The sequence below is a fragment of the Ochotona princeps genome, chromosome 9 (genome assembly GCF_030435755.1).
Source record: "Ochotona princeps isolate mOchPri1 chromosome 9, mOchPri1.hap1, whole genome shotgun sequence".
NCBI lineage: Eukaryota > Metazoa > Chordata > Mammalia > Lagomorpha > Ochotonidae > Ochotona > Ochotona princeps.
The window spans coordinates 77523791-77594735 of record NC_080840.1 but is presented as its reverse complement, the minus strand read 5'-3'; the positions used below and the strand labels follow the sequence as shown (position 1 = coordinate 77594735).

At 46.5% G+C, this 70945-nt stretch overlaps 1 protein-coding gene across 3 annotated transcripts; it reads left to right on the top strand.

Moving 5' to 3' along the window:
• The first annotated feature begins 20022 nt into the window (after positions 1 to 20022).
• On the top strand, positions 20023 to 57757 carry LOC131481165 (nibrin-like). Of its 3 annotated transcripts, XM_058668846.1 has the most exons (17): positions 20023 to 20229; positions 22552 to 22682; positions 23700 to 23848; positions 24602 to 24761; positions 27056 to 27159; positions 34932 to 35049; positions 35613 to 35806; positions 41888 to 41985; positions 42663 to 42792; positions 44483 to 44749; positions 46581 to 47025; positions 50552 to 50638; positions 51756 to 51908; positions 53445 to 53558; positions 54763 to 54784; positions 56459 to 56508; positions 57618 to 57743. In XM_058668846.1, the coding sequence occupies exons 1-16, from the start codon at positions 20193 to 20195 to the stop codon at positions 56494 to 56496; spliced, it is 2247 nt and encodes a 748-aa protein (XP_058524829.1). In that variant the 5' UTR covers positions 20023 to 20192; the 3' UTR covers positions 56497 to 56508; positions 57618 to 57743. The 3 variants fall into 3 exon arrangements, with proteins under 3 accessions (XP_058524829.1, XP_058524828.1, XP_058524830.1); XM_058668845.1 differs by lacking the exon at positions 54763 to 54784 and having other exon boundaries at positions 57618 to 57757; XM_058668847.1 differs by lacking the exons at positions 50552 to 50638; positions 54763 to 54784 and having other exon boundaries at positions 57618 to 57757.
• The last annotated feature ends 13188 nt before the right edge of the window (positions 57758 to 70945 follow it).

The window sequence follows — 70945 nt, the reverse complement described above, 5'->3', positions numbered from 1 at the left end:
GCGGCACAGCAAGCTAAGCCGCCGCCTGTGAGGCCGGCATCCTATGTGGATGTCAGTACAAGGCCCGCTGCTCCACTTCTGATCAAGCTCCCTGCTAATGTGCTTAGGAAAACAGCAGAGGATGGCCCAAGTGCTTGTCCCCCTGCTACCCGCTGGAAGACCAGGATGGAATTCCTGGCTCCTGGCTTCACCTGGCCCAGCTATTGCAGCTATGTGGAAGTGAACCAGCAGAAGGAAAATCTCTCTCTCCCTCTCCAAAGAACTCACACAGTCAACTGCAACATTTCCAGCAACGAATTACACATTAACAATATGAACTGCTGGTCTAAAGCATGAAATGATTGTCGACGAGTCCCTAGTGCCAGGAGTGAGGAGTGCATGGAGAGACTCTGGAGAAGAATCTGACCAGAGAGGCAGCAGGGGCCGCCGGCCACGCCTGGTGCGGGGGCACCACCACGGCTGCGGGCAGGCTCCACGGACGAAGGCTGACACGAGTGTGACAGGACTTGTGCACAGCATCAGAGTACGTCCCTCCTGCTCATCCAGGTCAGCAGTGCCTGCAGTAAGATCTCGGGGTATTACTCTCAACTGACACATGGGGAAAAGGAGGCCCCTCTGTGGGGTTCAGCCTCAATACCCAAACCCGAGGGGCTGGTGCTGTCGCATAGTGCATGAAGTTGTTTCCTGCAGCACCAGCATCCCACACGGGCATTGGCGCAAATCCCAGCCGCTCCACTGGTGATCCAGTCCACTGCCTATGCACCAGGGAAACGTGGAAAATGACCCACGTGCTTGGGCCCCTTCCACCCATGTGGAGACTCGGGGGAGCTTCTGGCTCCTGGCTTCAGCCTGACCCAGCCCTTGTTATTGTGGCCACTGGGGAATAAATGGGCAGACAGATGACCTCTCTCAGTTTCTGCCCCTGGCTCTTTTCTTTCTTCCTTTCTTTTCTTTTCTTTCTTTTTTTTTTTTTTTTTTGTAAATCCCTAACCTCAAATACAATTTGTAAAAACAGGAGACAAAGCCACAGGTAGGAAAGCCCCAGAGAAGATGCGAGCAGAGCTTTGCAGGAAACTGGCAGCCTGCAGACATGATGCTGAAACATCGTGGAGTTATGGGACAATGCCGAGGAGAAAGGAAATATAGCTGGAACACAGGAGCCCTGGCTCAGGTCCACAGTGTGTGGGGCAGCAGGTGGCAGTGGGATTGTTCCATCACTGTCCTGTGGGTGCTCACAGAGGCCGTGTCTCAGGGCCCAGTGTGTGCAGACCTTCTGCACGGTCCACACCAACTCCCCCGTGAGCCCCAATCATAGCAAGGGTCAGCAGGAGGAGGAAGCCTGGGCCTGGGCCTCCATCTCACACTCTGGGACCGCAGGGACCAGGAGGCAACACTGGGTGCCCTCCAGCAAGCAGGCAGGGAAAGGTGAAGGGGCCTTGGGTGGGGTCCTGGGATGCCTGACACACAGTAAAGTCTGACTCATTCAGCTTTCTATAAACTCAACCATCACTGTGTCCACATGCTGTGACAGAGAAGCTGACACGCTGTCCTGTGGCGCACACAGCTGGCTCTGTCCACAACCAAGCATGAAGAGCAGCCCCAGGAGTCGATGGCGAGGAAGGTCCTGCAGCCTGGAGATGTTGCAGCCCAGCTCACTCCACATCTGTCTGCCAGCTGATGCAGGAGGGCACTCACTGCCGCCACCTCCTGGGGAGTGAAAGCAAGGCATGATCGCACACTCCAGCCTGCAGGGCAGGTTGCTTGGTCAAGATCTCCCATGAGATTGTTGAAGTATTTCCCAGGGGACTGCACACATCCCTATCAACGTGAAACTAAAGGGTCTGTACTAGCTGCATTGGCATCCCATATGGGCCCCAGTTCCAGTCCTGGCTGTCCCACTACTGACCAGCTCCCTGTTGGGGCACCAGGGAAAACCTCCAAAGATTGATTAGATTCTTGGGTGAGACCTGACACCCATGTGGGAGACCAATGGAAGCTCTAGGCTCTGGACTTCAGTCTGGCCCAGCTATGGCCGCTGTGGCCATCAGGGGAGTAAACCAGCAAGTGGAAGCTCTTTTTCTCTTTCTCTACTTCTCTGTAACTCTTTCAAATAAGTTAATAAATAAATCAATATTTTTTACAAGTGGCATTATCCAGAAAACCATTGGAACATCAGCTGACCTCTGACCTCAGGAAACTGTGCCTTGTCTGGGACCCCGAGGAGCCCCTAGGGGCCTGTTCCTCTGGCAATCTGCCTCCCTTGCAGAGCTGACCCAGTGCAGAGTACACATGCACCAACTCAGCCTCTGCCACACCTGCTGCCTGCATCTATCTAGGGCCCAGACTAGTGGCAGACCCCCAGCCCGTGGCTGCGAGTCCTTCTGGAACTCTCAGGCGATCATTGCACTGCAGAGACCCCTTCCTCAGGCTGCATGTCCCTGTGCACATGTACACACAGGTCCAAGGAAGCCAAGGATGCCGTGTGTGGGTCAGAGCAGCAGGGAGAGGCATCCTGTGGGCTTGGAGGGGCTATCCCAGGAGACCTGTCCCTCTGCTACCACACAGGGCCCAGCCCTGCTGCCTCCAGCAACCAAGCGGTACCATGAAGCCCCTTCTGGGAGCTGACCATATTGTAGGCCATGCTATTGCTGGCGAACTGGGGGGTGGGGTCTGCTGGGCTCACCTCAAATGCAGATTCACGGAGGTCTTGCACAGCCCTCATCCCACACACCAGCAGGAGCCTCGCAGCACAATAAGGAGCCCTGGGCCCCAGGAAAGGACACCCAGGTCCTTATGGCCTGGCCCAGCAAGGCAGGCTTCCTGGACGAGCCTCAGAGCAGCCTCTCCCTACAGACAGAGGCAAGAGCAGGCCAGAGCTCTGCTTCTGTTCCCTGCAGAAGGAGGAAGGTAGGTGTCTGCCAGGGAACAGGAAATGGCTCCACCAGAGGAGGTGGCAGACAGGGACCATGCTTACCACTCAGGACACTGTTGATCCACTGCCTCACAGCACAGCGTTCCTTGGTCCTTGGTGGTGACTCTAGGCAGGTCAGGTGCCTCGGGCAGGATGAGCAGCTCACGTCTCCTGCAGGGCAGCAGCAGAGGAGCCTTCTGCAGCAGGGGAGCCTCCTGCTCCGGTGCAGGAGGTCGTGCCCTGATTGCTGTCAGCATCCAGGGCTCCGTGGTGGAGCTATAGGAGCTGCTGATAGGGTTGCACCTGGTGCACGTCACCCTGAAGGGGAACTCAGGTTCCCTTCTCTGTCATCTCTTGGGACTTGGGGTGCTCCTCAGAGGCTCAGACCTGTGCACAAAGGAAGCCAGGACCACATCAACCTGCAGGTGTCTGAAGGCCAACGATGGGGTGCTGCTAGCGGTCTGAGAGCTGCTGTGCTTAGTGTCCTGCCCGCCCCTGGCTGTGGGGTCACCCCCGGGCTTCCGTGCCTCCTGTCCACTCTGCAGGGCTACTCTCCTCCCAGGCTCTAACTCAAACACCCTTCTCCCAGGGGCTGCTAGGAAGTGCCCTCCCTGGAGACCAGGCCAGGAGGGCGGCCAGCAAGACGCACACGCACAGCAGAGCCTGCTGCAGGGCCTCGCGGATCACAAGATGGCCCTGGGGAGAGACTGTCTTGAGCAGCACCAAGGCACGTGCCCCACCCCCAGCCCCGCCCCCGTGCATGGCCTGGAGCAGCACCAGCTTCCTCCTCCTAGCACCTCCTCCGGGAAGTCGCCCTGGAGTGTGCCCTCAGTACGCTGAGGACCTGTGAAATGCTACCCATGGGGTACGAGCCACCGCCATAAACACTGGGGACAGCGGCAGCAAGGGGAAGCCCTGGGAGCCTCCTCAGTGCCCTGTGAACTCGGTTCAGGCATGAGAGGGCCAGGCAAGCAACGGCACTGGGCGAGGGGGCTGAGTGGCCCAAGATGCTGTGGACCTTGCCTTGGCCCTCAATACTCACAGCAGGCTGTCTGAGTCTAGGCCTCTGAAGCTCTTGGGGGCTCCGAGAGATTTCCGTTAGCAACATCCGGGGCAGCGCGCGCCCAGAGCGAGGCGGGTGGGCCGCTGTGCAGAGCTGGCGCGCCCAGGCACGTGGGGTCCGTGCGGCCGCCCCCGGGACAGACAGTGAAGGACCCCGCTGCTGCGAGGCCCTGCGGGCTTGCCGAGCAGGTTGCAGGCTCAGGTGGGCTCCCCAAGGCCAGGGATCCCCACAGAGATCCGGAACTGAGAAGCGCTTGTCTCTGTGCCCGCCAAGTCTCCCTGGGCCTTGCATCTCATCAAGTGGCATGAGGACCTTGATCCAGCTCTCCTGGCGTGCAGGGAGCTGAACTTCACCCACTCTCCTGCCCTGGCACCTGCCCATGCAGGCCTCACTCCCGGGAATGCAGAGGTCTTTGGAGGACCAAGGCAGGCATCATGCTTTCTACCCGCTTCCGGCTTCATTCTCTGCTTCCTGTCCACCGGGTCCAGCGTGTCCCTCCCGCGGGGAGGCCTCCCCGAGCTGTGGAAACCAGGAAGGCATCCTCAGGCCAGATCGTTTCTCGGGTCCAGGCGTGGGATGTAGGTGAGAGAGCAGGGAGCAGCTTGAGGTGTTCCTGCGACCCTTGCTGCTCTCAGCCAGCTCAGTGCTCTCTGTACTGCTCTTAGCACAGGGCTAAGTGCTTCCTGGGTACCTCCTCGGAGTCCCTGGCCCCAGCCAGAGAAGCAACAGCGGTGTGGCCATCCCATATCTGCCCTTTGTGCTCCTGGAAGTCTGGCTGGAAGCAGGGGGTAACTGGGAATTCTGCCCAGGACAGGGTGGGACAAGCAGGCTTGGAGGCTGAGGGAAGGGAAGGCAGCTCTCTGGGCCCAGCGGGAAGGCCCAGTTGAGATGATTCTCAATGGCCTGCACGCTGCCCAACTGTGACCACCTGCTGCTGCCAGGCCTGGAGCCTAGTTGCCTCTTGTGTGGACAGCACTGTGAGCTGTCCCAGCATGCTCCCAGGCTGTGAGGAGGATCCCAGGAGGCAGGGACAGCTCTGGTCTCTGAGGAATCAGGCTGCTCCCACCAGGGCAGCCCCCACACCTCCTGCAGGGCTGGCTCTGCCATGTGCCCCTGCTGTGTCTCCCTCCTGGACCCTCAAGGACAAATGGAGACTCAGAGGAGGCCAGAGGGGGAGAGGGTGCCCCAGTCCTCCCATCTCCTGAGCTTGGATTACAAGCAGACAGGGCAGTCATTATCATCTCCCTGCAACTAACCCACCTGTCACCTCAGCTACCTCTTACCTTACCCACCTGTCATCTCACCCACCTGTCCCCTCACCCTCACGCCATGTTCAGCCAACTGTTAACTCCCGTGTGGGCTGCAGAGATGAGACTGTCTGACCCAACAGACGTGGCCTGGGCGCCCACACCCTAACATGGTAGTACTAAGATGGGACTGGGGGTTGAAAGGTCATGGCAGGGTAATGTTCTCCCAGGAGTGGGGGAGGGCCTTCTGCCTCGTGCCCTCCCGCCTTCTGCCAGGGCAGGACTCAGTTTGGCACTCTCAGGGAACACTGAGTGTGCCACCCCAACCCCACATGCCTGGCCCCCAGGACACTGAGTCCATCTTTGTCCTCTTGCCTCTGTTTTTCATGACATCGCTAGGAGTGGATGGGGACAGGGACTTCTCTTGTGGCCCTGCCACCCTCTTTGTCTTCAGGTGCTCCCTTCCTCGCTCCCCCCGCCCACCAGGTCAGAGCCTTCTTGCACTCACCTGCATTCTGGGCTTGCCTCAGAGCCTGCAGTCCCTGTCCCTTCCTTCCGGGCCACCTGGGCCCGTTCTCTGCCCTCCTGACACCCAGAGGGGCCCAAGAGTGAGAGGCCTTGTGCGTTCATTTTCTTCTGGCATGATGAAACCCACCACTCTTAAGTTTACCAACATTTTGATTTTTGGTTTCTAATTACTAGCTTTGTGAGAAAGGTGAATGTCACCCAATAAACCAATGTTTTGGCATCTCTATTAAAATTTGTGTTGTAGCTAAGAACCTTGTCATTAGTTCTCAAGCAGAAAAAAGGAAGAAGCCTGCTGTACTCACAGGGTGGATGGTATTTATGTGTCTCTTTCTCCATTGTTCAAATTCTCTTCCATTTTTCATTACTTGATCAAACCCTGGGAAATATGTGTTAACGTCAGACAAGTCCCTTAGAAACTTTTCTGAGGCTTTTCCTTACATAGTTTGTTTTGTTTTGTTTTGCTTTTCAATGAGCAAAGTGAGATTTAAGTCAGAAACGTCCTGATCAGAGCAGTGGTCAGAAAGTTTCCATAACAGACAGCATGTTGAAGCATGGTATCAATAAAACTTTGTTCAAAGACAAATATTTTCAGGAATCACATTGTAAATGGCAAAAGATTTCAACTAGTCATACAGTGGCTCAACAATTTACAACATCTTAGAAAATAGAACAGGAATTTACAGCCTTTCATAATTTTGAGGGCAGTGGCAAATTATCAAAGTTCTAGAGCAGAGCAAGGAATACGTTGATGATTAGGGAATAGAAGGTTCCTTTTAAAATATGTGGGCAGAGAAACATGTCATCTGGCCAGGGCGTTAGTGCAGTCAGGGTGCCCATCCTTGTCAGTGTGTGTGGCAGGGGAAGAATATCACAGTCTATAGGCAGAAATAATCCAAGAAGCCTTATTCTGGCACAAAAAGTAACATGCACACCAACGGAAGAGAACAGAAACCCCAGAAATCAATCTGCAAATCTGCAACCAGCTCATCCACAACAAGGAGTGAAGATCAGTGCCCTGAGAGAGGCCAGTCTCTTCAACACACGGACCTGGGAACAACTGGATCTCTGCACGCAGAATTTGTGAAACAATATCCCACCTTACACCTTACATGAAAACCAAGTCCATGGATCAAGGATCTAAGTTCATGACTTGGTATCATCAGATTACTAGAAAACATCTGAGAAACTCGGCAGGACACTGGCACACACAATGACTTCTCAGAAAGAGGAAACACAGGAATAAAGCAAAATAACATGACTGGGATTACAGGAGGGTAAAAAATCTGCTCTGGGGCCCAGGATGATGGCTCAGTGGCTAAATCCTCTGCTTACCAATGCTGGGATCTATATGGGAGCTGGTAGTGTTCCATCTATGGAAGTGTTTCACCTGTTCCACTTCCCTCCCAGCTCCCAACTTGTGGCCTGGGAAAGCAGTGGAGGATGGCCCAAAGCCTTGGGACCCTGCACCCGTGTGGGAGACCTGGAAGAAGCTCCTGAATCCTAGCTGTACGTCAGCTCAGCTCTGGCTGTTGCAAGCACTTGGTGAGTGATTCGGCATATGGAAGATCTTTCTCTTGGTCTCTCCTTCTCTTTGCACATCTGACTTTCCAATAAAAAATGTTACAAAGCATATTAGAGGCAGGAAAGACTGAAGGTCAGTAGGCACACACACACTCGCACACACACACACTATTGGGGAACAGTGAACTATGGTAAAGCAAATTTAAGTCCTCAATGCAAAAAGGAGAAATTAATTGTTGAAAAACTAAAGGTTCTATAGACTGTGAGAGAAAAAAATCAATAAAATATAAAATCCAGAGAAGAGTTGATAAAGAAGGCTGTGACAAGAAAAGTAGACTGCATATTTAACACAGAGAAAGTCTCAATTACAACTTTAATATGTGTGGAATCCAAGAACACATGCAGAGATGTACCTTCATATATATACACATAGAGATGTACATACAGATATGTACATAGAGATGTACCTTCATGTATATATGAAAAAATATTCGGGCAGCAAGAAAGAGCTGGGGGAAAGGGAAACCTGTGAAACAACTTCTTCTTTTCTGGTTCAGCAATAAGCATAACAGTTTAATGGTAAACAATTCTATGTACTCAAAACATAGTAAAGGATGGATTTAGTGTGTTAGTAGAACATATGTTTTACATTAACAATCAATACAATCTTAAACAATAAACTCACTAGCATTCACAGAAAACTTTAAACCTGTTTCCAATGAAATGTAGAAATGTAGAAGAGAGAAAAGTTAAATTAAAATTTTAGTTAATTAGTGAATTAGAGGCTTGCTTCCATCATCTGGTTCACTCCCCCATCCCTGTGATACAGGGCTGAGGTCAGGAGGAAAAGATGCTGCTGAGGTCTCCCGGGTGGCAGGGATGAACTCAGGAACCTGAGCCACACTGCTTCTTCCCGCAGTCTGCATTAGCTGGAAGGGTGGTGTCAGGAGCCACACCTGGGATAGAACTCACGCTCCACAGTGAGATGCAGCCACACATGCTTCAGCGGACACGAGAGGACTCACGCAGAGGGGCTTGTTCTCCTCCTCTCAACAGAAGGCAAGTAATTCACTCTGTTTAGAATGAGTGTCTGGGGAGAACATCGGGAACACATATGACCCAGAGACTTGGGACAGTAGCTTCATCAAGTGCTCACATGTCCTGCTGCTGACGCCAGGGGGCGAGCTGTGGCCATGAGACGCCACCTGGAGAAAACCATCACTGTGGAGCATACATGGCCCCAGAAACAGAAGCACCTGCACACCCTGTGCTTGGGATGCAGTAGAACATCCACTACGGTAACAAAGAGGACTTGCAATATCAGCCTCATGTGGACCCGGAAACTGCAAGGCCTCCCTGCCCTTAGCCTCAGCTTTCACTGCCTGGCTGGCAGATTATACACACATACACACACACACACACACACACACACACAAACGCACACAGCAGGACTGCACAAATCCCTTCTTAGGTACCCCTTCAGCCTGGGTGAGAACCAGGGCTGCTAGAAACACTGGTCTGAATTGATTCCAGCTCTGGTGGGAGTGCCTGGTTGCACAGTTCCCATCTCCAGCCTGTTCCAGTTGGTCCTGACGTGTGCTGAGCTGCCCCAGCCCTGGCATGCAGGAGCTTGCGTGCACAGACATCTATGATCTGGGTCCAGCACTGCCGGGATTCCAGTCCCCACCAACAAGACCCACAGAACCCTGCAGGGTCTAATGGGATCCTATGACCACCCCCCAATGCTGGGAGAGCATACTTCAGTATATAACTAGAGCTACAGCCAATAGAGCCTGTGAAACCCACTCCTAAAGACACATTCTGGAACACAGCCTCAGGCCTGGAGTTTCCCCTTTTAAACCAGTGCAAACAAATGACATGCTAGATGCACAAAAGTGGGCCCATAAGCAGTGTGTAAAGCCCCCAAAAGAATCAAAAAATTAACAGGAGACTTTAATATGAGACTCCACATGCACAAAAACTGACAATGATTCATTAGAATGCCCAATAGTGCTCTGATGAGTGATCCATCTTAAGGACACTTAAAGAGATAGATTTTAATGCATAGTTACAAGCTCTTTTCAGACAGCTCTTGTTCAAGCAGCTCTTGCTAAATGGCTCTTTTCAGTGGCCAGCGCAAACTCAGAAGCCTCAGATATGCAAGTCACGCAGAAGGTCCTTTATGCAGGGTCGCAGGAAGCAGCGGCATAGGAGGGAGAGAATGAGGTCAGAGGGAACGGCTTGGACAGCGGGTGTTCACAGGGGACAGAGTGGGTGTGTAGGGAGCAGGCCACTGGAGATTGGCAGAGTAGTTAGCCTATGGATCAGGCCACTGGAGGTAGTCATGGCATGGGGTTGGGGAATGAGGGCTCATAGGGTTGTAGCTGGTTGGCAGGGAGTAAAATTTGAACACAAAGGGCGTGGCTCTGGGGCAGGGAAGCAGTAAGCCCAGAAGAAAACAGGACTTGGGGAAGGACAAAGGGCATTGGGCTTCAAGTTGTAGATGTGAGTCACTTCTCACATTCCTCCCTTTTTTATAAATAAAAGGAAGAGGAATGCTGTGTTCTTCTATAATTTCTCTGAGCTGAACTGGGACACAGGATCATCTAGGTGAGGGTTTCATGGTGTTTGCAGGAGGAAAAGTAGATCTCCCTGTGAGAGAAGCTGGTTGAGGCTTGGGGAGAGTTTTTGCATTTGAGTGTGGAGATATTTTGAACACATGAAATCAGGCTGGGGAAAAATAGAAGGAAGAGAACAATTATGAATGAGGGGGAACCAGAGGGCCATTCATGTTAGGATGGGATGTTGGAATCAATCTGGAGGGCCCCTTTAAAGCACACTTGAAGAGATTCAAAATAATACACAGTGACAGATGGAAAAATTAGGAACTCTCTGGTATAAAGCAGAAATTCAATTTAGAAATTGTTTTAAAGATTTATTTATTTATACTGGAAAGTCAGATATACAGAGAGGAGCAGAGACACATACAAAGATCTTCCATCCATTGATGCAGCCGCAACAACCGAAGCTGAACAGATCCAAAGCCAAGGAGCCTAGAGCCTCCTCTGGGTGTCCCAGGCAGACGCAGGGTCCCAAGGCTTTGGGCAGTCCTCAACTGCCTTCCCAGACTGCAAGCAGGGAGCTGGATTGGAAGCAGAGCTGCTGGGATGTGAACCGGCACCCATATGCGATCCTGGCACATGCAAGGCAAGGACTTTACCTGTTAGACTGCCACACCGGGCCCCAAAAAGAACAACCTTTTTAAACTGATGCAGTAAATTGTTACACAAAACTCGTTTCACTGATATTTATGTGTTTGTGATTCTTTAAACTTATGCTTTCTTCTTTGTTCAAATTCAGAATGAACTGCTTCATAATGCTTATTATTTTCATTGACTTGAAGGGAGAGAGTGAGAAAGATAACTCCTGCTTGCGGATTAATTCCCCAGAGTGGGTGTAGCCAAAGCCAGGAGCCTGGAAGTCCCTCTGAATTTCCCACAGAGGTTGCAGGGGTCCAAGCACCTGAACCACCACCCATTGCCTCCCAGGATGCCTTGGCAAGAAGCTGGATCAAAAGAGGAGTAGCTGGGACTCCAGTGGGACTCTCGAGATGGATGCAGGCATCTCAATGGTGGCTTCATTTGCTGCACCGAAACAAACCTTTGCTTGATAGTGACTTAAGGGCAATATCTAAAAAGCATCATATGATTTGCCAGTGTATATAAGAATTGCCATTTCACGGGCCCAGCAGTGTGGCCTAGCGGCTAAAGTCCTCGCCTTGAACGCCCCAGGATCCCATATGGGTGCCAGTTCTAATCCCGGCAGCTCCACTTCCCATCCAGCTCCCTGCTTGTGGCCTGGGAAAGCAGTCGAGGACGGCCCAAGGCTTTGGGACCCTGCACCCGCGTGGGAGACCCGGAAGAGGTTCCTGGTTCCCGGCATTGGATCGACGCACACCGGCCCGTTGCGGCTCACTTGGGGAGTGAAACATCGGATGGAAGATCTTCCTCTCTATCTCTCCTCCTCTCTGTATATCCGACTTTCCAATAATAATAAAATCTTTAAAAAAAAAATTGCCATTTCAAGTAACCTGTTATTAGATGCTTTTAGATGTAAATCAGTTCTACACAACATGAAAACACATTTTTAATATTAAGTTAGTGTGAAAGGGCAAAAAAAAAAAAACAAAAACAAAAAACAGTAGGCAAGTTGAATGCGGCAGTTTTTTGAAGGAAGAAGCACCAGCTCAAAGACCTCAGCACACTGTTTCAGGAAAGCAAAGGGAAGGGAGGAACAAACACAGCTTCACTGGCAACAAAAGGTGTCTGTCTGCCTGGACACTTAGCTGTCTGCCGTGAAGGGAATCTGGGCTGAAGTCATTGGCTGAGGCTCACCTGTTTGTTACAAAGTTTCCCAGCACAGGAACATCGCAGTCCACCCCCAGGCCACATTTCCTTTGCCTAACAACTGGGATGAGAAAGATGGAGTAGGAGTGATGGCCCCCCACCTGGCAAGTTTGGGGAACCCAGCTATTTTAGGAGACCTCCTAATTAATGACCCTCCTCTTGCCCCCAAATCAGGCGTCCCTGTTTCCATGCAATTCTAAGTAACAATTCAGGGTCTTTTCTCAAAGAAACCTACACCTTGAGGGTTCTGCAAGAATGTGGCCTAATTCAGTGCTGTGGCCCAGGGGCTGAGCTCCAAGCTCACAAATTACAAAGGTTAGGTTTGGGGTTGGGCTTGGGTTTAGGTTTAGGGTTCCCTCCCTAGGAATCAGTGGACGGCCAGGCTGCTTTCTGATGTGTTTTTGGTTTTGTCCCCCATTTTTGTTTTGTTCTGGCAGCAGCATGCGCTGAGGGGACTCTGAGGAGACTCTTGAAAAGGCTCGGTGTTGGGAAATTCTCCACAGTCCTATCTAAGAAGCCCTGTGCCTTCCAAGGTGCCCGGTGTGGGTTTCATCCTCAGGGGTCTCCTGGACGCATTGTGGGGAGCCTTCCCGGGTCTTCGGTTCCCGGGTGACCCTGCACAGAGGGCAGCAATGGGCAAAGGCACGACCCGGAGGAAATGCCGTGGGACGGCCGCCAAGTCTGTGAATGGCTGACTGAGACCCAAGGCCCTAAGTGTAGCTGGAGCAGCCACAACATCCGGATCCCCTCAAGTGGGGGTTGCGCCCCTGGGCCAGCAGAGGCCTGTGGGGCCGGCGGAGGGCGCAGGGGCGGGCCGGCAGAGGGCGCAGGCGCGGGGCCGGCGGAGGGCGCAGGGGCGGGGCCGGCGGAGGGCGCAGGCGCGGGGGAGCGCGGGAGCGGGAGGCTCCGGGTGGGAGGCCCCATGGCGCCGCCTCAGCGCTGCCGCGTCCTCAGGTGCTGCAGCTGCGGCCTCTGCCAAGCGCACCAGGTGGGCTGGGCCCCGGCCTCCCGGTCCTCGGGCGTGGACGGCGGGTGTGGTGTGGGGTCGCTTCCCTCCGGCGTCGTCCCGGCCTCTGTGTTGTAGGTTTTGGAGTGGTGTTGGCTTCTGCAGAGGCGGCTCCGGTGAATTCTAGCGGGCATTTGGGGCACCTTGTGGGACCCAGGCGGGGTGGGGTGGCATCCCGGGCCCCCCGCAGTGGCTCTCAGGCTTCCCCCAGGGAGAAGCACCCCTCACCGCCGCGGGCACCCTGTCACCACATCCTGGGGCTCTACCCTGTCTCACAGCTTGTCCTCTCCTGCTGGCTGAACGTCCCTGTCCCCTTCTCAGGGACACCCCTTCTTGGTGCTGTGCTGGTCGGCTGTGTCCTGGCATCCGACTTCTGTAAGATGTGTGTTAAAAAGCCAGTTGACTTTTAGGGGTAAAAAGCGCATTTTGGAAAAAAAAAAGCACATTTTGTATCAAAAGCTCTCACCCCACGATGCCAGCTTCTTGAGAGAACCATCTCTTACCCTGCCCCCCAAATCGGGCTATTGAGTGGGTATCGTTACATTAAAGGCTAGGCATTTTAGGTAAGACTACTTTAGGACTTCAAGAGATTTTTAATTTTCTTCTTAAAGTTTTATCTATGGGCCTGGCACAGTAGCCTGTTGGCAAAAGTCCTGGCCGTACACAGACACCAGCATCCCTTATGGGCACCGGTTGTAGTCCTGGCTGTTCCACTTCTCATCCAGCTCCCTGCTTGTGGCCTGGGAGTGTAGTCGAGGATGACCCTGTACTCATGAGGGAGACCCAGAAGAAGCTCCTGGCTCCTGACTTCAGAGGAGTTCAGTTGTGGCCACTTGAGGACTGAACTAGCACATGGAAGATCTTTCCTTCCGTCTCTGCTTCTCTGTAGATCAGCCTTTAAAATAAAAATAAATACATCTTTAAAAAAATAATGTGTTTATTTTGATTTTAAAGGCGATCTACAGAGAGGAAGAGAAATAGAGAGGAAGACCCTTTGTCCAATGATTACTCCTCAAATAACCATAACAGCCAGACCTGAGCGATCCAAAGTCAGGAGCCAGGAGCTCTTCCAGGTCTCCTGCTTCGGTGCAGGGTCCCAAGGACTTGGGCCATGCTCGACTGCCCTCCGCGGCCACAAGAAGGGAGATGGATGGGAAGCAGGGCCGCCGGGATTAGAACCAGCGACCATATAGGATCCTGATATGTGCAAAGTGAGGACTTTAATCACTATGTTATCACACCGGGCCCAAAATAAATACATCTTTTTAAAAGCTGCTTTATTTTTATTTGAAAGGCAGAGTTTCCTAGAGGACAGAGAGAAAAGTCCACTGGTGCACTCCCCGGATAGCAACGGCCTGAGCTGAGCCCACGTACTACTTCCCTATTTCAGTGTATTCTGAGAGTTGGTATTCTGGAATGGAAATTATTTGCATCTCTAAGTTGTTGCACATGGATAATGTAGTGCAGTTCTCATGGTCATTTCAACTCTCTGAGAAAGGATTCGAACCCAGAGGAGGTTACCCTAGTGGTAGACCTGTATCACGGGCATTCTCACACATCTCATTTCTTTGCAGAAGCCCCTGAATTAAGGAGCATTTCCCTCTTACAGAGCCTAGAATGCTGAGCTCTGGAAAGATCAAGTTGTTTCATCATCTAATAGATGGCAGACAGAAGCCTACAGCTGTAGAAATCTTACAAGCCATACCATCTCTCACTTGCTCCCCAGTGAGTTCATTTCCAGTAGTTGTGAATCTGTAGGGTATTCTTTTTAAGATTTATTTATTTTATTGGAAAATCAGATTTACAGAGAGAAGAGACAAAGCTCTTCCATCTGTTGCTTACTCCCCAAATGGCCACAGTGGCCAGAACTGAGCCAGTCTAGAGCCAGGAGCCTCCTGCAGGTCTCCCACATGGGTCCAGGTTACAAGGCTTTGGGCCATCCTCTCCTGCATTCCTAGGCCATAAGCAGGAAGCTGGGTAGCAGGTGGATCAGCTGGGCATGAACAAGCACCCATACAGGATGCTACACTAGGAGGTGAAGGAATATCCAGTTGAGCCATTGGGCCAGAGCTGCATCTGCAGATTTCCAGAAATGACTGTTTCTTGGAAAGGCTGAGTGAGACAGAGCTCAAAGCCCCTGTTTTGTGGCTTTACCAGGCAGAGTGACAGAAGGAGGGAGACACAGATTGCCATCTGCTGCTTCGTTTCCATCTGGCTGCAGCGGCTGGGCCAGGCAGGCCGGCTGAAGCCACAAGCTCTTCTGGGTCTTCCATGTAACTAGTGATTTGTTATATAAAAGCTACATTAACCTTTGGAGATTGTGTTAGTTTTGTTTGCACCCATTTTTAGATTTCCTTACTGTTTTTAGTCATTTCTCATTTGCTTTTCTATTTTCAGGTTAAAAAATGTCTGTAAATACTATTAACCATAAATAATGATCAGCAATGTATACATAATCATGATTTTCTTTTTTTTTAAAGATTTATTTTATTTTATTACAAAGTCAGATATACAGAGAGGAGGAGAGACAGAGAGGAAGATCTTCCGTCCGATGATTCACTCCCCAAGTGAGCCGCAACGGGCCAGTGCGCGCCGATCTGATGCCAGGAACCAGGAACCTCTTCCAGGTCTCCCACGCGGGTGCAGTGTCCCAATGAACTGGGCCGTCCTCGACTGCTTTCCCAGGCCACAAGCAGGGAGCTGGATGGAAAATGGAGCTGCCGGGATTAGATCCGGTGCACATATGGGATCCAGGTGCGTTCAAGGCGAGGACTTTAGCCGCTAGCCACGCTGCCGGGCCCCCCAACCCCCATTCTGAGGTCCAGGATTGTGTGTCCCAGCCTGGTGTTCCCCACATCCACACATATCTTTAAAAAATAGAAATAGGTAACTTTGCTGGCATACTGGTATAGTTCATACAGATTTGGCATTATCCAGCCCCAGAGTGCCCACCACCCACTGGCTCTTTTGCTGCTGGCAATAGAACACTGCCTAGGTACAATGCAAGCTAGCCAGTTGCCTGCAGTTTAGAGTTAGGATACTTTTAAAAGGTGTTTATACATCATAGATGAAATAGCATGTCATTAACTTATGGAAGACTGTGCCTAGTAAGAAAATTGAGCTGAAAGCCAACAGAGGAGGTAAAATAGAATGCTAAAATCTCACCCCATGGAAGTCAGAAAAGGAGAAGAACTCAGCGAGACAGAGAGAAAAGAAGGAGTCTGCTAAGACTGATTCTCGGCTGCATCAGTGACTGTGTGCAGGTGTGGATCAACATCACCATCTTAAAGACAAAAACAAGCATTTTCAAGATGGCCAAATAGAGGAGTTCAGCACTTACCTCCACCAAGAAGACCCAAATCAGCCACATGTCAAGGTTGAGTGCCAAGGGGCAGTAACGGGACAGTGGGTACAGGGCAGGACACCAAGACACAGCAGCACAGAAGAGGGGAATAAAATCCAGGAAGGCAGCCCCAGAGCCAGTGGGATTCCCTCCCACAGGGGAAAGGCCGAGCAAGGGAGCACCAGCAGAGCCCAACAATGTGAACCCCCAAAGTGGGCAACACCTGCCCAACAGCAATCCAGTCAGCACAGACCAGAAGCTTGGTAAGGAGGGCTCCCTTGGAAACATAGCAGCTTTGCTCCAGAGAAGTGGGGCACATGTCCTTTCCTGGCCCTCAGAGCGTGCAGGCTGAGGCAGGGAGGTGCCATTTACAGGAAGGAGGCACTGGTAGAAGCCATGCTATGCTAAGACAGAAGCCTCGGTGTATCTTTCTCTCATAAGCCCCACAAACAGCCCTGCATGAGGAAGACTGAGGCTCAGGGGTCAAAAGGAGCAGGGGTGACCCTAGCATCACTGCTCACACAGCTGCTGCACATCTCAGTCCAAGGAACCTAGAAGTAGGGGTGCCTGCCCTTTTGTACTCTCGGATCATCCCCTGCCCCCTTTACCACTTCCCCTGACCACTCAAGGCATCACTCATTGCTGCTGAAACATGTACATACTGACACTCGGGGGTCCTATGTCCTGTACAATTTCCCCTCTGAGACCCAAAGCTGTTTCTGGAGTAGGGACACCAAGACACAGGTTTTAGACTAGGGTCTGAGCACACATTAGAGTGTGTCCATGTTCTGGACAATGCACCTTTGGGAGGGGAGATGTACAGTCACGCTTGATGCTGCACCTAGCTAACTAATAACAGCAGTACAGCAAAGGGCCAGCAGGGACTGGCAGTGTGGTGCAGCCGCTTAAGCCACCACCTGTGATGTCTGCACCCCATAAGAGCAGGAGTTTGTGTCCTGGCTGCTCCACTTGCCATCCAGCTGCCTGCTAATGTGCCTGGGAAAGCAGCAGGCAACAAACAGCCCAAGACCTTGGGATCTTGCAGCCATGGAGGAGTCTTGCCCAGAATTCCCAGTGCCTGGCTATGTACAAACTCAGCCACTTGGGGAGTGTTCCTTCAAACAAGTAATATTGAAAAAAAACAGGCAGGGTTCTGGCCCAAGATTCCATGCTTTCACTAGCGCAGCATTTGGACTTGCTAGGGATCCTAACCCATGGTTTCTGTGCCTCACTCAGGTCCAGCTTTGGTCCTAAGAGATCCAGCCTTTCCCACAGAAATTGGTAAGTTCTTTGTTTGTTTGTTTGTTTATTTGTTTGTTTGTTTCCATTGGAAAGGCATATATAGAGAGGAGATACAGAGAACCATCTTTCATGTGCTAGTTCACTCCCCAAATGGCCACAATGCCTGAGACTGACCTGATCCAAAGCCAGTAGCTTCTTCTGTGTCTCCCATGCAGATGCAGGTTCCCAGGGCTTTGAGCCTTCCTCTACTTTTTTCCCAGGCCACAAGCAGGGAGCCAGATGGGAAGTGGAGCAGCCAGAATACAAACCAGCACCCACAGACAATCCTAGTGGATGCAACGCGAGGATTTAACCTCTAGGGTATTGCATCAGGCCCAGAAGTTGGCAAGTTTCTAGGCCCCTGCAAGGCTACCTCTTGCCTACAGCTTCCGGGCTCCAGTTAAAGATTCAGTACCCACAGACTGGCTCTGCGCCCCCTGATCCCACTTCAGCACATGGCCCATGCAGAGTGCCTGGGAATACTTCCTGTTCTGTTGCAGCACCACATTTCCCCTCAAATCCATCTACTCAGAAAGCATCTGGGGAACCTGCCTCTCCCAGTCAGCATTAGTGACTTTGGGAGTCTGTGAGCTCACCCTTGTCCTTGAGTCACTGCTGATCTCAAGTCGTGTTTGCTGGAAGCCTGTATGCCAGGGGCACCTGCTACAGGGGCACCTGCTATACCAGCAGGAACTGTTCACAAAACCTGAGAAGCTCCTCACTCCAATACTTCCCTCAGGAAATCACTGGAGACCTGTATGTATCACAGGGTTCCCAGCAACTACACTGGCCCACAGCCTCACCCCAGATGAGCATAATAGCACTTCCAGAAATCAAAACGTGAGGACAAACAGATGAAATGCCTGCTGAAGAATTCAAAGGGGAGGCTGATGCTGTGGGTTACAACGGGTTAAGTCACTGTGTGTGAGGCTGGCATTGTGGGGGTCTGGAGGAAATTCCTGACTGTTGGGGCTCAGCTCTGACCGCCATGGCCATCTGGAGAACCAATCAGTGAGTGGAAGATCTCAATAATCATTCTTTCCGTCTTACTCTCTTTCAAATAAATCAGTGACTCCTCAGAAAACAGTCAAAGACATCAATATGAGGTTATTTAAACAGACAGAAGAGAATACCAGCAGACAGTTAAACAAAATTCAATAATCAGTATATGGTTTGAATAAGAAATTCAGCAAAGAGAATGAGACTGAAAAGGAGTGAATAGAAATATTAAAAATGGAAGAACTCAATAAGACAAATTAAAATATGCAAATGTTGGGCCTAGTGTTGTAGCACCAAGGATCAGGCAGTCACTTGCAATGCAGGCATCCCATACGGGCACCAGGTCAAGTCTTGGCTACCTAGCCTATGTACTTGGCAAAGCAACGGAACATGACTTGGGAGATCCAACGGAAACTCCGGGCTCTTGGTTCTGGCCTAGCCCAGCCCTGGCCATTGTGGACATATGGGGAATGAATCAACATATAGGAGACATCTCTCTTTAAGCTTCTCCCTCTCTGTGTAATTTTTCAAATAAAATCAACAAATTTTTCAGAAAAACAGGGCCTGGTGCCGTGGTCTAGTGGCTAAATTCCTCGCCTTCATTGTTCCAGGATCCCATATGGGTGCTGGTTCTAATCCCAGCAGCCCCACTTCCCATCCAGTAGAATCCCCTGCTGCCCCCACCAAGCTTCCCCGGGTCTCACATGTACTGGTGGGTGCTGCAGCCGGTCTGGCATGTTCTGCCTCACCTCGGCATTTGTTGGCTGGTGCTGTAGCCTGGCCTGGCATGGTTTGTACCCATTTCCAGCTCATGCAGGTGGGCAGTGCCACCCAGCCCAGCCTAGCTAGCCCTCAGTCGCAGCCCTAAATGTGAACTGGTAGGTACTGTCGCCTGACTCAGCCTGTCCTGCACCCTGTCCTGGTTCTCAGATCTGCCAGTGGGTGCCAAGAACTGGCCCAGCATGGCCTGCCCCCATATCTGAGCCACAGGTGTACTGGTGGGTACTGTAATCGGGCCTGGTCTGGGCTGCTCCCTGCCCTGGTTCTTGTGCTTACCTGCAGGGACTGTGTCCTGACAGGTGTTCCCGAAGCTCCTCTATCAGGTCTCCTCCAAGTTCTTTCAGAAAAGCAGAAATTACGCCATCACAAGTGTGTTCTCAAGTACTCGGAAGTGTCCTGGGTTGAAGATAAGATTAGTTTTGCAGTTAGGTGATGATACATTAGGAGACTGTAAACCATTTTGGAACAGGAAAAAATCGAAATAGTGGCAGACTATCCATACTTACTGTATGATTAGATGAGAGTGTAATATGAAACAAAAGTTAGGAGAAGTTGAATTTGAAAAAGAAAATCTAAGGGAGTTACTTTGGGATGAAACCATCATCCTCACTGCTAACACTCTCCTTAGGGATCCCCACAAATGAATCATTGCAACTTAGGAACTCCAAATGCATGGAGTATCTTCGTGCATCAATGAAAAACGTCCTCAGCTAAGACGAATTAAAAAAAAAATCTTTCCAAAGCAGCTGGAAGATGGCCCCAGTGCTTGGGCCCCTACCACCCTCAAGGCAGACCCTGATGAAGTTCCTGACTTGGGCCTGGTCCAGCCCTGATCTTTGAGCCATCTGGGGAACCACAGGGCAGCTGGAAAGATTTGTGTGTCTCTCCTGCTCTCTCTGCCATTCTTGCCAACAAGTACCTGGTCAACTTCTGCAGAGACAGCGCCGTTCCTGGCTCCCCAGCAGGTGGCGCCCCGCGCCCTGGCCGCACGCCCGCTGCGTCCCGCCGGCAGCACAGAGGCTCGCGCGGCCCGGGAGCGCGCACGGCCGGAGCTCGGGCGGCTGGCAGGCGGGCTGGCGCCGGTGGCGTCGGGCGGCAGCAGGGCCCATGTGGAAGCTACTCCCGGCCGCGGGCCCAGCCCGAGGTAAGGACAGAGAAGGGACAGAGGGCCCGGGTTCTGGGGAGCGGCCGCCGCGGGGAAGGAGGTGTGGGAGCGCCGCTTCCGGTGCGGTGCCCTTACCTTCCGGGGCAGGGGGCAGTGGGCACGGGAAGGAAAGCCGGGGTCTGGCGGGCGCGTGGTGGTCCCGGCTGCGCCGTGGCGGGGAAGGCCGCTGTCCCCGGCCCTGGGGCGTGGGCGTGGGCGGGTGGACGCCCGGCCGTGTCCCGCGCTGTGCAGTGGCCGGTGGGCCCCCGGCGCTGTGCAGTGGGCATGGGCGGTGGGCGGCTGGCCCTGCGCTGAGCCCTGGCTGAGGAGGCTGAGGAGAAACAGGTGCACCGAGCAGCTTCCTGTGGTCTCAGACGCGTTCCCGTGCTGTCAGCAAGAGGGGGTGGCCCAGACTTTTTCTGTTTGAGAAAGAGAGACAAGAATCTTGCATCTCCGAGTTCACTGGCCTAGATGTGTCCAACACTGGGGCTGGCCAGGCCCGAGCCAGGAACCCCGGGATGCAAGGGCCTCAGTTGCTGTCTGTCAGAGTGCGCCTTGGCGGTGCTGGGACTGAAGCCCCTGCACAAACCTGGGATGCTGGTGTCCCAGGGGAGCTGCCCCAAAAGCCAGGCATTCACCCCGCCCCTTTGTTGTGTGTCTGCACTTCTCTAGGAGAAGTTGCTAGTTGCCTGCCTGCTGTTTGTGGTCCTTATTGGCTGATCAAAGGGTGAGCCGGTAAAGCCATGATAGCCTGTGTGCTCAGGGTGTTGACATTGTGATTGGGAAAAGGGTCTGCAGAGAGGCAGTGTTGACTGGCTATGTAAGAGGTTTAAAGAAAAGAAAAGTTAGGAACTCTTTGTTTCATTTGAATGAGAGCAGGAAATACAGAGAAGTCCTCCATTCTCGGGATGGCCTGCATGGCCAGAGCTGGACCAGTGCAAAGCTGGGAGCCAGAAGCTTCGTCTCGTCTCCCATGTGGATACAGGGGTGCAGGACGTTTGGTCGTGCTCCACTGCTCTCCCAGCCACAAGCAGAGAGCTGGATGGGAAGTGGAGCAGCTTGGGGTTGAACCAGTGTCCACATGGGATGCCGGTGCTGCAGACTGAGAATTAATATGATCTGGTCCCTGAAGGACTTTTGTAAACACCAATACAGGCATCCCTATGAACTTGGACCAGTGCAAGGACAGACCATAAAGATTTCAGTTTTTCTCATGACTCTCAGGGTTCCTGTGGATGTGTGGACAGAAGACAGACCTGAGACAAATTGAGTTTGGCACAGCACACCTGAGGAAAGGATTCCTGAATCAGGATGTGGACGAAGCCAGTGGAGATTGGGAGAGCAGTACCCAACAGTCCAGCAGATAGTAGGAGGTGACTTCCAGAAGCAGCCAGATTGGTTAGTTGCAGCTCACTGGTGGCCTGCACTGAGTGTGCAGTGAGAAGGCATTTGCCCTGTAGGACCTGGTCTGAGTAGGTGACAAGCTGAGACTTAGCCATCTGTTACGGGGATAGCACTGCTAAGGGTGGACATTTGGCACTGTGTAGCAGGGCTAGCCTGGCAGTCCTGTTCAGCCCTGTCTCCACTGTTGGCTAAAGTGCATCCTTGGGCACAGCTCAGAGTTGAGTTACTGCCACCTGTGGGCAGATCTAGTTTGAGTCCTGTGCCCAGATACCAGGGATGTTTGGGCAGTGAGTCAGAATGTGTATCCCTGTCCCCCAAATAAGTAAAGTATTGTAAAGTAAGAATTTAAAACCAAAGAATAGGGGCTGGTATGATGGCTCAACTGGCTAATCCTCTGCTGTTAGCACTAGCATCGCATATGGCCACCACTCCTACTCCCAGCTGCTCCACTTCTATCCAGCTCCTTTCTTGTGGCCTGGAAAAGCAGTCCAGGACGACCCAAAGCCTTGGGCCCTACACTCAACATGAGAGACCTGGAAGAAGCTCCTATCTCCTGGTTTCAGATTGGCTCAGCTCCGGTGTTGTGGCCATTTGGGGAGTGAACTGTTGGATGGAAGCTCCAATCAAGTTCATATTGGGACTTGACTTAGGATTTCAGTAAATGTATAATTTGGGAAAGCATTAATTCCTTTCACTGTTGTTCCTCCTGGAGAGAAATGGTATGCCCTTGCATGAATGTAGGTGATCTTTTGTTATTCCTCAATAGGGTTTAATAGAAAATGTGAGTTTAACTTATGTGAAACTGATTCATATTTAAATAGCAAACTAAATGTTTTCTTGAAATATCATGAGTTTTATCCTATATAATGTACACATGTATGTATATGTGTTTGTGTCTCTTTATTTTATTTCTCTTAGAACCGTACAGACTTTTGACTGGCACTGAGTACATCGTTGGAAGGAAAAACTGTGCTATACTAATTGAAGATGATCAGTCTATCAGTCGAAATCATGCAGTGTTAACCGCTCATTTTGCTGTGACCGACTTGGTATGTTCCTGATTGTATTTTGCTAGCTTGCAGTGAGAGTTGAAATCACAGTATATTGCCTTGATGTGAGAGAGAGCTGTTTGAGCATTTTATGCTTTTGTTTTAGTGACTTAGAAACTTGGAGAAAGTAGGTTGTATTTGTGTTTGTTTACTTAACAAGCATTGAATGTTCCCTGGTGAGAGTTACTGGGCTTAGCTGTGATGCATTCATGATGCTTGCTCTTCAAGAGAGTATGTGACTGATGGACACAAACTCTGGGTGTGTAAAGGAGGCTCCGCAGTGGGAATGACGGTGTTCCCGGGAAGACAACTGTTGCTTCTGATCCACAGCTCTTTTGAATGGCTTGGAATGTATTTGTTAGCTTTCACCAGAACCACGGGTGATGAGAGTAAACATATATGAATAAATATGTTCAAAATAATCGTGGTAGTAACAAGAAAGTAAGCAGTTAGCTGGAACAAATGTGACAAATGCACAAATGATGGATTGTTTACTGGCATTTAGGTTTTGTGTCTATTTGTGTTGTAGAAAAGCATTATTATAGAAGTTCCTATAGAAAAAGTAAAATTATTACCAAAAGTCAGAACCTCTAGGCTTTATGCCTTGTTTTCATTCGCCCAGTGTTTACCATGTGCTTTTGATAATGTAAACAAAACAAAATGAAAACTTAGGACTGAAGCTGACATGGTATGCATGAGGCAAACTGCTGCCAATCGTCAAATTCTCCAGTGTGTGAAATGGAAGGATTGGGAAATTTACAGAAATAAAGAAAAATGTGTGTTCCAAGAGTTGTAATTCTGAAGTTCAGAGGTTTTCTTAAAGGGAGATATTTATGTTAATTCCTAATGAGTCCTTTGAAGGCAGCCAAAACAGTAGCTGTCATTCCCTCTGGTGGCAGGAGATCCAGCTGTTTCCTTGTTTTGCCCTTTTCAAAAGTTATCAAATGTCTCCCGTCTCCCCCTGGATTGTATGTACTTGAGCTGTAAAAGACTTGTAATTACTTATCTAATTTTCAGAGTCAAACTGATGAAATCCCTGTATTGACAATCAAAGATAATTCTAAATATGGTACCTTTGTTAATGAGGAAAAAATGCAAAATAAGCTTCCCCAAACTTTGAAGACAGGGGATAGAGTCACCTTTGGAGTGTTTGAAAGTAAATTCAGGTATGGATTTGTTTATTTAATTTTTGTTGTTCAAGCTTTATTTCAACATGAAAGGCAGATAAACAGAGAGAAGGAGAGACAGAAAGATCTTGCCTTCACTAGTTCACTCCCCAGGTCGCCACAACAGCCAGAACTGGGCCAATCCAAAGCCAGGAACCAGAGCTTCTTCTGAGTCTCCCACATGGCTAAGGAGTCCCACGGCTTTGGGCTGTCCTTGACTGTTTTCTCAGGCCACAAGCAGGGAGCTGGATCCCCAGTTGGGGAGCTGGGGTGTGAACTGTTGCCCACATTGAATCCTGGTGGAAGCTTAGTCTACCAAACGACGGCGCTGGCCCCAAACTTTAAACTATGTTAAAGTAGACAATTTTATTTCACAACAATTGAATTTTAAAGAAAAGATTTAAGGATTATAAGATGACAGTATAATTGACTTCCCATTTAGCACGGCAGTGAATTTTGTGTGGTTGGTGCATTTTGTCGATCATAGGTGGTGGGTGACAGGTGCATAAAAGTTTGTGTTAGTCCCTGTGAGTTGTGATAGGATCCTCGTTTGTTTGATGCTTCATAATTGAAAATACAATGTTGATGTGTTCTTCTTTGGGAACACAAGACTTAGGAGGTAAGAATTTCCTAAGTTACAAATGTATAGTGTGTCAAAATTAAGTTAATAATATGTTGTAAGCTTGAAGTTGTAAAGTACTGTAAATTGTCCTCTCTGTAACTGTGATAACGTAACTTTATTGTCATTCACAGGGTGGAGTATGAGCCTTTGGTTGCTTGTTCTTCTTGTTTAGATGTGTCTGGGAAAACTGCTCTAAATCAAGCTGTATTGCAACTTGGAGGAATCACTGTAAACAGTTGGACAAAAGAATGTACTCACCTTGTCATGATGTCAGTGAAAGTCACCATTAAAGTAAGTTGAACTGTGTTGCCATATTAACACAAGTTCTGGGAGCTTGAGTGTGCTCACCCACAGCCCAGAGTTAGCACCATGTGTCTCTTCTGTCAGATTGTCTTCCTCCTGTCCCTGACATTGTCTCATGGTCTCATGCTCCCTCAGTTAAGCTCTAATCACACCAAGATTTCTTTGATGTATCTTTAATGTCCTGAGATGTATAGATATGTTCCTTCCAAAGATGCTGACTAGTCATTAAAACAGTGATGTATTTTGGTATGTTTTCAGATTTTGCGTTTTCATCAAATTTGATAGATCCAAAGGTAATTGAAGAATGGCATCCAGAGGTGATTTCATTAAACAGGCTGACTGTGCAAAAGATATGTGGGATTGTTTTAGGCTGAAAAGCAATAAATACTTTGATTTTTTTGTTTGAAGATGCTAAAACCTTTAGTTATAATTAATTAAATGGTAGTGTTATGTTCTAATTTATGTATAAATAACTCTTACATGTATACATCTATGTGTATGAAATAGCTGTCAAAGCGAAAGGCTCGCTGCCCAGATTGAACCTGAAGTTAAACGTGTACCATGGGAAAGGTAGCCCTGAGCAAAGATAGTTCCCTCTTGGAAATTTAGGACATTGATTTTATAGCTTCTGCAGCATGACATATCAAAAATACTCATGTTGATAAACTCACAGGCAATAGATTCATAGAACATTTGTAAAACCAAAATTCATATGCCCCATTATGGGACCTTAAGATATTAAGTTACTTAAATGGAATAGGTAATGATACCTGGGTTTAGAAGATGTGAAATAAGGTCACAGATGCTTTGATTGTCCTAGGAGACTTTGCCAAGTCCTCAGAGCTGGACACCTGTAGTAACTGACATGCTAATGCCCACCATTGGAGACACCACCATGGAGTGTGCAGCGCTTCCTCTAGTGTTTCTAACCACTTTTTGCTAAAAAAAAATAAATCTGATCATTATATTATTTTATTTTTTGGTCATCCTTCTCAACTTATATTTAGGCTCATAGGTTTTCTCTTGCTTGTGTTTTGTTTTGTTTAGATTATTGAAGGTTAGAGCCAAAGGGAAACCTGAGGAGTATTTAGTTCAGCTTTTATTTATTTCTTTTTTTTTTAAAGATTTATTTATTTTATTACAAATTCAGATATACAGAGAGGAAGATCTTCCGTCGGATGATTCACTCCCCAAGTGAATCGCAATGGCTGGTGTGTGCCGATCTGAAGCTGGGAACCAGGAACCTCTTCCGGGTCTCCCGTGCAGGTGCAGGGTCCCAAAGCATTGGGCTGTCCTCGACTGTTTTCCCAGGCCACAAGCAGGGAGCTGGATGGGAAGTGGAGGTGCCGGGATTAGAACCGGCGGCCATATGGGATCCCGGGGTGTTCAAGGCGAGGACTTCAGCCGCTAGGCCACGCCGCCGGGCCCAGCTTTTATATTTTGAAGAGCAATTTGAGACTTGGAGCGATTAAGCACTTTGCCCAGAATCGCATGTGTTGGAGTTTTATTCAGTCCTCTGTTGATTGCATTTCACTACTTCCTGTTGGATTTGAATTATCTCATTCACATAGGAAGTTGATACCTGTCAGATTCCAGTCTTTAGAGATGCCCTCAATCTGGTCACTCCTAACACCTGCATTATTGAAAACATCTGTATAAACTGTATAGTTGGATTATTTCCTAGAATATGCCAGATCTTTCTTATTTTAATTGCCTACAGTAGTATTCTCTAGTCCTTTTCTGATTTTGTGGATGTATGTTACTTGAGGCTTATAGCTTGATTCCCGTTAGTTCACGGTTTCTTTCCCTCTTTATGTGTGCATCAGCTTCCACTGAGCCTAACCAGTTGCTCCTTGATTTACTTTGTTGAAGAGGCTTTATTCTATACTCTTACTCCTTCTGAAAGCAGTTAGGCTCCAAAATAATTTCCATGTATTTCATAATGTGTATTGCCTCTGCAGGATGGGTTAGATTTCTTCAGCCTGAAAGTATACTTGTAATATTTTTCAAATTGGAATGCATTTTAAAAGTCTTGATGTTATTCTCCTATCCAAAAGGACTACTGTGTCATAGGCTCCTGATAATTGAGTAGTTCTGGTTTGGGATATAAAACTGAGCAAATATGAATTTCTATTTTACAGATTGTGACTTCATTTATGAACTTAAGGAAAGAAAACAGTTATTAGAAAGGCATCTTTGTCGTTTATAACATCAATTTTTTTCTTTAAAAGAAGCTATCATAATGACTATATATATATCCACTTATATTTTCTTCCTTTTAGACGATTTGTGCACTCATTTGTGGATGCCCTATTGTCAAGCCAGAGTATTTTACTGAATTTCTCAAAGCAGTTCAGTCCAAGAAACAACCTCCACAATTGGAAAGGTATATTTTGTGTTTCTAATTAACAACATATGACTTAGAAAAGATAAGAGCATTGACTTTCGGTGAACTCGCTCTAATTCTAGATGTGATAGTTGCTTGGTTTTTGTGTGTGTGTATGTGTTCCATGATAATGAAATTGTTTCAGTTAGACTGTACAGAAAGAGTACCCCAAATTCTTAATTGGTTATTTCTTAGCTCTGTGAAACAGATGTTAACTGCTAATATATAACAAAAAAGTGTTGAAGGATGGTAAATAGGTCAGCATTGCTCATGTGCCAGTGTTGGGGTCATGGGTGAGGTACGCTTGAAAGTGGGGGTGCAGGAACCCTCTTGGAGAACCACATATTTGGACCTAAATGTTGACAGCACTGAGCATTGCTTTTGTTACCTCATTTCAAAACGAGATCAGCACTGACACAGTTGAGTAGCTCTAGATTAGTAATTACATCTATAAAATCTGAGCACATGGCTTGCTCTCATCCTAATTGCTTGTTGAAAGAAATGTTGATTATTGGTCATTGCAACCAAATGTGTATGATTCATAAGAATTTTGTTTGATTTTGTTGGTACTGTGCCAGATTTGTGAGCCACTAGACTTGGAGATCTATTTATGGATATTGTTAGTGATCTTTAAAGCAGTAAGAATGATTGTTACAAGGGAAAGTATTTGTTATTATTTATTCCAGATTGTATGATCAAAATGCTCAGCGTAACAAAATGGTCAGTGTCTTTAGTCAGTTGCATAGGACAAGAGCTTGTTTACTCAAAATGCACAAATCAGTGAATTGTAGGGTATGTGACAAAATAGATTGTGTGTGTATATATATATATATATATAAATATTTTTTTTTTTCCCCCTGTGGCACAGTGCCGGAGTCCAGCTCCAGCCTGGGTTTCGGAACTCGGGAAGGGTGCGTGGACGAGGCGCAGAAAGAAAGAGACGGACCACCAGAATTCCTTGAAGATAGTGGACTATGCAATAAAGCCGTCCGCTTTATTTATACAGTCAGTCAAACTCTGGCTCAGACTTTTTACGTCATGATCAAATGGGTGTTGCTAAAGATAATTCTGCCCTTTGTCTCACCTAAGGAAAGCTCAACCAGTAACACATACCTCTTGAATCAGCTAAGGGAGGAATGTGTCCGGAGGCAGGACCCAAAAGATCAAAGAGAGAGAGAAAGAATGGGTTTCCCCTATACCTGGGAAGTTAGCACCCTTGATTAGCATATCGTCAATGGGAGAGGAAAGGCTGTGAACAAGTCCCTGCCACCTGGGGATGGGACACCTTTGATTAACATAGCAATGGTGGCAGCTGTAGCAGCAGTAGATAAAAAACCTTTATGCTAGAAGCGAATATCAGTAACATCAACTTCCAAGCTCACACAGATACCATACGTCAACTGTTAACTCCGCAGGGGCAGACAGTGCCTAGGCAGATCACTGAAAACTCAGTGGGGAAGTCCGGCAATGGAAAGCAGGCTGCATTCAGGTGATCAAAACAACGTCCCGCCGGAGCCCTGCTCGGTGGGGAGTTCCTTCGCGGCCTTGCCTGCAATGGAAGCAATGTTTCTCACACCTTCCTGTTTTTCTACATCCATCACACGGACCCCGGCAGCACAGTTTACTTAAAAGATGAAGACACCACAGACACACACTTAGGGCTAGAGTGGCCAGAGAGAGGAATGGCAGGAAAGAGATTTTCTGCTTTAATCTTGTTATCTTGGATGGGGAAGAGAGAGTGCCACTTGCCATTGGCTGGCTTCTTGTGAGCCTGGAAAGAGGGGTGGTACCTAATACCACCCCAAGTCCCAGGTGAGGGGAGGGCCTCCTGGGGAAGGGGCCATTTGATTGACAAGTAGGTAGACCCCATTGCATAAGGTAGGGGAGCTTTGGCTTCCAGTTGGTGATGCTAAGCTTGCTCCTTATATGTCCTGTTTCACTCTCCCACTAAGAGATTTCCAACCCCTTTTCTTAAGGGTTGCTGAAGGATATACATTTGTCTCATCTTCTGTAGCTGCTTCTTACTGATTAGTGTGAAGGTCTTCATGTCCTGGGTTCAGAAAGCTCTCCGTATCTCATCTGATCGCTACATCTCAGGAGCCATAGAAAACTTAGCTGATTCTGTTGGCTGTGTCCATAGGTCACTGTCACTAACTCAGAGAAGTTTCTGGCCTTTTTTGTGTTTGAAGTGGCATCTGAGGACCTGAGCTGGTTTGTAGGAGCAGCCCCACTCATTCGAGTGCACCTGGGCATGCTTCCCTCCTCCGCACTGGAGTCAGCGCAGGCAGCACAGCATGCACTGTGTGTTTCAGCGCTAGCACACACAGCCCATTCTGTGCTCCCTGAGATTGCGGGTCCTGCCGTGTCTGGGACCAACCAGTCCCGAAAGCCTGGGGTTCTTGGTGACACCAGAGGGTGTTGGTGTGGATCTCCCCACGATTACTGCCATGGGTGCGACTGCCTGGAAGCTGTTAGACCCTAACCTGCTGCCCCAAAGCCATCAGTGTGGTCAGATTGTACGTTTACAAGCTTATGTTGTTTCTTATAGAATGACTGGATATTTAAAATGGCCTTAAGTTTAAGGGTGTTAAGCAAGTTAAGAATTTCAAAAGTATTTTTATCAGCATATTGTAGTGTTTGTTACTAATTTTTTTATTTTTTAAGGATTGATTTATTGTTATTGGAAAGACAGATCAGATTTATGGCAAGAGGGAGAGACAGAGACAAAGATCTTCCATCCACTGGTTCACTTCCCAAATGGCTGCAACAGCCAAAGCTGAGCCGATCTGAAACCAGGAGCAAGGAGCTTCTTCTGGGTCTCCCACATGGGCACAGGATCCCAAGGTTTTGGGCCGTCCTCTGCTGATTTCCCAGGCCACCAGCAGGGAGCTGAATGGGAAGTGGAACAACTGGAACAGATATCAGCTCCCATGAGGGATGCCAGTGCTTACAAGACAAGGATTTAACCTCTGAGCCATCAAGCTGGGCCCACTAATTTTATTTTGAGAACAGTAACATAGTGGTTCATGTTCATAAGCATGTCTTATTTTTTTTATTATATTTTGACAATCTTTACATTGTTGATTAGGATAAAAAGTTACAAGGGTTAAAGGGAATATTGAGGAGAAGCTCCACCCAGTCTCCCATCCACCCCAGGTCCCGGATGTAGGACATGCTCTGAGATCCTTGCTCAAGTGGTCCCAGTAGTTCACCAGTTATGCATTGCTGCTAATCTCGCCACTCCAGACACGATGAGGCTGTTGAAGATTGACATAGTCCATCATAGAGTCTACCTTTGTCCAGTGTTTCGCTGGCAACATATAGCTGTGGTAGTTGATTGACCTGTTCTATCTTCTGTCTTTTCTTGGTTAAGGTTCTGAGTCCGCCATTTCGGTTGAGGGGATCCCCAAAGAAACTTTGAGGTGTTGCCAGACCAGAATCCTGTATGTACTAGCAAGTACAGGACCTGGCACAGTCCATCGCCCCGATCAGCTGGTGGTTGCAATTGCTGGTTTGGTTCCATCTTCAGCCCCGACTTCCACTGGAACCAAAGGGTGTTGCAGTCTGTCCTGGTTCTGCTCATCACATACTCCGTCATCACACCAACAACCAGTGGGAGCTGCAGCCTAGTGAGCGCAACCCCCAATTACCCCCACCAGGCCCATCCCTGTCCTAATTTGCCAGCATGTGTAGCAGACTAGTTTAGTCTGCCCCATATTCCATTTGGCTCTCGTAAATGTCGAAGGGTATTGTAGCTTAGTTCCATCGAAGCAGCTCAGCTGTCCAGCCCTCACGGATGTTGTTGAGTTCCTCTCTGTCTAGCCACCCCAGCCCTTGTGCTAGTTATTTTTGCCCTCCCATGGGAGTGGTAGCCCAAGAGGAAGGAGCCCACTATTTCCCTCCCAGGTCACTCTCATTCCCAGATTGTGCTCTCTCCTGGTGGCCCTGTGGTTGGATTTGACTGTATTAGCCCGTAATGCCAGCTTCTGCTATGGTTAAACCCCGACAGCTCTCATGCCCTCTAGTTTTGTTAGCGCTAGTAGGAATAGTCTGCCCTGGCTCTTACCTGATCTGGTTCACATGAGGCACACAGGTGCTGCAGCCCTGCCTAGTCTGGTCCATCCCTATCCCAGCTCAAAGCATGTCTTATTGTATACATATGTATGTGCTATGTTTTTATAGGACTGACAGGCATAGGTTTGTTAATGTCAGCATCACCATAAACACAGGGTTATGTGTTATGCTACATTACAATGGGTATGAAGTACTGGGTAGTAGTAGTAGCTTGTGTTTTTTTGTTTTCTACTTCCAAAAATTTATTTATTTTATTGGAAAAGCAGATTTATAGAGAGTAGGACACAGAGAAAGATCTTCATTCCATTCATTGGTACAATGTCCAAGTGGCCACAATGGCCAGCGTTGAGCCGATCTGAAACCCGGAGCCAGAAGCTTCTTCCAAGTCTCCAGTGTGGGTGCAGGTCCCAAGGTATTGGGCCATCCTCCAAGGCTTTTCCAGGCCACAGGCAGGGAGCTGGATGGGATGTGGAGCAGCCAGGACACAAACTGGCACCCATGTGAGATCCCAGGACATGTACTGCAAGAATTTAGCCATATGGTATCCCAGTGCATTCAAGGCAAGAATTTAACCACTGAGCCATTGCGCCGGGCCTCCACATCCTCTTCTGATGTCACCTTCATCCTAATACACATCTTTTGAGGTGCTGAGTGTGGACATGGTCACCAGGGGAAATGTAGATGTAGGCAGAGGACAGAACCTTGGAGAGCAACTGTCAACAGGCCTCTGTGGACGTTGTCTGAGACGCTGAGTCTCCTTTGTAGCTTGCTCTTTGCTTTTCTCCTGGCCCCATGCACATGGCCTTTCATTTTCTGCCCTGGTGGCCCAATGTGGTGCTGACAGCCTCCAGAGTGGCCAGAAGGGGAGCCAGGGTTACACATACACACAGAGGTGGCACAACAGCCAGAACCACTGACCATGTTACCTTGTGGATTGTTGACCTTGAAGGGAAAAGAGAGAGTGAAAGGAGGGACGGAGGAAAGGAAGGAAGGCAGGCAGTAGTAGGGTTTTTTTTTTTTTTTAATGTTTATTTTTATCTGGGGCTAGGTGTGGTAGTCTAGCAGTAAAGTCCTCGCCTTGCACATGCCAGGATCCCATATAGGTGCCGGTTCTAATCCCAGCAGCCCCACTTCTCATCCAGCTCCTAGTTTATGGCCTGGGAAAGTAGTGGAGGATGGCCCAAAACCTTGGGACCCTGCACCCACATGGGAGACCTGGAGGAAGTTCCTGGCTCCAGGCTTTGGATGGGCTTAGCTTCGACCGTTGCAGTCTCTTGGGGAGTGAATTATCAGATGGAAGATCTTCTCTGCCTCTCCTCCTCTCTGTATATCTGACTTTGCAAAAAAGATAAAATAAATCTTTACATCATGCCTATTGCATAGGTGGGGGGCAGACCATCAGCTGCTGGCAAATCTGAATGCCAGCATAGAGTGTGGGTCAGGCCAATTTTGGTCGCAACACATGCCAGTGCACATTAAGGAATGCCAACGTGAGGTGAGCCATACCAGATATGGTTGCAATGCCCAAACAGCACACGTGAGAACCGGGGTTGGGGGGAGGAGGCAAAGCCGGCAGGGAATGTGGGCTCCCCTGCTGGACAACCACTCCCACTGGTATGCTTTTTCTCAGTGTGTTATTAATCTTCTGTGTTTGTCCTGGGGCTGGAGTTGGAGCACAGGGGTGAAGCTGAGATCGCAGTCTGTGTGCCAGGTCAGGTACGGCTTTCTCTCCAGCTACCCATAATGCATCGGTGGTTTTGGCTCAGGGTAGTTCTTACCTGTATCTTTTTTTTTCCCCAAGGTAGATTTTACTTGTTAGTGGGTTTCAAATTGAACAGTGTTCTAAAGTAAACAAGGTACATTGTTTTAATCCTAGAATTTTAATACTTAAATTTGTTGTCCACAAATTGAGGGATGTTTATACTTTGTATATTTATCAAAGTTATAATTTATAATTATGTCTGTTGAATGTCTACCATAAACCAGGCAAAAGATACATTGAGGATCAAATAAGCCAAAAACATTTACAGGGACCCAGGTCGTTGCACAGCAGTCTCAGCTGTTGCCCGCAATGCTGACAGCATGTCATATGGACACCAGTTCATGTCTTGACTTACCCACTTTAGACCCAGTTCCCTGTTAATGTCCTGGGAAAAGCAGCAGCAGATGACCCATCCATGTGGGAGACCTGAAGGAGCTCCTTGCTCCTGCCTTCACCCTGGTTCAGCACTGACTGTTGAGGCCATTTGGGAAGTGAAAGCAGCGTACCCACAGATGGAAGATAGCACTCTGCCTTGGCTCTTTCTTCCCTTCTGTCTGTGGAACTCCATCAAATAAAATAATTAAATCTTTTTTTGTGTGTAGTTTTAAATTTCTGCCCTCATCATATTTAGTGGAAGAGCCAAATATTCTAGATTCAGACATAGTTAGTACTCTCATAGTGTTGTTAAGAAAAACTGAATGTAAATTCTATGCTTATTTTTACAAACCTGGTTAAGTGTAGAGAGAATGTTAAATCCTTTGAACTAAACTACAGTTAACTCTTTTCTTAGGTACAGTAAACTGCGAAAAGTGAACTATGTAATTTTAAAAGTTGTTTAGAAACATGAGAGTTAACGTGGTAGCTCAAATTTTGTATTGTCAATTAAATCTGTGGTGATCCTTCTGGATAACCCAGTCACCTGGGATTTTGGCTTGCAGAAATCATCTCAGGATATACTTAGAGCATTTGTTGTGATGGATTGGAGTAAATGCTATTATCCTTCAAGTTATCATAAATTTTCCACTTTTCCATCAAGACTCAGGTTTTCTTTAGGAGATGTGCATACTCTGTGTGGCCAAGGAGCAGTGGAGGCGGAGCGAGATGGCAGCTGGAGGGAGGAATGCAGGGAAATCAGTTCTACAGTCCTTTGATCACCATTAAGATTGCTATATTGTCCTATTGGTTGTTGCTGTCTGAAGATAATTAATCCTTAAATGTTTATTGACTGTCCGTGTTGTGAACTGCCTCTTCCTGTCTTGTTCCCTGTAGTCATCATGATGTTGGGTTAATAGTTTTACTGGGAGCTAGTTAATAGTTTTACTGTAACAAAATCTCTTAGGGAATTCAAAGTATGGCCTAGTGAAATTTTAAGAATTATCTGTTGAATTTTACTTCCTGTTTGCTTTCTTCTCATTTTCCCAAATGATTAAAAAAATATTATAGCATCTTATTAAAGAGCAGAAAAATAGGTTCTTTACTCTTTAGAGTAAGTTTTAAACTATTGTGAACCTTTCTAGAATGCTCTGAAACAATCTTACGGTGATGTTCACAGAACTAAATGTGAGCGTTAGTAACACAGAGTGGCTCCCAGATCAACACGAGCTGCTAATAGAATTTGGTCTTTTCTCTCACCCTTTTGCAATTCACATGAACTGTTTGAGTCATGTGTGTTTCATATGTGTCTGATTGTGATTGTCTACCTTGGTTATTCTGAGGAACTGAAATCCAGTCCTGCTGTGCTGTGCAGTACCTCTCACTATATAGTTCCTGGATGGTTTTTGGTCATTTTGTACCAAGTTAAAAAAAAATCTTACTTTAAAAAGAAGTTGTTGTGATTTTATGGAAATTATGCTTTTCTGGTATCAGAAATTTATAAATGTAATAGTAAGCATGCATAATAGTATGTAACTGCAATATGCTTTAAAAACTTTTACAGTTTTTACCCACCTATTGATGAACCAGCTATTGGAAATAATAATATTGATCTGTCGAGGCGGCAGGAAAGAAAAGAGATCTTCAAAGGAAAAACTTTCGTATTTTTAAATGCCAAGCAGGTAATGTTAGAAATTACACTTTCCTAAAGAAGACCATAAATCAACACGTGCTGTTGTTCTCACACTGAGAAGGTATTTGATTTGAGAATTTTTGTACAGAATTGTGAAGTGCAGGCACCAGAGTCTGCCAGGTGATCATGTATAGAATTATATTTCTTAATACCTGTTAACTGACCTGGTTTATATAAATATGTAAACACAGAGGACAGAAAACTTTGTCCTAGCTTATCAGTCAGTAAGCATCCGTAGAGTGTCTTCTCTGTGCCAAACAAGGGTCCTAACACTTTGTTACTGCAGAAAAGTCATGCAGCTAAGCCGACAGTTAGAGTAAGTCTGATGACGATGGTGATATTACTGTGGACAAGGCAATGGTTCCAGGGCTGCCTGGAGAACTTCTGAGTTAAGAATTCTTCCCAAAATGAAATCTCAAATGATCTATTCTAGGAGTAGAACCAATTCTTTTTAAATTCCAATTCAGTTTTATTTTCCAAATTAAATTTTTACATAGCAAAAGTTATCTCAGGACACTTTGGCTAACAAAACATGTTTCTTTCCATTTTTAGTATAAGAAACTAAGTTCAGCAGTTGTTTTTGGAGGTGGAGAAGCGAGGTTGATAACAGAAGAAAATGAAGAAGATGATAGCTTCTTTTCAGCTCCTGGGACGTGTGTTATTGATATAGCAATAACCAGTACACAAATGGTAATTCCTGACTCTCAGAGAAAATGGATTCACTCAATTATGGAGCTGCTTCGGAGGTACAGTGCTATTATTTTAAATAAAAATGCAAATGGGAAGTTTTATGTGACATTTTGATTACAGTTCATTTAGCAATGAAAAAGTATTGGAGTACTTCAGAAAATTTTGGCAAAATGACCTTAAAAGACATTTTCTGGGGACAAAAACACTTTAAAATTCATGCATAGTGTTTTCATAACAAAGTTTCCATGAACTTTTGAAGACGCATCCTAGATACAAAAATTCTTGTGATAGTTATGCCATGTGGTTGACTTGAAAATTGATTGTGACTTGGTGTGCTAGGAACAGTTTTATCAGAATATTTTCTGCCTCTTTTTTATTTTGCATTAGTAGAATTTGTAAACTTAGCCTTTCTGAATCAATGAAATCATATTAAGCTTTTTTGCTGAATATGACACAGTTGAGAAGGTTAAAATTCAAAGATAATTTCTTTCTGAAGTTGCTTATAGCTGAAATGTATTCATGCTTTTATGATAACTACATATTAAAATTCACATAAAAATTTTCTTCCTTTATAATGTGATTTTGAGAAAGCAAAAAAATAATAATAATAAAATAAAGGTCAGATACCTTAAAATAGTATTTGTAGTGGGGATAGAGTCAGTAGATATGTTCAATCAAGGGTTTCTGCCATTCTGCCATCAGCTTTTTACTGGTTAACAATCTTAGCAATATTTTTATTTTAAGATGTATTTATATGAAAGGTTGAGTCATAGAAGGAAAAAGGGGGAGACAGAGAGAAAGAGATCTTCCCAAGTGGCTGCAGTGACTGCAGCTGGACTGATCCAAAAGCAGGAGCCTGGAGCTTCTTCCCTGTGGGTACAAACGCCCAAGCGCTGCGGCCATCCTCCCCTGCATTCATAGGCACATCAGCAGGGAGCTGGATTGGAGTGAAGCAGCTCCGACCTACCCACCGTGCCACTGGATTCACAGTCTCAGTGTTATTGAAGCTTAAAAGGGATTTGTGAAATTGTGGAGGGTGTTCCTGGAGCACTCGGTGGAGTCCTCTCGGTTGACGGAGGATATAGATTCCCCAGCACAGGGCAAAATCGCTAATCACCTACCTAGGAAAATCTAGTGGACCAGAGAAAGCTCATCCCAGCTGAGGATCAATTGTAGCTACAAGTATGCTTCTTTAACTATGGTCAATACTGGAACAGACAGCCTGAGGCTGTTCCACCCACTGCTCCCTTCCAAGCATGTGGTGGCAGTCAGCATAAGGAAAAGGGGACTGCACTGCAGGTGTACCCCTCAGGTCACTCTCTGTGTGGCTACGGTTGTCAGCCACTCTGTGGGGACCTGCCTGTCTCCTGCCTCCTTGCAGGGTGAGTTCAGTTACCCTAGCTCTGCTCACTCTCTAGTGAATTGTTCACCCCCTCCATCACACCAACTTCTCACAATGGAAATACCAGGTTTGCTAGTCTGGTGACTAAATTTATATTAAGCTAAGAAGATACATAGTTGGGACCTTGAGTGCAAATATGCCCGAGAAATCATCACCACCTCTCTACTAGAGAGATTCAGTTGTCCTGTTCCCAGAGTCCTGCTGACGATGGTGGTTTCTTTTTCCTCACATGGGTTTGCTAAATAGAAAATAAATTTCAGGGCCGTCACCGTAATGTAGTAGGCCGTGGTGTCAGCATCCCATTTGATGGCCAATTTGAGTCCCTGCTGCTCCAGTTGGAATCCAACTCCCTGCTACTAAGCCTGGGAAGACAGTGGAGGATGGCCCAAGGCCCTGGGCCCCTGCATGTGTGAGAGGTACCAGTAAGAAGATCCTGGCTCTTGACTTCAGACTGGCCCAGCACTCCACTGCAGCCATTTGCTGAGTGAACCATCAGATGGAAGATCTCTGTCTCTCCTCCTCTCTTTATGACTCTGCCTTTCAAATAAAAACAAGTAAATCTTTTTTTTGTAAAAAAAAAAAATTTGTAAAGCAAAATTATTTTATTGCTAATACAGAAATGTACTGTTTCCTTATATTTTGTGTACTAGGAATTTAATGGTTAGCAAGATAATCATAATCTCTGCCACTAGTGGAGCTTACTGTCTAGAGAGAGAGAGAGAGAAAGAGAAAGTAGGCCGATAATTATGTATGTGCATGAAGGAAACTAGGTAACAGGGCTAAGTGGGAAAGTCCATTCTAAATATAGAAGGCCCCTCCTGCTAGTACCGTGGTGTGTGGGTTAACGACACTGCCAGTGGTACCTGATGAAGGGGTTTGACTAGAAGATGGAGTGAGCAGTATAACCAGGATAGGGATCCAGGCAGTCTAGTTCTCTAGTCTAGGCTCTTCAGCAGTGCATGTTGCTTTCCGCACACATAGATGCTGGGAAGAAACCCTCGGTGGCGTACAAGGTTGGACTGACAACCTTGGTCATAAGGTGTCATTTGCTTCTATAGTCTTTGGTCCCTGTTATTTGTTTTGGGGCCAGGATAAGTGTGGAGGACTCCTGGATAGGCAGAGAGGTCTCAGAATTTGAAAAAGATGTTTGGAGTTGGCGTTGTGGCACTGCAGGTTAAGTAACCACGCTTGCAGCACTGCAGTATACCTTCTAAGAGGGCTTGTTCCAGTCCTGGCTGCTCCATTTCAGATCCAGCTTCCTGCTGAGGCACGTAAGAAGGCACCAGAAGATGTAGCAAGTACTTGGGCTGCTACTGCCCATACGGGAGACCAGAATGGAGTTCCTGACTCCTAGCTTTGGCCTGGCACAGACTTGGCTGTGGACTCTCCGTTGCGTCCTTCTCAAATTCAAAAAAGAAAAAAAATCTTAACTGTTGGTTAAATCTTGAACTATCAGAGAATATTTGTATTCTTTACAGTCTTTGTAAAAACAAATACAGTATTTTTTAAAAAATAGACTGTTAGGAACATTTCATGTAAAGGTTAATTTGTGAATAAATGTTTGAGAATAAATGGTACAAATACCAGGCCTTTTTTTTTTTTTGGTGAAGATTCATGTATTTATTTATTTATTTTTGGAAAGGCAGATTTACAGAGGCAACCAGACAGACACAGAAAGAAAGATCTTACTTCCACTGCTTCACACAGCAAGTGGCCACAACAGCCAGAACTGAGTTCATCCGAAGCCAGGAGCCAGGAGCCTCTTTCTGTCTCCCACACAGGTGCAGGGTCCCAAGGCTTTGGGCCATCCTGGACTGCTTTCCCAGGCCACAAGCAGGGAGCTGGCTGGGAAGTGGAGCAACCAGGACACGAACCAGCGCCTATATGGGATCCTGGTGCTTGCAAGGTGAGGATTTAGCCACTGAGCCATGTGCTGGGCCCACAGGCCATCTTAGTATTCACACGTTTCTGTGTTCTTTTACATTTATAGAAACTTTCTATGAATTCTTTTTTGTTTGTCTGTTTCTTTACTTAGGAGTATTGCAAGATCTGTGAAATGTGTACAACTTGTAACTTTGGAGCTTGTGTTTTTAGTGTGATGATAAATAAAAAGCCCTTAATTTTATTGTAGTGAAATTGACAATTTTTGTAGACAGTGATTTTGTTTATGTTTAAGAAATATTTTTGTAGGTCAGAAAATGCTCATGTTTTATTGACTTTTTATTAGTCTTATTTTGCTTTTGACGGTTGTTTTTTTTTTATTTCTGGAGTTGATTCTGTTGCATAACAGAGTTCCCTCATGTGCAGCTATGCTTTTACCTTTGTTTTATTCCATTGATGAGAGTGTCAGACCACATTTACCACTTTGTCGTAATCGCTGTAACTTCAGTGAATTCCTCTCTGCTGGGAGACTTTTTCTCCACTTCTTCAGATGCATCCCAGCTATTATTAGCTTCTCAATTTTCCATGTATGTTTAGAATCATAATCTCAAAACCTGTGTTAGAACTTGTCTTCAGCATTCCACTGAATGTATGTGCACGGAGTAGAATTAGGTGTTGATTATATCTGTGGATATGATGTCCCTAATCATTCACTTAGGCCTTTTAAAATCCCTTATAAATCACTGTAAGTTTGTGTTTACTACGTGTACATTTTAATATTTTTGTTAGATTCACTTGTAGATAGTCTGTACCCTAAGGTACTATTGCAAAAGCATGGCACTGTCTCCCTGATGGTATTTCTGGTTATTTGCTGTTGATGTATGTAAAGTGTTGACATTTAGATATTCATCCTGTGTGCAGCCACTCCTTAGACTCCCCTTTCATCCTTAGTAATATATCCTGTTTTGTATAAACTGTACCTACACATAATAACATTTCTGCTCTCTCTCCTAATCCCTGAGCTTCTGATTAGTCTGTTTTTTCTCTCTCCTTTTTTGTTTTGTTCTATTTGGGGCCGTGAGAGCAGTGTTGAATAAATGCAGTAACGGTGACCACATTACTCTCTTTATTGATTTCAGAAGCAGTGGGGCAGGCCTTTAGCTGAATGTTGTCATGAAGATGCCACTCTCCCACGTCAGAGTGCCTGGATACAGTTCCTTATTTTGGCTCCCGACTCTAGCTTCCCAACAGTACAGGTCTTGGGAAGCAACAGTGTCCAGTAACTGGGCCGCTGCCCAAAGCATGGGAGAGCTGGATTGCTTCCTCAGTTAATGAGCTTGCAAGTGGCCCAGCCCCAGTCATTGTGCCTATTTAAATGAGCTAGTGGGTCAAAGCTTGCAAACTCTGTGTCTGCCTCTCAGAGAAATATTAAACAAGTTTAATAATATGAAAGATGCTTCTTTTGTCTTCCCACTTAGAGCGATGTGTTTTCTGTATACCATTGTTAATACTTAAATATTTCAAGTATTGATTCTTTAGAATGAATTGCACATTATAATGAATAGTTTTAAAACTTAACAGGGCATTTAAATACTGGCTTTATGTTGCCGAAAAGATACATAGGTATATGTGATCAGCTGATTATAATGTCTAAAAAATGTTTTAGTACAAAATTTTTAGGATTACACATGTACCTGAAGTCTTTTTAAAGTTCAGTTTATACTTGTCTTTGTTTTGTAAAGTCAGTCATTCACAGTATAAAATAGCAGAAAATTGATATACCACGAGATTCCTTTAAGAAGACACTTCAGGGCCCAGGGCAGTGGCTCATGTGGCTCATCCTCCCCTGGGAAGCTCCAGGATCCCCTATGGATGCCAGTTGGTGTCCACTTCCCGTCCAGCTCTGTGCTAATGTCCTGGGAAAAGCAGTGGAAGATGGCCCAATTTGGGGACCATGTACCCAGGTGGGAGACCTGGAAGAAGCTCCTGGCTTTGGATGTCCTCAGCTCCGGCTATTGTGGCCATTTAGGAAATGAACCAGAGGACAGAAGATATTCTGCCTTTCCAATAAAAATAAATAACCCGCCCCCAAAAGAGGATATTTAATGCATTTGATTGTCGAAGTTTGTTTGAAGTACAGACACATGTATAGCTATAGCTTGTATGTAGGCCTTTCTACTTCCTTTCCTTTTTCCCTTTTTTCTTGTATCATTGTCAACATAGATTCATTTATAATACTATCTTCTTGTTTCATCTTGGAATTGCCGTTTTCATATGAAAATTATACAAAATTTATGACTATAAAGATCTGTATCTTTTTCTGACCTTTTTTTCATTTACAGATAGTTATCTGAATTCATAAAATGCGATAGACTGTCTAATACACTGCTGCAGCATTTTTTTTTTAAAGATTTATTCATTTTATTACAGCCAGATATACACAGAGGAGGAGAGACAGAGAGGAAGATCTTCCATCTGATAATTCACTCCCCAAGTGAGCCGCAACGGGCCGATGCGCCGATCCAAAACCGGGAACCTGCAACCTCTTCCGGGTCTCCCACGCGGGTGCAGTGTCCCAGTGCATTGGGCCGTCCTCAACTGCTTTCCCAGGCCACAAGCAGGGAGCTGGATGGGAAGGGGAGCTGCCGGGATTAGAACCGGCACCCATATGGGATCCCGGGGCTTTCAAGGCGAGGACTTTAGCCGCTAGGCCACGCCGCCGGGCCCTGCAGCATTATTATTAATGGAAGCTAGGTCTGTGTTTGAAATTCTGTTCCTACCAAAAAATTACGATATCTGGGAGAAACATAAGATTGATTTTGCATGATGTAATCTTAATATTTTGTCCTGGTAGACAGGGTCTTCGACCTATTCCTGAAGCAGAAATTGGATTGGCAGTTATTTTCGTGGCTGCAGAGAATTATTGTGATCCTCAGCACCAGCCCCATTTAGGTAATTAAAACATTCTTCTGTGGTTTAGCCACTTTATCATTTAGTCATAGTCTGTATATATACTAGGTACTGCTATGCTTTCTAAGACTGATCGCATTTGCAGTCTCCTAAAACATTTGTTTATACATGCATACATTTATTAACTCAGTCAGTACATATTCATGGCTACCAGGTACTAAGCTGTGTTCTGGGTGTTGAAGACACCTTGGTGAATCACGTAATGCAGGCCTCTTTTAATGAATTTTATATCCTACAGTTCAGGATTCAAAAGTAAACAGCAGTCTACTGCCTCAGTTCAGATAGGGCCAAGTACAAAGAAAGAGAAGAGTAGAGCAAGGTGAAGAGGAAGTGATTGAGAACAAGCTCTTGTAGCGAGGCAGGCGTGGGGGCTTCACTGAAGTGCAGCCTGAATGAGGGAGAAGGCAGATTATATGTCTGTGTGACGGAGTGTCCAGGTAGACGAGAAGGATTAGCCTGGGTTTGTGTGGAGAATGGATTCCTAAGGTCTACAGTGGAACGGTGGGTCAAGTGAAAAGCTCAAGGTGATGAAGAGGCTGGTGCTTTGGTCCAGTGTGGTAGTTGTGGAAATGCAGAGACTAAATGTCTCTCTTGGTTCTAGCCCTTGTGATTCTTTTTGCCTTGTTTTGTTTCCACTTGTTCACTTGTGTGATTTACAGGAGTAAAGACAACGACTCCAGGGCCAAGCCTTTCACAAGCCTTGTTGGTTGATGAAAAACTAAGGCCAAGTATCCCAGTGAACACTACAACGTCTGTCGTTGACACAGAGTCAGAGCAAGTAGATACGTGGTAAGACATCTGTGTTAATAAGCTATTGCCAATGTGCTCTCACTAGGTTAATGATAGATTAATATGGTGAAGAAATAGTGCCTTTATCACATCCTGTCTTAGGAGATGAAGCATGGCAAAGTAGGATGGCAGGGAAGATGACAGAATAGAAGTCATCAATTTTCTGTAAGGGACCAGCAAGTAAGTATTTTAGCCTTTTGACTTTTCTGTTGCATCTACTCAGTTTTGCCTTTGTGACATGGAAGCCAGCTCTGTAGACTCTTGGCTTATCGTGAATTTCTTTTTTTCATTTCCTTCAGTTGTATGTTGTAGACTAGAAAGAATTACGTAGCTTTGTCACTTGTGGTATAGTTTGAAACAATGGTAGTTTTCCTTTATCCATAGTTTTGCATTTGGAGCTTCTATTATCTATAGTCAACTATGATCAAAAATGATTAAGTGGAACATTGCAGAGAAAACATTTTGTAAGTTTCAAATGTTGTGCCGTTCTCAGCATAATGAAGTCTGTGCTTCCCACGCCATCCCATCCAGGACATTGGTCGTTCTTCTGTGCAGTGGGGGAGGAGGGGAGAGGTAGGGAGGTTAGAGGAAAGGAGAGGGGAGAGTAAAGGAGGGGTGTAGAGGGGAGAGCAGAGAAGAAGGGTAGGGAGGGATGGAGAGGGGAGGGGAGAGAGAAGGAGAGGAAATGGGAGGGGAAGAAGTGGGGGGAGAGGGAAGGGACAAGCAGCCAGGGACCCCATAGAACTACCTCTGTTTCTTAAAAAGGGCCCCCATTGACATAATTATTTACAATTGTAGTCATCTAATCACTAAATATTTCACTATAAAGATAGCTTATTTAGTGCCTTTATGTTTGTTAAGGGTTTGGGGGTTTTATTTTTTTTGAGATGACTTTCTTTGGAATGCATTAGATTAGCTTGTTTATGTATGCTCTGTTATACTTTTTATTTAAGATAGTGTATTTTATTTTGAATACTCCTCAATGAAGTGTTCATATTAAGATATTTGAGCTATCCTTACTCATATATTGGACTGTATTTAGTTATTGCTATACTTACATTTATATTGAGGCCAGATTTAACTTTTTAAACAGAGAGAATATTTTGGATGCTGAATGATAAGTTTACCTGTTGTGCTATGGGTGAGTGTGTGTGTGAAAATAATAGCATTGACATTATTCAACCATATGCTGTAAAACTGTGTCTTTAAACTATGTTCTGCCAGTGTATGGAGTTCTGTTCTATTCTAGAGATGCCATCTAGCTAGAATATCAACATCAACCCATCTAGAATGATACAAATAGCTCTTTACATGTGATATTGGAATGACAGATTTTTCTCATTTTTAATTTTTTTATTATGGCACATTTACTTAGAAATAAAATAAGCATTATCTAGGATTATCACTTCATTTGATCTATAGTAAGAGACAAGGTAGATTTTCCTTGTGTAGGCTGTGTATCTGTTAGAGCATGCCTGAAACTACATGCTTGTGAGGATGAAGCTCTTCCTCCTGGGGCTTGTCTGACCGTAGCTGCTCCCTTGGATGGTAACATCAGTCCAGCGAAATAGTGTCTGTCAGGACTTTGCTCCTAAAGTTACATCACTTTAGACTTTTCCAAGATCCTTATTTGTAGATAAATTTGCTGTAAACTTGATTACCTACTTGCATTTTTTTTCTTTTGCTGCAGTATGGATTTGAGTGAAAGGCCAAAAGAAATCCAGATGTGCAGATTGGAAGAAAAGTCTGTAACACTTCCACAGGAAAGATCCATTGTAAGGGAGCCTCCCCAAACAGGTTCTCATAATACAGGATCAAATGCTCTGGAAAGGAAGAAAACGTCAGACTCTCAAGGTTCACCCACAAAGTTTGCAGGTGAACATAAAGGTAGAAAATGGGCTTCTGCGCAGCAGACTAACTCCATCAAAAACTACTTTCAACCATTTCCTAAAAAAAGGTAAATTTTTAGATGACTTTTCTGTGTCTCTAGAAAATATTGCTTTTCTATTATTATATAGTTGGCATTGTTTTTAGTCCTATTTTGCCTCTGTGTGTGCTTGTGGATAATAATTCTCTTAGATGAAATTACTTTTTGTGGAATTTTTTAGCAGATTTTGCATATTTTTCTTGGAAAGGGCAAAGTTGCAGAGAGAAGGAAAGACAGAGAAAGATCCTCCATCTGCTGATTCATTCCCCAAATGGCTACAGGCGCTGGGGCTGAACTGATCTGAAGGCAAGATCAGGAGCTTCCTCTGTGTCTCCCATGTGGGTTGCACAGTCCCAAGGATGTAGGCCATCATCCACCACCTTTGCAAACCATAAGAAGGGAGCTGGATGAGAAGTGGAGCAGCAGTGACATGAACCGGTGCCCATATAGGATGACAGTGCTGCAACAGAGAATTAGCCACTTGAGCCATTATGCTGGCCCCTTCCCTTTTGTTTCTTAAGTCACCATGAAGCTGTTCAAGATGATTATTGCTGGAGTAGCATTGTTGTGCAGAGTGCATTCAGCTGCTGCTTGCAGTAAGTTCCGGTTGTAGTCCTGGCTGCTTTGCTCTCAGTCCAGCTACCTGCTGGTGTAGGTCACTAGTACTTGGTCACGAGCCACCCACGTGGAAGAGCTGCATGGCATTGCAGGGTTCTGACTTTGGCCTGCACAGCCATTTGGGGAATTGACTAACGTGTGAAAGAGATCTGTCTCTATCACTCTGTCATGAAGTGTGTCTACCTTTCAATCAATGAGTATTTGCTGAAAGCAGATCATTGATGTTTCTGCCATTCTGTAGGGCTTGTCTCGTAACCAGCAATGCATCATCTTTAAGTGACATTCTTGGACACAGTTGCTTAGTGCTTAACTATTAAATCTTTCTCTTTATTGTAGTCTTCATTTGTTTTTCACAGTAGTGGCCTATCCAGATTCTTTGGTCTGTCTGACTTGGCCCTGAGAGTTGCTTTACACATTTGTGTATGTTTTGTATGCATTCTGGTTTTGGGGGAGGTCATTCTGGGTTTTTTGTATTTGTTATGTTTTGTTTGTGGTCATTTCCCTTGTGATTAACTCTCCTGTGCCTCTCAAAAAAACATGTGTGGCTTCTGCTTTTCAGTATCTTTTCAGTCCTTCCCTTCCTGTCTGAGCTACAGCTCCCTGGTTTGAATTCTGATCTCCTAAATTACTATAAACTTCTCTTGGTCATTCTGCCTGCCATTTACCCTAACATTGAATCAGCGTTAAAACATTACCTTAACAGGTCCAGTTCAGCACTGATCCAGTAAGCACTTGAGAGCAGGGACCTAGGTCTTTGTGTTTTCGTGATCCGGTCACACAGTAAATGCACTGAACGTCAGTAGCATCTTTAAGATTTAGTTACTCTGATTTGTTAACTTAAAGTGAGTTAACCTGTCAAGTTTTATCCTTTGGGGAATGTTCACTACCCACGATTCCCTACATTACACATCAGCTGCTGTCTCCTGGCAGCAGAGTATTTTTAGACTTTTTCTTGTTTGTTTTTACCTTTTTCTCAGCACTGATTTATCAGTTCTGCTTCAGCAGAGAAAATGGATTTCCATATTGCTTGAGCCACAAGGTCCATTAGTCCTATCACAACTGTAGAATGTATGTAACTGAAATGCTTTCAAATGTCTGTGGTTGGTTTCCAGTGATAGTATTAATTATGGAAATCAGGAGTATATTGCGAGTTAGATGGAAGGAACTGTAACTATTACCTAACTGAAAAATTACTTAACTGTATTCATGATCTGTTTTTGTCTTTTCTTTGTTGAAATCTAAGGGAAAGAGATGAAGAAGATCAAGAAATGTCTTCATCCAAGTCAGCACGAATAGAAATGTCTTGTTCTCTTCTAGAACAAACCCAACCTGCCCCAGTCTTACTATGGGAAAATACACAGCAGCATCTATCTCAGAATGAGCCTCTTGACAAAAAAACAGAGCACTTGATTCTAGTGAACAATTTCAAATCTGATGTGAAAAATTCTGCTCATCAGTCTCTTTGCCCGGAAAAGCTAATAACTAAAAAGAGAAAAGAAATGGATGATCGGGCCATAGAAGATGAAGTCTTGGAAGAGTTATTGAAGAACACAAAACCAGAGTTGGAAATGCAAGTGAATGCTCCTAAGCAAGAGGAAAATGTCAATATGAGGAAAAGGACCAAGATGGATCTGGAAACAGGCAGCACTCGCAATGATGAAACAGCACCAGAAAGAGACAAAGGATCTGTAAGTGTCTTTAAAAATTCATGTACTGAGCGATTTACTTGAAAGGCGGTGTGACGAAGGGAAGGAGGGGGAGAGAGAGATTCCAGCCAGGTGGCCATGACAACCTGGACTTGGCAGGCTCAGTCTCAGCACTAGGAATTCCATGCAGGTCTCCCTGTGGTGACATGTTGAATCCAGCCTGAGCTGGATTTCCAAAAGGCAGTTTCTAAACTATGTTGATGGTAGAACTGTTCTGTCCTTTCTTTTTCTTTCTAAAATGTATGTATTTCAAAGAGTAACAGAGAGGGCTATTGAGAGAGATACCTTCCAGCTGCCAGCCCACTTGGCAGATGGCCATAGCCAAAAGCTGGAGCCAGGAGTTACATCCTGGTCTTCCTTATTGGTGACAGGGGACTAAGTACTTAAGCTGCTCCCTTCCTAGGCGGGCGTCTTAGCAGGAAGCTGGAACAGGAATGGAGCAGGAGGATTTGAACTGGCCCTCAGGTATGGTGTACTGGTAACACAATGTGCAGCTTCAACCACTTTAGCACAAAGCCAGCCCCTAGAACTGCTTTTTCTACTTTGGGACTTAATACAGATTATAGTATGTCCATAGATTTACTGTTGGTTGAAATGGAAGATTTAGTGATATTCCTGCAACGATTTTATCCTTCTTTTTCAGTTATTTCTAATCTGTTTTAACTTTTATTTTCACTATTATTTACAACATTGAGGGGAATGTACAGCATGTGGGCCTCCAGTTAGGGTGGGGAGGGAGGTGGGTGGGATAAAAGTATCAGTTCTTTTTTCTTTGTTTCTCATGTGTCCACAGTGGGAAAGAAAGGGAGTCACTCCTTGCTGTCAAACTACATCAGCACCTAGGGATGGGGACAGTCATTTGATGAGAGCTTAGAGACCCCGATGTGGGGAAGAATGCTGCAAAGGGGATAACTTGAGTGGTTGTGTTAGTTCTGAGATGTTGTCAGCTTCATTGCACCAGGGTTGAGACAATTTCCAAGGTTTATCAGCTCGAAGTTTTATGAGGTCACTCCTCATCTGTCAGGCATGCTGTCAGGGCCCCCCACTGCAACATGCCCCTGACCCCCTTCCTCAGGTAGTCTGCAGCACCCCTGCCATTGGGCAGCACACAGTAAGCCTGAGGGCCAGTGTGTGCAGGGGGTTCCCAGGCTAGTGTGTCCCCTGTCCCACTGTGTGGCATTTGCTGCAAATCTTTAAAAACAATAAAATAAGCAGCTATGCTGGCACACTGGTTTACTTCACACTGGATTGGCATTATCCAGGCCCAGAATGCCCACCAGCTATTGGCTGCTTTTCTCCCAACAGTTTAACACTTGTCTAGGTCCAAGACAGTCTAGGCAATTGCCTCCTGCCATGTTAACATTCTTCTTAGTAGCACCCACTGCGTCTATGGCCTAGTTCTTCCTCCTCTCATTATACCCTCCTAGTCCAAAGTTTTCCTTCTGGTTTTAATTTATATCATTTTCCACTACCCTGTCATAATAGCTATTACTTGGGAGATACCATCATTATATTTACACTCAACCTGCAATGCACTAGCAAATATCCATTGAACATGGGCAGACACTAACTGTAGTGGGTCTCATAGATACTGGGACTTATGTTGATGCCCTGTGATTTTGTTGATCTCTTTAGTCAGCTTTCCCAGAATGTCATTCATTCATTTAGTTAGTTACACTGGAGACTGAACATGCAAATATGCAAGGCAATCTGAGATGTTATTTTTCATAGGCCTTGAGATAAGATCTCTGACCTGGCGGTAGACTTACATGAGACATGAGAAAGAGTATAGGTCATCCCCCAGCTTACATTGAGAGTCCACATTGATAATTATGTGATTCTCTAAGTTACAAAATAAAATGTTGGAGGCTGATGTTTTGGTGTGGTGGGTTAGGCCACTGCCTGCCATGTCTGCATCCCATATAGGAACTGGTTTGTTTTTGCTGTTCCTCTTCTGATCCAGTTCCCTGCCAGTGGCCAGGCAAAAGCAGTGGAATTGGTCCAAATGTTTGGACCCCTGCCACCTGTGTGTGAGACTTGGGTGAAGCTCCTGGCTTCAGCCTGGCTTAGTCCTAGGCAGTGCAGCTACCTGGAAAGCGAGCTGATGGGTAGATCTCTCTCTCCTTCTCTCTCAGGAACTCTGTGTTTCAAATAACTAGGTAAATGTTATTATTGAAAAAACCAAAACCCTAGGAGAATTAGCAGATTTGAGGATGTAGAGAGGAGTAAGGTAGGAGAAGGTTCATATATTGAATTTATGTTATAATTGTGTCTAAATGAAGTTAAAATAATCTGAAGGTGATAGCAACTGGATGTATATTAAAGTAGCCATACCTAGTAGGGTTGAAGACACATATTTACTCATAATAATTGGTGAGTGAACCATTAATTTTCTTTAGTTCCTAAACGTGCACTTTCCAATCTCCTTTTCAAAAGTGATGTGAATATTTATTGCTGTAACATTGAAAACTTTATATACAATCATATGTCGTGCACTGTATCTAAAGGGACTGTAGTTTTACTGAAAGTTTAGGAAACTATGTCATATGGTTTTGTCTAGAACGTGATCTGGACATCTCAGTATGAAAGACACTGTGATTCTATACAAGATGCTCTCCACTTTCATTGCAGACAAATATGTTGAACACTTAATGTGACTTTATAATTGTAAATATGAGTTAAGATTCCATTGTAACATAGCTAAGTGGAATTAAGGTGTTTTTTGATTATAGAACTCATCTGTGAGAATTAGAAAATGTGGAGGATAAAGGGAAGCACAGTGACAATTTATTGGTATTGCTGCTGTAGGAATGAAGGAAAACTTTCCCTCTGCCCTATGACCCTTTCCTGGAATAAACTGACAGAGGTGACGGAAGAGGAAAGGCATTTAAAGAAGGAGAAAGAGTCACATCACAGGGCAAGGCCACACAAGTGTTTCCCACCATCCCAGTTATGTAGAAACATAGATACCGCTTTTCCACAGGGAAGGGAAGAAGGGAGTGTTGGTACAATGGCAGATGATTTTTAGGGAAACTCAGTGTGCTTCTAGAACTTACTATAGGCCTGAACAAAGTCTGTTTGGCTTGCACAGTGGACAGTGGTTTGTGTTTAAGATTGATTGATTGATTGATTTGAAAGTCAGGGCTACAGAGAGGCAGAGACAAGGAGAGCTCGCATGTGCTAGTTCGCTGGCCAGGTGGTCACAGCCTCCAGGACTGGCAGGTGAAGCCAGGAAGTTCTTCTAGGGCTCCAGAGTGGGAGGCAAGTAGCTCAAGCTCTTGGGCCATCTTCTGCTGTCAGCCATCTGGGAGACCCAGATGAAGCTCCTGGCTCCTGGAACCTGGGTTTGACCTGGCCCAATCCTAGTTGTTGTGTCTATGGGTGAGTGAACCAGCAGAAGGAATATCTTTTTCTGCTTCTTTCTCTGTAACTCTGCCTTTCGAGTTAAGTAAATATGTGTATTTTTGTAACTCGTATGAACAATATTTTATGAATTTTATTCCTATAGCAAGAAAGTGAAATTGGGAAGAAGTGTGATCTCAAACAAGAATCACTGTGGTCAGTCAAAGAAGTGTCCATCAAAGAAGAAGCTCACGTGAGGAAATTTTTATGTGTTCTATTTTATTTTTAGCAGATCTGATGTGTAGGGAGCAACTATCATCTGTTTCCTTCATTGGACATTCTTGGGATTAATTGTTTCTCTTTCTGCAACTCTGATCTTGTTCTTCCTCGTGCCTCCTCTGGAAATGAACGCTGTTGTTAACTGACAGTATGGAGTCATTCCTTGCCTCCTGTGTCAGTAGGTACATGACTGGAGCAAGACATTTTCATACTCATAAAATTCCAGTTCTTTACGTAAATAATGAAAGTGAATCCTGGAGGGTGGGAGATGTGAGATATTTGTGAACTGGGGAAGTATTAGGCTACTGCTTTTTAGAATGAGCCCCTGACGGCGCTCTGTCTGTCTGTCTCGGGAACCCTTGCTTGCTGTCTGTCCTGGGTTTCCTTTCCTTCCGGACTGCCTGTAATTTAGACCTGTTAGCACTTTCCCCTAGAGTTTTTCCAGTTTAGCAGCTTCAGGAGCAGCTTCAACAGTGGTGCTGTGTGACTGACTAGGTAGCTAATAGCAAATGTCATGAAACAGAGGTCACTGTTAGCAAGTGAAGGATGTTTGAAGGAATCCTGAGGCTGATTTTAGAACTCTTCATCTGGAAAAAGAAATGGCTTGTGAGTGAATGAAGTAATGTCTAAAAACAAAGATTTGATTTTTTTTGAGGTATTAAAGTAAAAATAAAAAAGTACTAAGAATCCATGAATGCTTAAGTATGGTAGCTGACCTGTGGCTGAGGTAGAATATGTAATCATCTGTGTGAGCCGTTCTAATGAAAAGCAGACAATGCTGAGGTTTTGTATTGAGAACATATGCACGAAGGTGAGCCGTTTATTTATTAGGATAGGATACTAAATTTAAAATCCCATATGATTTTTTTAGTCTTCTATTACAGGCCAATGTGTTTAAATGTTTCCAAAGTAATAAAACATTTGAATTAATAATTTGGGGGGTTTGAGGAAGGTATGATTTGGTTGCAAATACAAAGTGCAGGCACCAAAAGCAAACTTAGTCTTCTCAGACTTTCTAAGTTTTTGCTGTAAATTCCTAAGTAAGAAGTAATTTTCCTTCTCCTTTTCCATCCCTTCTGACTCCATTTAAGAACGATGATGAACTTCGGGAAGATGGCGAGGTGCTTCCAAGAAAGCTGTTACTGACTGAATTTAGATCATTGGTGGTTAGCTCCACTTCCAGAAATATGTCAGGTGTAAATATTGATTATGGTCAACTGAAGAATTTCAAGAAATTCAAAAAGGTAGTTATTTCTTTAAGTGTATCACAAGAGGGCAGTGTTTGAAATGTTTTTCGAAATATTGTTAAGATTAAATGGTAATGAGAGCAGCTTGTGTTCAAAACGGATGCAATTTTTTCTACCCAAAAGCTGAGCACAACCAGTAGTGAAGGGTGTAGGCATTCTATTGTTACATGCCTTTATAAAGCAGAATAGAAACACAGTCATGTATCCCTAACAACACTGAGATACATTCTGAGAAGACAGTTTGCTCATTGTGCGATACCATGGTGTAGATCACAGCACCTGTCTACATATCTGGCTTATATTATATTAAAATTGTTGGGAACCAGTGTCAATAATGTGTGTCATTGACTCAATACCATGATACACACATTACTTCATGGACACTGAATGTTGCATCAGATCTGAATTCCTGCTTATTAAAGAACTGACATTACATAAATTTGATTAGCACAACTAATGAGATATCACTGATTCAATCAGTGTGAGTTTGTTATCTGTTCTGGGAGTTTTGTTTCTTGATCCAGACCTGTCACTAACTGGTGGCCTTTGCCCTATGCATTTGATCAGAGAACAGTCATTATTTCAGTGTCGGCCATAACTGACATAGTGTAACTCTGTCTCTGATGCGAGCGTGTACTGTTGTCATTTCTCAGGTTGATTTGTACCTGCTGTGATGCTGCCTAGAGGGGTCTGAACTCCGTCCGACAGGAGCAATCTCTTCTGCCTAGATGAGATCCCTCTCATATGACGCCTTTTAACTTGTGCACTTGCTCTTTCCCAACTCACAGCTGTGGCGTGTGAATAGAAACCCAAAAGAGACAGAATTTTACTATTGATTAAGATACCAGGGAACAATGTGGTGTTTGCTATTGGTATATAAATCAGTAGAAAACAGTGTTAGTAGTCCAAATACCTGGAAAGTAGTTTGAATATATAAAAATCATTAGAAATATTGATATGCTAAAATTCTTTTTAAACTACAAAAGGTGTTCAAACCAAAATTTCTATGGAAAAGGTACTGGGTTGCCTCTAATTAAAAGGAATTTGAGTTTTATCCAAATCAGTAATATAGTGGTTGTTGTGCTTTGAAAAATGCATTTGCACACAGACTTTTTTGGTGCAAACTGTTCATTTATAAATAGTCAAAATGTCATTTAGAGTATAAATTGATTCCATCTCCAGTATCTTTAGGCTAAAAAACTATTGTTCACTTGAGTTGTTTGAATTGCTAGATAATAAGCTAAATCCATTTTTTAATTCTAACAACTCCAATTTTAAAATCTGAGAATCTTCTCTGCACATATATCCTAGTGACATGTCTGAAATTAGGTATAGACATTGCTCAAAAAGATAAAAAGCCAAATCACATGTGTTTCTTAGCTCATTTCTTGTTTTCATTTATGGCATTTAAATATTTTATAGTATGTTATGCCTGATTCTTCTGAGTCTTTGCTTTTTAACTTTTTTGAAACAATGATCGTCGTAGTTTGTTAGTTAAATGTTGAAAACCATATTGCTTTTATTGCTTAATAGGTCACGTTTCCCGGAGCAGGAAGAATGCCACACATCATTGGAGGATCAGATCTAATAGCTCATAATGCTCGAAAGAATACGGAGTTAGAAGAGTGGCTAAGGCAGGAGATGGAGGTTAGTTACTGATTTAAATTACACATGCAGCTTTCTTTTTTTTTAAATTATTTATTATTTTTAATTCATTAATTACATTGTATTATGTGACACAGTTCCATAGGTACTTGGGTTCTCCCCACCCCTCCCCAAACCCTCCCACCATGGTGGATTCCTCCACCTTGTTGCATAACCACAGCTCAAGTTCAGTTGAGATTCCCCCATTGCAAGCGTATACCAAACATAGAGTCCAGCATCTTATTGTCCAGTCAAGTTCAACGGCTTCTTAGGTATATACCCTTTCTGGTCTGAAGACAGAGCCAGCAGAGTATCATCCCAGTCAATTAAAAGCTCCAACATACCATCAGCAAAAATTTACATCATTATGGAATTAATTGACATAGTAATGAGTAACCAATATGTTAAAAGTAAATGCGAGTTCCTAGCCACCTTCTGTGACCACCTCATTGACATTTCAATTTTAGTTTATACACAACATATAACATTCATAACATAACATGTTATACATAACATCATATCATCTTAAATTAAGGCAACACATGCAGCTTTCTTAAGATTGAGCTCTTAAAAACAGCTACTTAAAGCCAGAAAAAAAGATAACTAGCCTGAGATCATTCAAGAAACTTGAGATCTGAAGCCTTGAGATTAATCTGTACTTTCTATATCACTTCTTTTAGAAAATTCTAATTTATTGTTATTAGTTTACAAAATGGTACATAAGCAAGTGGGTTAGTTAACATTCTAATCTAAAGAAAGGAAAAAGTTTTCAGCCACAAAAAGTATGGGTGTGTAGGCTTCTGTAGGTGATTACAAATATATCAGTGATAAATTTGATAGATGGCCTGCTGTTTTAAACCAGGAACTATGATTTACATACCTGAAAATTTATCATAGGGAATTTTCTTGAGTATTGCCAATTTGGAAACCATTAAAATCTGGTGTGCGTGCCAACAAGTGCACGTTAGCTGCAGATCAGTGAGTGTTTGTGCTCACAACCACCATCCAAGTTAAGAACAAAACATTCCTAACAGCTGGAGTCCAGTTTTTATTTCCTCTGTTCTCTTCTGAAAGTCCAATTTGGCGTCAGTTAGATTTTCTCACCGTTTTCTCCCATGCATCCTGACCTCTTTTCTACATGTTTTCTTTCTTTATGTCACTGAACTTTATTTTTGGCGATAGCTTCAGATCATCTCCCCATTTACAGCTTCTTTCTTCAGTTCTGGTTGGTATGTCCTCAGTCCATTGAGTTCGAATTCAGCCTAGTGTATTGTTTGTATCACCGGGAGTCTGTTGCATTCTTCTGTAAACTTTCTTGTTTCCTACTGATTCTTTTAAGTTCCTGTTTCCTTTGCCTGTGAGATCAGTACCTAGTATTTCTTGATCCTTGATCTGTTTTTGCCCTTTTTTCCAGAGTATCTATTTTGTATGCTCTGATTGTGATCACTTTGCTTGGAATGTTATCTGTGTGTTTTGTTTGGATTGTAGGTTCAGTTTATTTCCTCCAGAAAAAATAAAGTTTGCCTCTATATGCCAGTCTTGCTCACCAATACGTGACCATTTTACAGTCTCTTGTGATATTTGTTTTTGGAGCACTCAGTTAGTATGTATTTGGAGTCAGAAGCTTAACGTAAAATTTTGATTTCCTTGTTTTCTCAGATGCCAGAGTCGAGACACGCACAATGCTGCGGTCTGTCCTGTGTTTTGTGGTTTACGTTTCTCCCTTTCGTGCTGAGTTCATCCTCCCCTTGGGTTTTCTTCTGTGTCCCTGCAAACGTCACAGAAAGTGTGTTGTCTGTTGTCTCTCTGCCGTAAGCCCAAAGGGTATTGTTTGTACCTCTGTCCAGCTCCCCTGCTCTACCTTTTGATAGTCCAGTTTTTCCGCTTTCTGGCTGACTTGCGTGTTTGAAGTATCTTAAGCATGAAAGTCAGCAGCAAACAGAGTAGATCTCAGGGTTGATCATCCTCCACTGTTTTTTTCCTGGAATATTGTATAATATTTGATATAATACAAAGTATAACAGTTTGATTTTTGAATTTAGTTCTGCTTCATTTTAGGAGCTTCTCTGATAGCTTTTAAAATATTTTTTTGCTTATTTATTGGTCTCTACATTTAAGACATAACTGTCTTATTGCTATTACTATCTACTATGTCTTTTGCATATTTTTTAGGCTTTATATTGTTTTTATTTGAAAGACAGAGTTACAGAGAGAAGGAGAGACAGAGAGGGATTTCTTCCATCTGCTGGTTCATTCTCCAAATGGCCACAACATCCATAGCTCAGTGATGCGAAGGCATGGGCCCAAGGAGAGGTCTGGAGAGGCAGGATGTGATTAGGAAGGTGATAGGAAGCCAGGTTCTCAAGGGATTTGCACGTTGTAAGGGTCAGACTCAGTCACTGAAGGGTTTTGGATGGCGAATGAAGGGATCAGAGGCGGGTTTGAGGAAATGCCCTCAGCACATGGTTTTTCTGTTCTAATGTGTTAGAAGCTTGATGAGTTTAGTGTGAAAATTACTGCCTGGCTGGGGTAGTTCAGCAGCCACTTCAGCATCCTCAGCTGGGACTAAACAGAAGGGAGCCCATTTGCTACTGGGGAAGCACCCCCATCTCAGGCTCATGAGTGCACTGGAATTTCATGCAGTGGAAGGGTTCTCCTGGAAAGATCAATGGAAAACTCAACAAGCTAATAATATGTGTTGGACACCTGTAGAAGGCAGGCATGAGAGAATTGTTCTGTTGAAGCACTAGGGCAGTGATAGTCTCAGTGTGAAGTGAAACCAAATGATTTGTGGAAGGGGAGATGGTCGGGAGGCCAGAGCTCACTGTGACTTGTCTGCCCAGATATTCATTCCTTAATATTCACCCCTGAGCAAATGTTTGAAAGTGTGTTCATTTCAACAGGTGCAAATTCAGCACGCCAAGGAAGAATCACTTGCTGATGATCTCTTTAGGTAAAGTTTGATTTCAGCTTTCTTAAACTTTGCATTGTTACTTATAGAGATGACTTTTTGTTGTTCTGTCCTTTTGGACGAATAGGCCCTTCACTACAGGAGTGTTTTATTTTTAACATACCTATTTCCTTGTACTATTTGAGCACCTCTCAATTGGGCTTATTGGATATAGTTTTCAAATTTGGGATTGATGCAGTTGCGCTGTAACATAAAGTAGTTAACATCTGTATTGGCTCATGCAGAGAAAAGGAGACTTCCCGCAGCTAGCTGAACTTGACCAATTTGTGAGATTTATTTTCAACTCTTAAGAAGACTTATGAAGGAATGGGGCTTTGAATTAAGACAAAATGACATTAACTTTAATTGGCACATACATAAAAACAAAAAAAATAGATTGGAGTTTTCTAAGTTTTGTGGGAGGTTTTAGAGGAGTGTAATGAGTGTTGGAAATTTAATAAGCCAAACAAGTCTTAGTTGACGCTCAAATACTAAATAGAAGAGAAATACAGTGTGAGAGTGCATTTTCCTAATCTTTTTTTTTTTCTCTGACCTTAAAGACAGAAGAAAGTCATGTACTTTTCACAGTCAGTTTGGTTGATTCTCTAATTTTGAAAATACAGTCAACTTTTTTTAGATGAAAATGCCTTTTATACTGGTTTAATACTGATTTCTTCAGGATTAAATGAGACTGTCAGGTGGCCCAATTATATTTGTTTAATTGCTGTAGCAGAAACTTTTCTACAGTTATAATTCTATTTTGGGTTCATTCTGTTCTGTTGTGTAAATGGTATGCTTTAATTTCTGAGTACAGGTATGTGGGATCCATTCCAAGCCTTACTGAAAGAAGTATAAACATGCCGTGACTTTTAAACTATTGTTTTAATTATTTTAGTGCTTTATGACATTTTTTGTTAATGATTTGTTTCAGTTTATAATATATTCATAAAAGCAACATCAAAGGCATAAATGCAAAATGAACTGCCAATCCTTTAATAAAGGATAAAATTGGCATTTATATCCTGTTGGTTGTTGTGTGTGTGTCTTAAGCTTTCAGAATAAATGATGATCCCTTATTTGAACATCCTTTAGTGCCAATTCTTTCCTTGCAGATATAATCCTAATGCAAAAAGAAGAAGATAACTGAAGATCTTAAAAAGAAGCTGTGAAAAAGGATTTCTAGCAAACACTTCATGCTAACTGGGTTATATAAATTTAGTATAGAGGAGAAATTTAAGTCACAAATGTTTTATGGCTTGAATTTGTTTAATACAATGGACACAACTCTGTTCCTTTCTTGTGTAACTCTCCTGCAATCTTCGTTATTGGATTCCGCTTGGAAAAAAAGAGATCTTTGATGCCATGCCCTTTTGCAGAGATTTTTCATACCTGTTCAAATTCCTGTGCCTGTAACATTTTCAGTAATTTTCTACACAAGAATAACATAATGTTTACTATATTCTGGACTTTGCCCATTTTCATTTAGTAGTTTATATGACCATACGCTTATTTGCGTACTTTTTACTTTTTTTTTTTTTTTTTTGCATTTTTTCCATCATGCTGTCGTCTTTAACTGAAGGGACTCAGATGAAATGGCTATTCTAGTAGTAGAGACTGAGGATTGTATGGAAATCTCCAGCAAGCATGTGCTGGCCACAGGGAAAACCCAGCAAAGTGTGAAGAATCAAAAACATTGCACAGAGACTATTCTCAGGCAACACTGGAAAAGGAAGACAAGAAATACTGAAAGTTTGCAAATTAAATGGCACAGTTAATGATAATCCATGGGTCAAGTTAGAAATCTCGGTGTGGATGAGAATACATTATCTGAATGATGATGACAGCGGTGACGGAGCAGAAGTTGTGGAGACAGCCGGCCCCGGGATCAGGTGGACCTTCAGAGCCTCGAGTGCATTCATGAAGAAAAGTAAAGATCACTCCTGACACATCTTTACCAAGAAATTGGACAAAGAGCAGCAAGTTAATCCCCCTAAAAGAAGGACATAGAAATGATAAAAGCTGAAGGGTGGTGGACAACCAAATTTGGCTCTTTGTAATCCATGGATTACAGTTGAAAAACTGGGGCCAGTGTTGTGGTGCAGATGAAGCCCTTCCTTGCAACACCAGCACACGCTCATCCCGTGTTAGGGCACTGGCTTGAGTTTCCACGGGTCTGTTTCCAAGCCAGCTTGCTGCTGATGTGCCTGGGAAAGCAGCAGGTGAAGCCAAGTCCTGGGCCCTGCCATCCACTAGAAGACCCCGGGGGAGTTTCTGCTCCTGCCTGGTCTGGCTCAGTCTTGGCTTGTTGCAGGCATTTGGGGAGTGAACCAAGGAATGGAAAAATCTCTGGTTCTCTCTCTCTCTTCCTCTCTTATTCTGATCCTCAAGTAGATGGAAGTAAACAAACATTAAAATACATAAGAGAGATGGAAATGGCACATCTTGGTGAGGATGTGGTAATGAAATTGTCCTTCTCCATGGGTTGGAATAAGTCAGGCCACTCCTCTGGAAAACCACTTAGCTAGTGAGGCTGAGGGTGTGGGCGTGCTGAAGGGCCAGAGTTGAAAGGTGGGATTCCCTTTTCAGCCCAAGTCTCCTGGGGTGGGTTGGTGCTCTCCCGCAGCCCCCCACACACACAGGGCAACTCCCCCTGGCCTCTGGCCCCTCCAACAGATGTGTACTAGGGGCCTCCCAAAGTCCCTGGAAGATACCACTTATGCAAAACCTGCGCAGGGACTTCAGAACTTTTTTGCACCAAAGCAAGTTTACTTGCACTTCAATTTTCCATGATTTTTTTTTAGGAAATGCTTTATTTCAATACTTTTCTCCTACTTCACATTTACAAGTTGTGTTGTTTATGTGGATATGTGTTATGCGTGGCTGTATTCCACACATTCTGGCTTAACGCTTTTGAAGTGCTCTTGTTTTAGTCTGTTTTCCCGTTGCTATACTGAAATATTTCAGGCTGTGTACGTTGTAAAGAAAACAGGTGGGGTTTTTTGTTTGTTTCTTTAGTCTTTATTTGAAAGGTAGAGTTAGAGAAGAGAAGAGGGTCACAATGGCCAGGGCTGAGTCAAGCTGAAGCTGGGAGCCAGGAGCTTCAGCCAGGTGTCTCATGAGGGTGCAGGGGCCCAAGTCCTTGGGCCGTCTTGGGCTGTCCTGCTGGGCACATTAGGGATCTGGAATGGATGTGGGGCAGCCGGCAGTGGAGCTGACACCCATATGGGATGCAAGTACAGGCAGCATCAACTTAACCTGCTTGGGACAGTGTCAAACTTAGAAAAGAAATACATGGGCCCGGCACCGTGGCCTAGCAGCTAAAGACCTCGCCTTAAAAGCCCCGGGATCCCATATGGGCGCCAGTTCTAATCCCAGCGCCTCCACTTCCCATCCAGTTCAGTGCTTGTGGCCTGGGAAAGCAGTCGAGGACGGCCCAAAGCTTTGGGACCCTGCACCCGTGTGGGAGACCCGGAAGAGGTTCCAGGTTCCCGGCTTCAGATCAGTGCAGCACCGGCCGTTGCAGCTCACTTGGGGAGTGAATCATCGGACGGAAGATCTTCCTCTCTGTCTCTCCTTCTCTCTGTATATCTGAATTTGTAATAAAATAAATAAATCTTTAAAAAAAAATAAATTAAACCTGATTTAAAAAAAAAAAAAAGAAAAATACATTCAATCCACAGTTCTGGAGACTCAAGGGCCTGCTGCAGCCATCAGCTCGACTCTGGGGACAGTCTCCTGCAGGTGGCGTCACAGCCCCAGCATTTACCAACAGAGAAGGCAGCTGGGAGAGAGACAGGGAGGGAACAGCAGCAACCTCTTAAGAGTCCCCAGCCTTGAAAGATGCCTCCGTTATCACCACACTGAAGACCAAGTGTTCTGCCTGTGGCTCCCACAAGCACCAGGCCACAGGCAGGCATCACACACCTGTGTTTAACAGTCATTGGCTCAGAAGTGGACATGTGTGTCCTGTCTTTGGAGCCCAGGAGGATGGGGTGGCCACTGAGAGTGGGCAAGCTCTGACCTGCACTCTGCCTCTGGAGCCCACCCAGTCTCCTTTGGGTCACATTCAGAGGAGGTGAGGCAGGGCTGTCACAGCCTCTTCCAGCTCTCTCCGGGCTGAGGATCCTGAACAGGGATTCTGCCCGTGCAGGGCTTGGTGACCTGTGGCAATGGCACCCAGGAGTGGCCAGTGCTTTGCCACACCTCAGAAAAAACTAGCATCTGCCGGGAGGAATGGCCCCAAGACAGCAAGAATCTGCAGGCTTGGCACTGCCCTCGTAAGACTCTCCTGTTCTGTCCCACCCATCCACCCCCAACCCCAGAAGCAAGCAGCAGCTGAAGGCAAGGGCGCTGCGCATTGACTGGGGAAGTTTTGACTCTTCTAAACTGGCTGTCCTCCTCATGCTGATCCAAAGCCAGGAGTCAGAGGCTTCTGGGTCTCCCACGTGGGTGCTGACCTCACAGCCACATGACTGCTAGTGGCCACCAGGTGCAGCACCTCCAGGTCTCAGGGGCCCCAATGGCTGCATTGGGTGCAGGGTGAGGCCCACGGCCCCGTGTGCCCACCCAGGAGGCAGCTTGACTGCACAGACCCCTGCAGCCCCAGGGTCCTTGATGGCTTCTGCTGGGAACGCAGGCCCACACACAAGCTCACCTGTCTGCACCCCCACAGGGCAGATGGTTGCCTGGGGCCCAAGAGGACAAAGGGTGCTCCTGGCTCAGGGTGTGGGGGTCATGTGGAACATGGTACCTGTGCTAGGGTCCTTGGGGTACTGGCGGCTGGGTGCAGAACAAGCTCTCCTGATGTGTGCACCCAAGTGCCCGGCCTGACGCAGCCACCACAGACCCCAGCCCCATGTGCTGGGCGACCACGAGCCCAGACCTGCACACTTCAGTCCGGGCAAGCCCATTGCCTGCCCCTTTCCAACAGCTTTGTTCCTTCAAGCAAAGGGCTCCTCAGAGAAGGTTCCCTTCTAAATGAGGAGTGTCCCTGAGGACTGGTCCTGCTGTGTGGAGAAGGCATTCCAGAAACCTGGGGTTACTTGTCCTGGGACTGAATCCAGGCACCCACTGGGAACCTGGCTGTGGACGTGGAGAGGCCATGTCTCGCTCCTCATCCATCTGCTTCTCTTGGGCTTGGGTCCTGAGAGTCACTGCCAGGTGCCTCAGGCCCTTGGGTTTGGGCGTTGGAGTGCAGGGAGAAAGGGGAGCAGTGAGGGCTTGGGGGTCAGGGTGGGGAAATGAGGGGCCGGATGTTCGTTTCAGCCGAGAGTCCGTTGCCCAGTCCCAGGGTTAGACTTTGGATGAGTGAGTCCCAGGCAGCTGACTCAGGATTCCTGCTTGCCAGCCACTGTGCTGCATCTCTAGGCACTGCACCAGGCTCTCAGCTGTGCTGGCAGTGCAGGAGAGGGCAGGACAGAGAAAGGCATCCACTAGAACTCCTCCCCTATAGAATCATCCTGGCGGGCTGTTGTGGCATGCTGTAGCCAGTGAAGCACCACCTGGGAGGCTGGCATCCCATTGGGGTTCCATTTTCAGGCCCAGTGAATTCATTTCCAGTCTAGCTCCCTGCTAAAGTGCCTGGGAAGGCAGAGGAAGATGGCTCAAGGCCTCGGACCCCTGACCCCCTGACAGAGACCTGGAAGAAGCTTCTGGCTCCTGGCTCTGGGCTGGCCTGTTCCAACACTTGCAGCCATTTGGAGAGTGAGCCAGTGGATGGAAGCTCTGTCTCTCCTTCGTGCTCTCACTGTAACTCTGTCTTTCAAATGAATCAATACATCCTTTTCAAAAGTACAATGCTGTTGAACTTCCCCTGTCCCTCACTTATGCAACACAAAGAACATGCATCAATTTCAAAAGTTTTGGAAAAGGTTTGGAAAACATTTTAATCTCATTTTTCTAGAAACTTTAGAAGGAGCAGCCTGTATGTCTACATGGATTCGTTTGAACTTGGGGTACAAAGCAGGGGCTGGAGGGGAAGAAGAGAGTCTCTTAGAAGCCCTACTTTAAAGGAGGGGCACCCCTCCCCCCCATCCACCCATGATCCCAGAGAGTATAGATTTTGTGCCCAAGTGCCAGGTTCCTGGCTGCCCTGGACCCTGATTCTTGGAGATCTTTCCCCATTGCCCTTCCTGCTCCCCTGGAGGTGAGGGCACTGCCACCAGACCACAGAGCCCTGGCCAGTGTCCCAGGCACAGACACAAACAACCTGCACCTCTTGTGCCACTGTCCGCCAGGACTCTGCACACTGTTATACGCAAAACTCTCCCCGTGGGCAGTTCCTGGCCTCCTGGGGCTGCATCTTCCTGGGACAGGACTTTGTTCTGCGGCCCTGCAGCCTGCCCTGCACTGGGGCAGTCCCAGTGCAGGAGAAGGACAGGAGGCCTCCTTCCATGAAGCTGGAGAGAAGGGGAGATAGCTGGGTGAGGACATGAGGCTGTCACAGACAGTGGGGAAGCAGACTGGTGACTCGGGTGAGGACACAAAGGCAAAAAAGAAGGGGAACGAGCGTCTGGGATAAATGTCCAAAGTCATTCAAGGTGTGGTGAGACCAAGCACTCTGCGAGGAATTAGCTGGGCGCGAGCACTTGGAGGACCATCTTATTCAGGCATCAGAACACGCAGGCAGTGGTGTGGAAGGGGGTCGCTGCAGCAGATGTCCGGAGCGAAGCCAAGTGCAGGCTCATAGCAGCTGTGTCCTGAAGAGGCCTCCTCACTTCGCGTATCTCCTGCGGCTGTCAGCAGAGTCATCTGAAAGGGAGAAACTGTACTGAGTGCACAAGAAGGTATCAGAAAGGTTGTGAGCACAAACCAGGGCCATACCAGGGCCACAGCCAAGGCCTCCAACTCCCACTAGGGCAGTCCCTGTTGAGGAGATCGCGCCCACCATGTGCACGCATGTGCAAGACTAATGCTGTCCACGGAGCTGGTTGGCAGGGGAGACAGCTTGGAGAGGACATAGTGGCTGTCACAGACAGTAGGAGAGCAGACCTGACTCTGAGGACACAGTGGCTAAACAGAAGGGGAGCGGGTATCTGCGATAAGGGGGCACAATTGGGACCTAGAGGGGTCAAGTCATGACGGGCACACTAAACAGTGGGAGAAATCAGCCAGAGGTGAGAATTTATGTGAGTATCTTGTTCAGGCATCAGAACACGTCAGCAGCACTGGCATGAAATGGGGTTGCTGCAGCAGTTGTCCGGAGCGAAGCCAGGTGCTGGCTGGGGCCAGCTCACAGCAGCCGTGTCCTGAAGAGGCCTCCTCGATTCGCATATCTCGTCTGGCTGGCAAGGTAGTTGTCTGAAAGGGAGAGAGACAGCACTGAGCGCATGAGAAGGTATCAGAGAGGTTGTGAGCACAAAGCCGGGGCTGCACCAGGGCCACGGCCAAGGCCTCCAGTGCACACCAGGGCAGGCCCTGTTGAGGAGAACACGCCCACCAGGTGCCCGCATGCGCAGGACTGACGTCTGCGTGAGCAGCTCCCCAATGAGGAGCCCAGGATCTCACCCTCAGGGAAGTGACACTGAGACAAGAACCCCCAGACCTGCAGTGTCTGCAGCCAACTGTGCATGCCTGTCTGGGCAGAAGGACATTTCTACTCAGAGGGAGCACTTATGCCCACCCTCTCACCCACAGGAGCACCCAAACCCGGGCAAAGTCCCTGGAGATAGGAAATGACAGACAGCCATGATGTCAGCAAGAGGGAATGTGGGCCCCGAGAACAGACAAGGAAAACAAAACCCACTCACTGATGACAAGCCAACTGAAGTCAATCCAGAGAGAAAAGACAGTGTCTTTAGCAAAGAGATTTGGAAAAATAGGACCTAACTGTGCAGAAGTATGCAAGAAGATCCCTACTAGACACCTTATTCTAATCAAAAGGCAACTCTAAAATGCTCAAGGGTCTTAAATCCCATCAAATGACTAGATGGAATTGCTTCAAGACATGGGCATAGACAAAGACTCCCGGGGTAAGACTCCGAACCACAGACAATTCAAGCCAATGGGGATTCCATCAGACTAAGAAGTTTCTACATGGTAAAGGAAACTATCAACAGTCAAGAGCTGCATCAGAGTGGAGCCACCGGGACTCAAACCGCTGCGTCCTTGGGGTGTAATGTGCTGAAGCACAGTGCCAGTCCCCCTAAAGAAAATGGCCTAGACTAATCCACAGAAAATATCAACAAACACAGAGGGACTGAAGGGCAAAAGACAAAAAGGAGGAAAAAAATAAAACCACAGAGACAAATCAATAGAAAATAATTTGCAAAGGAGAAAAGTGCAATCCAACCATGGCACTAATATATTCTTTGTGAAGACATGAACAAGTCCAAGAAAAAGGCAGTGATTACACTTGTTTTATAATAAATGATGCGCTCTAAAGCAGCTAGAATCCAACATTTGACACGGCAGGTAAAGTCGCCACTTGCAGTGCTGTCACCCTGTAAGTGCACTGGTTCCTGTCCTGATGCTCCACTGCTGTTCCAGCGCCACACTAACAGCCTGGGAAAGCCAAGTGCTTGGCCCCTTTGCACCCACGGGGGACACCCACGGAACTTCTGCCTCCTGGCTTTATCCTGGCTCTATCCTCACCGTTGTGGTCACGTGAACAGGAAATCAGCAGATGGAACATTCAATCTCACCCTCCACTCTCTAACTGACCTTCAAATAAAGAAATAAACAAATCCATCTTTCCTCTTTTAAAAGCAAATCACAAAGAAAAAAAAAGTTGAATCTCAGGACTTCCAAGCAGCTGTAGAAAACGTAGTCCTCTTTGTAGGGGAGATTTTCCCAGATCACCCCTCAGCTTCGATAGCCATGTTTCCATACCCTTATTTCCATACCCTTGTTTTTTATGAACTCTGTAAGTCATTGTTTGTATATTTTACATCTCCTCCATAATTTTTGATATTGATGTGTAATTATTTCAAATGTGTATAATTTGGTGAAGCTGACTTAGTTGTATTTAGAGTATTCCCTTAATTACACACACTTTCTCATGTAGTACTGCATATGTTCTTTTGAAACTTTGTGTGATTTTTTATGTAATTCCAAGAGAAATATTGAGAGCATCAAGGTGACTGTAAATTCTTCATGTTCTCTATAATAATTCATTTATGATTCTATGCTATTGTACCCTGGAAGTAGCATATCTTGTTGCATAGCACATTGAATGCAGATCTCTGCTGTGTAAAATTTAATGCATGTTCTTCAAATATAATACAAATAAACCAGATCAGTGAAAAAAAAAAGCAAATGTGCTACCATTTTATGAAATGGGAAGAAGAAGAATCATCACACAGAGTATCCATAGCAAACATAAAATGTTTGGCCCTAAAAATGTCCTGATAGGTTTCAGAGATTTAAAGTCATAAAATGTGGATATGAGGTCTCAGCAGAATCAATTGACAAATCCAAACCTCCAAGAAAATCAGGAAAATCCCTAGTGTATGGCAATTAAATGGTGTCTTTGTAAACAGAGCAGAGAAAACTTATGAGAGAAGCCAGAGATAGGCTGGAGTGAGGGTCATGCAGCCTAGGCCAGCTACAGGGATGCGCTCACAGCACTGCCCATTGAGCTCCCTGCTGGTGCACCTGGGAAAGCCTGGGAAGGCAGCTCAGGGCCCTGAGGGTCCCCCTGACACCCACGTGGAAGACCAGCGAGAGCTCCTGGTCCCTGGCTAGAGCCTGATACAGCCCAGGCCACTGTAGCCATGTGCAGAGTGAACCAGCAGGTGAAAAATCTGTTTCTGTCTTGTTAACTTTGTCTTTCAAATAAATAAATCCTTCTTCACAAGTGACATTATCCGGAAAACCATTGGAGCATCAGTTGACCTTTGATCTCAGGACACTGTGCCTTTTCTGTGACCCCAAGGAGCCTGCTCCTCCAGCGCTTTCTGCCTCCCTTACAGAGCCGACACTGCACACAGTATGCATGCACAAAGCTCAGGCTCCTCTGCCACACCTGCTGCTGACACCTAGAGCCCAAACGAGTGGCAGACCCCCGGCCCATGGCTGTGAGTCCTTCTGGAACTCTCAGGTGTTCATTACACTGTGGAGTGACGCCTTCCTCAGGCTGCATGTCCCTGTGCACATGTACACACAGGTCCAAGGAAGCCAAGGATGCCGCGTGTGGGTCAGAGCAGCAGGGAGAGGCATCCTGTGGGCTTGGAGGGGCTATCCCAGGAAATCTGTCCCTCTGCTACCACACAGGGCCCAGCCCTGCTGCCTCCAGCAATCAAGCAGTACCATGAAGCCCCTTCTGGGAGCTGACCATCTTGGGGGCCAGGCTGCTGACTGGGAGGAGGGGGTATCCTGGGCAGACTCAGGATGACCTTGCACAGCCCTCATCCCACACACTAGCTGGGGTCTCATGGCACAGTAAGGAACCCTGGGCCCCAGGAAAGGACACCCGGGTCCTTATAACCTGGCCCAAAAAGGCAGGCTTCCTGGAGGAGCCCCAGAGCGGCCACCCCCAATGGATAAAGGCAAGAAGAGCAGGCCAGAGCCCTCTTCCTTCTGACCCCTACACAAGGAGGAGGGCAGGTGCCTGACAGGGAATGGGAAAGGGCCGGGGGCAGGGGCATGCCGGACAGGAACCATGCTTACCACTCAGGACCGTGTTGATCCACTGACTCACAACACGGTGTTCCTTGTCCACGTCCTTTGCGGTGACTCTGTGGCCGGGGTCGGGTGCCTCGGGCAGGATGAGTGGCTCTCATCTCCTGTAGGGCAGCAGCAGAGGGGTCTTCCGCGCTGGGCCTGGATGGATCCTGCTCCAGTGCAGGAGGTTTCACGGATTCAATCTTCCCCACAGCAGTGCTTGCAGCCTTCTCCTGTGGGATGTGCCTGTGGAGCACCCTGGCTGCCTGGGCGCTGACCAACCGGCCTTCCTCACAGGACTTGGCATGTGGTGCACCAGCAGCTTGGCCTGCAGCCTTCTGAGGGCTGATAGTGCGTTTCATACAGGAGGGGACCCTGTCCACCCCACCTGCATCTGGGGTCTTGGCGTGTGGTGTCTGGAGAGGTTTGCCCTCAGCCTTTCCTTGTGGGATGTCCCTGTGGGCCACTGTGCTGGCAGGGGTTCCCCCCTGAGGGTGTTCCTTGGGGGTCTTGACCCGTGATTCATTGACTGGAGCTCGGGCCCTGATTGCTGTGAGCATCCAGGGCCCTGTGGCGGAGCTGTAGGAGCTGGTGCTGGGGTTGCGGTTGGGGCATGTCACCCTGAAGGGGAACTCTGGTTCCCTCCTCTGTCTCTCAGGATTTGGGGTTCTTCTCAGAGGCCCAGGCCTGGGCACAAAGGAAGCCAGGACCCCATTGACACGCAGGCGCCTAAAGGCAGAAGAGGCCCTGCCACTGTCCTGGGTGTTGTAGTCCTGTGTGTCCTGCCCATCACGGACTGTGGGGTTGCCCTCAGATGTTGGTGTCCCCTCATTACTACCTGTATGGAAATTCTCTGAGGTGCAGCCTACTGCTGCCCTCTGGTGACCCCAAGCCAGGCGGCGGGCCAGTGCGACCCATAGGTAATGCAGCACCTTCAGGAGAGTCTGTTGCAGACCCTGCTGCAGCGCCTGTGGCAGTGCTGTGAGGACTGCCAGGCGGCCATTGGCACCAGCCATTTTGGGCAGTTTGAGGCCCAAGGACTGGGGGGCACAGCCGTGAGGCACTCTGGAGGCAGGGTCTCCAAGCAGCTGCTGTTCCCTGCAGGTCTTGGCCTGTGGCACCCGGGTGGGTGTGCCTGAACCCTGCTGTGTCATGTCCCTACATTCCATTGAGGAAAGGAACCTGTCCTCCCAGCCTTCCTCAAGGCTCTTTGCTTTTCGTAGGCCATATCCGCGCATCTGGGCGTGTGGTGTCTGGAGAGGTTTGCCCTCAGCCTTTCCTTGTGGGATGTCCCTGTGGGGCACCCATGAGGCTGGGGTGGCAGGGGTTCCCCCCTGAGGGTGTTCCTGTGATGCCCTGACAGGAGCTCGGGCCCTGATTGCTGTGAGCCTCCAGGGCCCTGTGGTGGAGCTGTAGGAGCTGGTGATGGGGTTGCGGTGGGTGCATGTCACCCTGAAGGGGAACTCGGGTTCCCTCTGTCTCTCAGGGTTCCTGGTCTTTCTCAGAGGCCCAGGCCGGGGCACAAAGGAAGCCAGGACCCCATTGACACGCAGGCGCCTAAAGGCCGAAAGGGCCCTGCCACTGGGGATGTCGCTGTGTGGTGCCCTGGAGGCTTGGGCACCAACCAGCCAACCTTCCTCATGGGTTTTGGCATCTGGCCTCTGGGTGGGTTTGCCAGCAGCTTTCTCCTGCGTGGTGTCTCTATGTTCTGTGGAGTCAGATACTCTCTCTTGTGGAGCTTCCATGGAAATCTTTGCTCCCCGAGAGACTTCCTTGGGGATGTTTGCTAGTGACGGCCAGGCATATTTGCCTGCAGCCTTCCTCCTCCTGCGGATGTCCCTGCGCGGCCCCTCAGAAGTGGTGGAGCCAACTAGCAGGCCTTCCCCGGGGGTCTCGGCCTGTGACGCCCGGGTGGGTTTGACAGCAGCCTTCGGCATGGTGTTGCTGTGTGCTGCAGAGCGGGAGCTTCTGTCATGCCAGCCTCCCACAGGGGTCTTTGTTTCCTGAGGCCTTTCTTCAGGGCTCTGTAAGAGCGGTGTCCAGGCAGAAACACCAGCAGTTTTGTTCTCCTCCTCGGGCAACAAAGAGGCTGGAGCACCAGTGAGCAGGAATTGCTCAGGAGTGCTACCAACTGGTGCAGAGATCAATTGACTCACAGAATTTTCATGAGGCATGTTGCAATGAGTAATTGAGGCAGAGGAGCAGGACTGGGTATGACCATTGGAGACCTTCACATGTGTTCTGGCAGGTTCAAAAAGGTCCTTGGACGTGAATTGGATATTGCAGTGTGGTGTATTGCAGGCTGGAGATAAAGAGTGTGGGGAAACCTCCACGGAGTCGGCAAACGGTGCCCAGGACCAGTCATCCACATTTGTGTCCTGTGGCATGTGGCTTTTTTCCACAGAGAGCATGGTGGCACTGGCCTGGGAAACTTCATCGGTTTTCTTGCCCTGGGGTCCACAGGTGAGTTGATCAGTTGCCTTCTGCTTAGACCGAATGCTCTCGTGCACGGCAGGGGAGGCTGTGGTGCCAGCCTGCAGTTTCTCCTGGGGATGCTCAGCCTGTGGTGCCAGGCCAGAGGCACCTGTAGTCTCAGCGTGGGTGGAATAGCTGTGTTCTGGGCATGTGGGGTCCCTTGCTGTCAGGTCTTCCAGGTTGAAGTTTACTGCCTGCGGGCCTTCCTCTGGAGCCTTCACGAGAGGTGCCAAGGCAGAGATGCCCACACTGTTCCTGTTAAGGCTGGTGTCTCTGTGTTGCTCCCTGGACGCAGGGACACTGGTCCTCGGGTGTTCCTTCGGTGATGTGTCAAAGGACAGCTTGGCGAGTTTGCACACGGTCTTCTTGTGCACATCGTTGCTGTGGTTCATGGATTTGGGGGCTCTGAGCTGTGTGGCTGAATTCTGCACATGTTGTGCAAAGGAAGGTGAGCCCATGACCCTCCTCTTTGTCATGGCCCAATACGGGCCATGAGAAGTTGGGGATTTGTCTTGGCCTCCCTCAGATATTTCTGCACGTTGGGACATACATGCATATTCAGCCACAGCCTTTCTCTTCTGCCTGCGGTCCCTGTGCGATGCCCTGGAGTCTGGGACAGCAGGTTGGAGGTGTTTGTTGTTTGTCATGGTGTTTGGCTGCAGAGCAGGGGTTGCCATGGACTTCCTCTGCAGGATTTTGCTGTATTGTGGAGAGGTGTAAGCCCTTTCTTCCTGGCCTTGCAGGGAGGTGTGTCTTTCTTGCAGGCCTTCCTCACGAGTGACTGGTAATGAGGCCGAGGACCCGTCGTCCACAACTGTCTTCTGTGGTGCGTGTTTAACTTTCACAGAGACCGTGGCACTGGTCTGGGAGACTTTCTGTAATTTCTGTCCATGAGGTGTACGGGCTAGGTCACCCACTGCAGTCTTGGCAACATCGATGTTGCTGTGCAACACATTGGATGCTGGTGTCCCAATGCGTGGGCCTATGTCAGAGGTCATGGGCTGTGGCACTAGGCCAGGAGCTCCCACAGGCTTCTGCTGTGGGATTTTGCTCTTATCTGAAGAGGTGTTGCTGCTTTCATCCTGGCCTTGCAGGGTTGTCTTTCTTTCTTGCAGGCCTTCCTCACAGGTGTCTGCAAATGGTGCCCAGGCCCAGTCATCTACAACTGTCTTCTGTGGTGTGTGGTTATTTTCCACAGAGACCATAGCATTGGCCTGGGAAACTTCATCGGTTTTCTTGCCCTGGGGTCCACAGGTGAGTTGACCAGTTGCCTTCTGCTTAGACCCAATGCTCTTGTGCACGGCAGGGGAGGCTGTGGTGCCAGCCTGCAATTTCTCCTGGGGATGTTCAGCCTGTGGTGCCA

What these genes read in the sequence shown, in the direction of transcription:
- LOC131481165 (XM_058668845.1), top strand. Translation starts at nt 20,193, where the DNA reads ATGTGGAAGCTACTCCCGGCCGCGGGCCCAGCCCGAG. An exon ending in ATTTTGCTGTGACCGACTTG is followed by an intron (nt 22,683 to 23,699) that starts GTATGTTCCTGA and finishes TCTAATTTTCAG; the next exon opens with AGTCAAACTGATGAAATCCC. An exon ending in CCATCAAAGAAGAAGCTCAC is followed by an intron (nt 50,639 to 51,755) that starts GTGAGGAAATTT and finishes ACTCCATTTAAG; the next exon opens with AACGATGATGAACTTCGGGA.